Below are 72,089 nucleotides of genomic sequence, written 5' to 3' on the forward strand. Positions count from 1 at the left end.
AACATTTCAGAAACATCTCCAAATAGTTTGTTACTGTATATACCTATTCAACTCTTTTAACAGTGAAATTAAAAAAAGAAATTGCATTCATAACTTTTAATTTAGTCAAAAAGCCTGTTATCATAGTACATTTCAACATATGCATACCTGTTGCAAACATGGTTATCAACGCACACAGCGATTACCAGAAAATTATAGGTGTCCTGTCTAGGTTGTTTACTGGCACAAAGCAAACAACTTCTTTGTAATTACTACAAGCTGACTGAACCATGAAAGCAAGCACTGTTTTCGCAGGTGCACCATCTTGGAGACCAACAAATGAGCCATTATTGTATTCTATTCTTTTGGCAGTATACACCTCATCAATCATGAGGCTTTCAATCTGTTGATATGGTTCCTAATCTCCAGTCCTTTCCTTTAAATCACGCAAATCTAAAATTCCACTTCCAACAGACAATCCACTACAGTAAACACGAAGTCTACTAACAGCAGGAAGAATGAAAACTTCTTTTATGTTTTGGTACAAAACTGCGCTGGTCATTTGCCACAATTAGTTTTGATTGCATATCTTCTTCCTCTTTTTTTTTTCATAAAAGCAGCTGCAATTGCTCAATCAAAAAAGTAGTAATGCATTCCTAAATGTATCATTGTCTTCAGTACACCAAAAGTGAGACACATATTGATTCAATAAACAAACTGCTGTTTCAATTGAATATTCCTGTTCACAAGTGCTCTTGTCTGCTAAAGCTTTGCAATGAGCCAAAACATTGCTCAAGGATCTAGGACAATTGCCCCCCCCTCGGACACTCGCCCCCCTGGACAACTGCCCCCCACCAGACAATTTCTTCCATCAAGAAGTGCAATAAAGTTTTTTTTCTTAATTAGCTCTACGGCAACAGTTTGATTCTTATTTGCGACAGAAAGATATATAAACATTGCCACTAGAAATGTAAATTATGAGTGGTTTCTCTTAAAAAGTCAAGTAGGCTACATTGCGATTTTCATAGTCTTCTACAATGGTTGCAACAAGCTGAACAGTCTTGATAGCGTTTTTTGGACGGTTGTGCAGGAAATTCTTGCAACCATTTGGTTAATTGTTACTGTTGCTAAAGCCTGCTCGCTCTTTAATGCCGGAATGGCCCATTTCGGAGAAATCCCGATTCGGAGACACCCTTTTTTGGAGAAAGCCCTTTTCGGAGATTTTTTGAAAAACCAACCACGCCTTCTGTAAATCCAAATTTTCATTTGATAACTGAGTTTTTGTCATGAACATGAAGTTAAGAGTTATTGCTGACGTAGTGGATTATTTTGTTCGATTATACCAGTACTTTGAAGGCTGACTTGGTTGATTTGGGTTCTATAGAGAATAAAAGACTCTTTGAAAAATAAGTTTAATAACAAAAGAAACAAATAGGAAACAAAAACCACAGGATAGAATGAAACCAGAAAATAAGTTACAATATTACAGTATATCAGTTTTGAAACCCACGAAACTCGTCTTTGCTATCATTACAAAATAGTTTTTCCTATTTTTCCTCATTTATTCGATCGTCATGCGGGTTCTCAACATCGTCTTTGCTTTCCCATCCCAGAGAAACTCGTCTTTTGTACCATCAAACGCATTAGAAATGCCACACTTCTTAACCAGTCTGCATCAGCGTACGCGAGCCGTGATCGGTATTTTCTTCTTTTTTGACTTGCATTTCTGTTTTGCTGCGCAGCAGCAGTGGTGTCTTGTATAAAACTAACATTGTCAGTGATTGGCATTTAATTTTACATCGAAATAAAGCAACACTTTGAAAAATGAACGCAGCAAGGATTGAATTGTTTGTACTTCAGCCTACCATGAAACTTGAGCATTGACTCATCCACAGAGATGTGCTTTTGTGGACGGTACACTGCTTGAAAATTACTAATAAACTGATCCAGGAGAGGTCTAATTTTGAAGAGACGATCCGTTCCATCATCCAGATCTTTGTTGTGGATCTTGATGAACCTATCCCTTGGCGTGGTTTTTCCGAACAACAGCACATTGATCATCCTATCCATGCTCCAATACATGCGTAATTCTGGCAGACTCATCACTCCCCTGCTGTAACTAGAAACACTTTCAGTTCTTCTACTGTGGTAGCCTGAAACGGCGTATCATTTCTTCTGGAGGTCCTGGCTCCCGGATGCTGTGTGGCATACAAGCTCGTCCCCCTTTTTTCAAGCATTTTGAGAGTCAGAAATGTTGAAAAATTTCCAGAGCCGAGGTAGTTCCATCCATGTTCATTGTTCACTAGAATGCCACTAGTGCCTAGAAAAAAAACTTGGGGATCATGGTCACTTTCACTCTAATTCCAAGTCAAGTGTGGCATTACTCCCGGATTTGGTTAACTGGCAGTATTTTCTTCCTCACTGTCGCTTGAGTCCAGAGAAAACGTGTCAACTAAATCCATTTCAGGATTCTTGTCATGGTCGGAACCGGACTCACCAGACGATGCAGCGGCAAGAATTTGTTGAACAGCATCAATAGCAGATAATCGTCTCACAGCCATTTTTCAAATTGATGTAATTTTACTATGTAAAGCTTTCTATCACTTCTTCTTTTTCTTTCGTTTGAGACTAGATCAAATCAAATTTCAAGGCAGGTGGTGGAGAGCCAGGTGAGTGTAGCTTCGTCCAGCATTGCTATACCATGCGTTCCACTTGGTGCCTTGTAGATGGGGCATTCGAGAACGACATGGTCAGCAGTTTGTTCCTCCGCGCCGCATTCGCAGGCCGATGAGGGAGCCAGACCCCACTTGTGCATGTTGGAATGGAAGCGACCGACTCCGGTTCGGATTCTCTTGAGCTTAACCCAAGTCGGCCGGGGCAGGTCCATACCAGGGGGCGCGCCACCGGGTGGGGTATAAAACCATGCAGTTTGGTGTCGGTGGCGCACAACGCTGCATTCCAAGTGATTTCCATGAAGTGTGCTGCGCTGATGGCATGATCGCTGAATAGATGTAGTAATTCAACAGCAGCTGGCACAAAGAGGTGTCTTGACTTTAGTTGCCGGGGAGATTCCTGAGGTGGGATGTTGAGTTTTGCATGAAGCAAGTGGTTAGGATCCCCCGCCCGGCGAGCCAGGTGTATAATGGCTCCCTTTCGGCGGAGCTCAGCAGGTTGGATGCCTGCAAGGATTGGTAAATACTCTGTTGGAGTTGGGCGCAGGCATCCAGTCACAGTTCACAATGCGTCGTTGATTGGGCTGTCGATGAGGCGGGTGTGGGCACTGCGGCACCAAGGCAGGGTGCCGCAGTGCCCACATCACTCAGTTCTATCACTGAAAAACAAGAAATAAAAACGCATAAACTACAAAACTTATTAGTATCTGAAATGTTCTTGTTTTGACCAGTTTGTGACAGATAAGACACAAAGGTTTATTTTCTTGACTAGTAAATGCATAGTTTTCTTGCCTTGCATTTTCATATTTAGCTAGTTTAAAGGTCCATAGTAAAACTTCCGGAGCCAGTCATTATTAGTTAGTTCAGGATGTTTAACGTTACAGATAGTTGCTCCACAATAAGATAATTTAATTGAATAATCTTTATAATCTTATCATCAAGGTATAATAATCCTCCTCTAGTGATTGCACTAATGTAGCTATTACTTATACTATTTACATCTGACATTGCACAAGTAATGTGTTCTTTGCAATCACATTTTATTTTTTACTAACGGCATAACAACAATATCCAGCAAGGTAGGTAATGACAAACAACACAGTTTCACATTTAGCAAAATCAAAATCTTCTGAAGTAATGGACTCAAAATGATAATGAAGGTTCAGCAATAACAGATAAATTTTCTAAAAACTCCTTTGATACATTTTGTCACAAATTAAAGGCTTTTCGAATTCACTTTTTAGGCGACGACCTTTCATAGGAGTTTTATCATTAACTATTTTCCACCAGGTTGTAATGATTTGAACAAATATCCTCCGCGCCGCATTCGCAGGCCACATACTTGTATCTTTTATGTGAATTTCGTCCACGAGTAGCATTACAGTTTTTGAACGAGAGTCAATTGTTTTGTATTTTAACTTGGTATGCGAAAGAAATAAGTTTTCTTCTTGCTCAAGAGAAGATTACATAGCACAGGATAAAGTCAATCTTCGAATTGTTGAATAACTTGGAAAAAGGCAACTTCCTTGTTCACGAATAAATCTGTAAGCTTGTGGTGAAACATTATGAAATAATGACAAAAATATTAAAAAGTCTGCTGAATCAGCCGGTTGCTTTTGTCATTAAAGTTAGTTGTTGACAAATAAACCAAATAACATTTTTATAATTTAAACAACCTTTTTAATAGACATTAAAATACTAATAACAAGCTTGCACTTTAAAATAACATCACCTTTACTTCGAAAGGTACAATTTTCAGAACACAATAACAACAATTGTAATACACTCTCCAATGTGGATATGGAATATATATACATGCAATGGAAAAACGCAATCACCATTTTTTGGCAAATTCACTGAGCTTCTATATACGGTCATGTTTAAGTGTTCATCTAAAACCGCTGCACTGGTAACAGGAAGCCCAGTTATATCATGGTTCTTTATTTCACAAATCAATATTTTATCACTTTCGTCCACAATATACTATAGCAATACAATATACAATAGCAATATACTAAAAACCTTTGGTATCCTTGTACTTCATAGCAAGGAGAGGACCATTCTTTAGCGCTACTGTTTTGTGTTTTTGAATTTGTTGGCGAAACAATTTCTTTGGAAACCTAGTAATATTTTTTCGAATTGTGCTACAATTACATGCATTGATTTGCTTTTCATGGAGATGTTTTAACAGGTGAGGTGTGATATGCCGGTTGTCGGTATAAGGCTCGTATCCTTTTGTAAGTAGAGGGAAAAACATTCTCAACACAAGATCTTCTGTTTTTAACCATTTTGTTATTTCCTCTAAATTGCACCCAGTGTACACTTCAAACTGGTAAGTATATCCGTTGTCTTCGCAGAGTTGGAATATTTTTATTCCAAGTTGCGTTCTTTTTGAAGGTATATACTGTTTGAATGATAACTGTCCCTTCCACAATACCAAGGCGTCAACGATTGCTGTTTCCTTCTGCAACGACGTTTCACAGGATGGCGCCAACACACCAAAAAATTCATCTTCGGATTCGTGACTGGTGTTGGTGTTACTCTAGTAAATGGCCTGGCAGATAGGCTTCATCACACGGAGATATTCACTGAAGAAGTTTGACGTCAGCTAGAAATAAATGAGCTGTTTAGAGATAAGATAAACTATGTTGTAACTACTAAGTTGTAAGCAGGGCTGATGAAAATTGAATGGCTGTAACTGTAAGTAAGAAACGTTTTGTTAGATAGTAAGCAAAGACTTACCGTGGGTGAAGATAGGAAGTTGCAACTTCCGACAAACACGCTCCAGTCCAGCTCGCTTCTCTCGGTCATTGAACAAGGCCACCAGGTGGCTTACTGCGTCATAGACGGAGTTCCATCTGGTAACCACCGGATGACGAGCAACAGTTCCAACTCTTCTTTGAGGTTGTCGGCTACTTGCGGGCTCCTAAATAAGACGTTACAAGATGGTCTCGGCTTCAACGCAGCAAGCAAGCGAATTAAATGATCGATTTTTATGTTTTGTACCTTGATTGCTTATTCCACAATTCTTGTGCTTTCGCAAATGCAGGCCGATATGTTTCTTATAAACACCACATGCTAAGGCCTTGTTTGCATCCGAGGATGCAACGAGGTTAAGCGTGTGCGCAGCGCATCGAGCATGCCTTGGAAGAATGCTGGCATTGGCAACATCTTGCTCCTCCAACACATTGGCGATGCATGTCGGTTGGACTGCATCTTCTGTGGCTGAACTACATGCACCGTCAGCATCTTCCATTGAGGAAAACACACTGAAAAAGTCAAAGACCTGTTTAAAAATATTTACTCAAGATGGAATAGTAGCCTACTACCATACTTTCAGTCACTGTTTCATCATACAAAGCTTCAATGCTGTTAAACCAATGTGTTAGTTATACATCACTTATCACCATGTACAATTTAAAAGCTTCCTTAAACGCCTTGACGAAGTTGGATCTATTATCAGTTGTCGTCATGGACACCTTCCCGTCGATCTGGAAGTCCCAGTGTATGCCTTGCATGTCTTCTGCAAGGACATCATGCGTATGACGCCCTTTCAGTCGACGACAAGCCAATACAGCCTTCTTTCTTTGGAGAGTGCCTCCATCTATCCAATGCACAGTCATGCCTAAGTAGGACCTAAAAAATGGACAAACAAGATTACTTCACTTTCAAGTGCTCTAACCACTCCCAGGCAGGCAGAACTGGTCCTTTTTACATTGATTCAATGCCTGTACATGTTGAATCAATGCAAAATGGGCCTGTTTTGCTGGCTGGCCTGTAGTCACAAGTTAGATCAAAAGTTGTATACCCAAAGAGCTGATTGACCAGGCATATATATAATTACACTAAACTCTTAGTTGGTCTTTGCATTAATAATAATGCACCTTGAGTGCAATGTGCATCAAAATTCGTTAGTGTTGTTAATCAAGGTCACAACTGGTTTACAGCACCTGTTTCTACATGACCATGCATCTGCAGTTGTCGCCACAAAGGATACAGTCGTTAAAAGTTCCTTAAGTTCCTCTCTTTTTTCTATGAATCTGCAACACACACATCTCAGTAGGCTGCACATACAAAGATAACACAAAATCTGAAATAATAATAATAATATTTATATAGCGCCACATCCAGTCAAGCTATGCTCTTGGGCGCTGTACATGACAATGGTGATAATTAATAAGGTATTTTCAGTCATAATGTTCAGTGAAATAGAACGTTTTCAATTTAAATTTTCAGCTTCTTTTACACAAATAGGCAAACAATTCCACCAACTGGCAGCAACAACTGGGTAGGTGCAATTTCTATATTGTGTCCTACATGAAGGGTTGCACAAGAGCAATTGATGTTGAGAATGCAGCAAAGTTCTGGCAGGTTTATAATGAATACTAAAACAAATCTTTACTGTTAGAAATAAACACAAGCTTCTCTATTATACTTACTTTCCTTCAATCTGACGCGTGAGGGTTCTTCGGAAAAACACTTTGGCTTTAGGTTGCAGAACTTTAACCATCTCTTCAAAACTATTACTTTCCACAACATCTAAAGGCAGCATGTTTTCCACGAAGTAATTCACAAGCTGAAAAAACACTTTGTTTAAAGTCAGACAGGAGCAATTCAAGAACTGCTTAACTAGCAATCTAGCAGAAAACAAAGTTAAAGACACTATTCTGTATTATCCAACTATCTAACTAAGTGCTTAGGTGAAAATGACTTTTTAAGAAAACCATTACATCAGTGACCATTTTTGGGTGTTCACTTTTTTCAGCAGGCTTTAAACATACACTAGGTTTGTAGTTGCTCAATGGCTGTTCAGATAAACTGATGTGATACTGATATGATAGATATTTAGCAAATAAAGCATTTGTTTTAAAACTTTCTAAAATATATGAACACCCAAAAAATGGTCACCGTATATGGCACATCATTGCATTACACTAAACCAAAAGGTCAATGCCAGCAAATACAGAGGTCATGAGTCTCATGACATAGTAGAATATGTACCTTGTTTTCAAAGTTTTCTTGAGAAAATGCTGTCAAGGAGTAAGAATCTTTGAATGAGACTTGCTTCATCACTTTTTCTGGAGGACCTTGAACAGCCGCGGCAGCAAAGGCAGAAGCAGAACCATGTTTTCGTTTTAGTTTAGCACCAGCTGCAATGTCTCTTTTAAACAATGTAACTTTATTGCTATGTGCACTAGTGAAGTGCTTTTTCAAATTATAGTGTGATCTTAGATTGGCAGACAACATTTTAACTTTAGGTGCACATGCGAGACATTGGTAAACAACACTGCCCCTCTTGATCTGAACAAACTTTAAATATTTGTTTAAATATGGCCAAGGATCAGCATTCTGCCCATTTCTCTGCACTGATGGAGTGATGGTTCCACTACTGAAGAATCTTCTGGGGCTTGATCGGACATGTTATAGACAAAATTTGGCCTTCAACTCTTCCGTAATAGATGGTTCTGAAAAAACATGTTATCTAAATAATTAATCGCATTGGTAAGTAAAAGTCATACAATGGTATAACAGATATATGGTAAATATAGCCACAACAACCTAAAAATACAAAGTAGCAGGAAATATGTATCCAGGCCTCGAAATTGACGGCTGACATGTCCGCTGTCACAGCATGTGATGTGCGCAGAAAGTACCATCTAGATTGGTCATATTTGTCCAAGAAATAACACAGGAACTAGCAACATTTAATTTGTCCGCCGAAATAGCTTGTCAGATCGGACACGTTTGTCCGTTGTATCACTTTTCTCTTGGCAAACCAAATAGGCAAAAACCTTTTAAATGCACAATATTCACCTATTGAACTACAATAATATCAGCACAAGTTATGTTTATGCAGACATTAACTGTGACATGCTAATGCTATGCACAACCACAATAATAGAAGGGTATGGCTTTTGCGGGGTTCCACACTAAGAATTTGTCACTACAAAATAAATAAATAGGCAGTGACTATTTGACCAGTCATGACGTATTTTTTCTTTCAAGCGTTTTTTTTAACTAAATTTTTACCCGAAGTGACTCAATCGTTAGGCTTGGTCAACTTTTATTTTGAGTAGCCTACAGCCCAATGTTGTATGTCTTTTCAAATAAGAGTAATAAAGTTAGTTTTTGTAATTTGCTGGAATTTCTCTGGGTAAGTTACCGTTAGTCATAAGAGGATGTGACCGTGCTTGCCGAACAATTTGGTGGCTGTAAAAAGTTATATACAATAATTCTTTTAAAAAAATGGTTTTATTATTATTAATGTCAATTGTCAAGTTTAGTTTTAGGCAGTGTTTTTTACGTGCGCGGACATTTTGCCGAAAGACATTTTGCCAAAAGGACATTATGCCGAAAGACATTTTGCCGAATGGACAAATTGCCGAAAGAACTAATTGCCGAACGGACTAATTGCCGAAAAGACTAATTGCCGAATGGACAAATTGCCGAAACAATTTGGAAAAAAATTACTTTGAAGTGACACAAAGTCTCGTTACTATGCAATAGGGTGGAGTGAAAAAATTTTTTTTTTTTAAATCAAAAAATCAGATTAACCAAAAGTGGCGTATGGACCTAAAACCAACTTCTGAGAAGGTTTTGGGTTTGTGCCACCTACACCCAGGTGGCCCATAATTTTTAAAGGTCATCCGAGGGTCAAATTTCATGAAAATCCCATAACTTGGAAACTGGTTAAGCTAGAATGTTGGTTTTTGGCTTAAAATTTCCAGAAGGTCCATGTTTATATATGTTCTAATGCAACTTTTGTCTCTATTTTAACCACATAAGCTGATAATAATAAAAAATGACATTTTAGTTTGAAAGCTATATAACGTGAAGAAGTGAAAATGCTATATTTGAACTATTTGCACCAATAGTTATGTGTTAGGACATAATAGGTACAAACTGACTAAGTACTGCTTAAAATACTTTCTAACTAGTTAGTACAAAGGATATGCAAGCAACAATCATGGATATGTGACAAAAAAACTTTATCCCAAAAATAAGTAGCAAAGACTCATATGCAATAATGTTACAATGTTATATGACATTAAGTTTCAAAATTTACATCTTTGGTTTCCATGAAATTTATAAGAAACTACTTACAATCAGGGTCGCATTATAAAAATTATCATGTGGTGAAAAAATATTGAAAACCTTCAACCTGAAAACATCAGGACTATCAAAATCAGAAAAAATATATTTCGACTCTGATCCATTGCAAATTTGGGCAAGGCTGACTGGGCTTTGGTAAAGACCCTTGCCAACCTTAATCCACCACTGTTTGCAATGAGTGTTACAGAAACCATGACATCAACTCATTTATAATTACACATATCCAATAGCAATACACAGCCAGGGGCTCCGAAAGGGGAAAAGTCGGGCAACTTTTCCCCCTAGCATAACATTGTAAAGGAAAAATGAGTAGTTTTTTGTTTTTTCCACGTTTGAGGGGTGCCCATTTTTGCCACTAAAATGATAAATTTTTGAATGAAATAGGCAGTTCCAAGCATTTTTCGATCATAGTATATGTAACTTCAAATGTATCTCATCAAGAACGAATCATTCTCGTATTAAGGTAAGCGATGATAAACTGCTTCAAACCGTAAAATTTGATGCTGTTAAGCCTACTGATTTCTGCATCATCAATTTTCTATTGTTTTAACTTGAAAACTGGTGCTGCTACGTTTGGCTAAGCGTGTGGCCTACTATTTTTGCTTGACCAACATAACCTTGACTTCAAAAACTGCGTTGGCCAGGCGTAAGTCCGCCCTGTTAGCTCAGTGGTTAAGCGCCCGGCTTAAGATCACGCAGCACTGCTTTGACTCTCGGGGTCATATCATTTTTGGAGTAATTGATGTACTGTAGCTTGTGTCATTTTCAAGTGTAACCAGGCCAGATAGGAAATTCAAAATAAAGCTGCCTCATTCAAAAAGCCTACTTGAGCAGTTTCAAATCCATGCTTTTCTACATTTTGTGGATTACAATTCTACATTACAAGCTTCAGTAGATCAATTACTCCAAAAATGATATGACCCCGAGAGTCAAACCAGCGCTGCGTGATCTTGAGCTGGGCGCGTAACCACTGAGCTAACAGGGCGGACTTACGCCTGGCCAACGCAGTTTTTGAAGTCAAGGTTATGTTGGTCAAGCAAAAATAGTAGGCCACACGCTTCAAAGCCAAACGCAGCAGCACCAGTTTTCAAGTTAAAACAATAGAAAATTGATGATGCAGAAATCAGTAGGCTTAACAGCATCAAATTTTACGTCTTGAAGCAGTTTAACATTGCCTACCTTAATACGAGAATGATTCGTTCTTGATGCGATACATTTGAAGTTACATATACTATGATCGAAAAATACTTGGAACTGCCTATTTCATTCAAAAATTTGTTTTTTTAAGTTGGTACACTATCATTTTAGTGGCAAAAATGGGCCCCCTTCAAACGTGAAAAAAACGAAAAACTACTCATTTTTCCTTTACAATGTTATGCTAGGAGGGAAAGTTACCCGACTTCCCCCCCCCCTCTCGTAGCCCCTGGGTGTGTATTGGCATTGCTATTGGATATGTGTAATTATAAATGAGTTGATGTCATGGTTTCTGTAACACTTATTGCAAACAGTGGTGGATTAAAGTTGGCAAGGGTCTTTACCAAAGCCCAGTCAGCCTTGCCCAAATTTGCAATGGATCAGTGTCGAAATATATATTTTCTGACTTTGATAGTCCTGATGTTTTCAGGTTGAAGGTTTTCAATAATTTTTGACCACACGATGATTTTTATAATGCGACCCTGATTGTAAGTAGTTTCTTATCAATTTCATGGAAAGTAAAGATGTAAATTTTGAAACTGAATATCAAATAGCATAGTAACATTATTGCATAATGAGTCTTTGCTACTTATTTTTGGGATTGAGTTTTTTTGTCACATATCCATGATTGTTGCTTGCATAATATCCTTTGTACTAACTGCTTAGAAAGTATTTTAAGCAGTAGGCTACTTAGTCAGTTTATACCTATTATGCCTTAACACATAACTATTGGTGCAAATAGTTCAAATATAGCATTTTCACTTCTTAACGTTATATAGCTTTCAAACTAAAACGTCGTTTTTTATTATTATCAGCTTATGTGGTTAAAATAGAGACAAAAGTTGCATTAGAGCATATATAACATGGACCTTCTGGAAATTTTAAGCCAAAAACCAACATTCTAGCTTAACCGGTTTCCAAGTTATGGGATTTTCATGAAATTTGACCCTCGGATGACCTTTAAAAATTATGGGCCACCTGGGTGTAGGTGGCACAAACCCAAAACCTTCTCAGAAGTTGGTTTTAGGTCCATACGCCACTTTTGGTTAATCTGATTTTTTGATTTGAAAAAAAAAATTTTTTTCACTCCACCCTACTATGCAAGCAGTGCTTTTGAAATAGAATTATTTTGCTACTGTTGTTTGCTTAAAAATTACTTTGAAGCAACACCAAGTCTCGTTACTATGCAAGCAGTGCCTTTGAGCTGGTAATTATTTTGAAGTGACACCAAGTCGCAAGTCTCATTGCTATGCAAGCAGTGCCTTTGAACTGGTAATTATTTTGAAGTGACACCAAGTCTCGTTACCATGCAAGCAGTGGCTTTGAAGTAGTAATTACTTTGCTACTGTTGTTTGCCTAAAAATTGCTTTATATACAGTCCCCACAGTTTTGGAAATCAGTATTAGTTTAAGTGACACCAAGTCCCATCTATAAGTATATATGCAGTCTCCACAGGTTTTGGAGATCAGTATTAGACGTTTGCTTATATAACACTTCTGTCGGATGCTTACGTGCTGTCGCACATAATTTGTGAGTGAAATCTGTTTGTGAATGACATTTATGTGTTACTAGGTTATGATAATACATTATAATGCATTTGTATAATTTCGGCAATTTGTCCATTCGGCATTTAGTCCTTTCGGCAATTAGTCCTTTCGTCAAAATGAGTTTCGGCAAAATGTCCATTCGGCAAAATGTCTTTTGGCAAAATGGGTTTAGGCAAACGGAATGGCCCGTTTCGGTGAGTCCGATTCGGTGAGTCCGATCCCTTAACGGGGGATTTTTTCAATTTTTTTTTTAATTATCGGGTACCGTAGCCTAATTATCATTGCCGTTTTAGGGTTAGGGGTTAGGGTTAGAGGTTAGGAACTCACCGAATCAGACTCACCGAATCGGACTCACCGAATCGGACTCACCGAATAGTAGCAGACCCTTCGGCAAAATGGGTTTCGGCAAAATGTCCGGGTACCGTTTTTTAGCAGGTAATTTAGCTTAAAAAAATGCTTCTGGGTGGTATCGAACTCATACCCTTGGGGATACCAGCCTGAGAAACATTGTACGCCCCACTGATTCAGTTGAATAAAGCTATTGAATTTAGAACTTATATAGGCTAGGCACTTTTATCTTCTCATATTATCTTTTGCTTTGAAAGAGAAAAAAAGTGCATATGTACTGTAGTGATGTCATGACCGGTCAAATAGTGTTTCAGATTAAAAGATTAGAGCCGGTCAAATAGCCACTGCCTAGCAGCCTAATACGGTAAATATCATTTATACTGTTATCTCTGCATTACACAAATTGCCCTGTAATGATTTCTTTTAACAAAAACCATCATGTAAGAAAATTTTATCAGCAACAAATACCGTACGGTATCTTAGTAACCATTTGTCAACAGTTTTACTTTAACCAATAGCCTATGATAAAACCTTATTTTTGGACATCTTGGCATAGGTGACTGATGAGGCAATGTCACTGCATGTAGTCTATATTCTATGAACCATATACAACTTTACTTCGGCTATTATTAAAATTAAAATAAACATTATGGAATGAACATTACCTGGCATAACTCTACTGTACTCATCGTTCTCATAAAATGTAGCAACAGTTTCAAGTGTTGATTGAGATAGTTTGTTTCTGCTTTTGTATGTTGGTGTTGCTAATATTCCCTTCATGGACTTTAAGTTCTGTGATTCTCTCACCAAATATTCTGACACTTTAATGAATTCTTGGCTTCATTGTTAACAGTTGTTGCTTTTCTTTATATGACTTTACTGATATTATTTTTTCTTTAATCTCAAACATCAAATTATGTAAATCACTTCAATCTTTTTGAAATGCATGTAACTCAGATTTTAGAATTTCGGTCTGTTCGTGATGGTAAATTTTTTTGATGTGTATGGGTTGATATTTTCTAAGTTGAATATTTTGGTTTATGCAAAACTTACATCAACCAAACTTGGTGAAAATATTATACTTCAATTGCTTTGTTTAAAAAAAAAATTTTTTTTGGGGGGATCTTTTTCTCAACGCTCCGAAATATTCCCCCAAAGTTAGCGTATCAAAAATAAATTAAGAAAAACTTTAAACCTAAATTACTGTTTGAAATGTTCATTTTAGCACAATTTCAATTGCAAAAATGAATTTCTTGGATCTTAAATTGGTAAAATGCATGTTTTCATTGCGAAAATCGTTCAAGGTAAAGAGGTACTGCCAAAAAATGAAGGTGTGAAATGAAAAAATGACTGGGCTCAGCTCCCAAAATCCCACTAGTGGCCGAAAATTCAAAGTGCTCTATCTCGGCCCCCAATAAAGATATTTCAATTTTTTTTTTGCTATTTTCATCATTTTTTAGGATATACAAAATAAGCAAGAAATGTTACTAGTCCTAATTGATTAACATTAACAAACCGCTCCTTTAGCTTAAAAGGAAATCGCAGGAACAACCGTTGAAGCACCTCATCACTATTTAACAGATCAGACTTGCCTCAGTCATCGAAACTTACTTCACATTTATACATTTTGTTGCAGAGCTTTGTGAGGCCCGGCGCATCCCACTCTGAAATAGGGGGTCCTTGCAGCAAATCTTCCTTCACTTTGGCCATGAGTTTTCAAGGGTTGCCAAACCTTTTTCTTAATCTATCCCATGCCATTCCATATGCCCTTTCACTGTTTTGCAAGCAACTCAAGCCAGATATTACTTCCAAGGCCTGGCCTACACAATTGTCCTCCAAAAAGGCGATGCGATCTTCCAAACTTAGATAGTTTGACTCAATGTATCGTTCAAAGCGCCTTTTAAAGTTAAAGAAGTTTAACACATTGCCGTCAAATTTCTCAAGCGATAATCGAGGACCATGAACATTTTGAAATCCTTCACTGAGCTGGGGTTGAGGCATGACAATGGGAAACTCACTACTCTTGTTTGCTTCAGTGCAAAAGGGAGCTGCGCAAGAATTGAGAATATCACTAGCCCTACTGCTGCCCTAAATGATATCCTGGCCTGGTTTTACTGGTATTTTTACACCACTCTCAAGGGGTGTCACATGACTGCTGGACTCAGCAGCTTTGCTTGCGTTACTGCCTGCATCCATACCTACAGATGATGTTTGGTGTGACACTCGCTTGGATTACTCTCAACAGGTTATAATGAGTGTGGAACAAGTTTCTAGCAAACCATTAATGCTTTCCCCACATACGGTTGACCGAGGTTCGATTAAGCAAGAATGCGGTGGTTTACATTTAAGTAAGTCTAAACATTTAAGGGGTAGCTTCCTTTGAAGTTCGAGGCATCTTTTCTTTACCTCCATAACTTCAGAAGAACTCAGGAAATCATCACTTGAGCATAGCTCCATGTCGGAAGTTATGCCAATTTCGATTTCAACAAGCTCTTGTTCTAACACAACATGAAGACCTGGCAGCTCTTCACTAATTTCATGTCGACTACTCACATTTGAAGTCACCTCATGCTGAGCCATTAGCATAACCATTTGACTAAACCCGTCTTGGGGTTTGCTTTTGCTTTTTACGGCCCATAGTAAACACACAGCAATAAAAGCTACAAAAACAAAAATTTGTACTTACCTTATGTGAAGCGACAATCGACCTTCACAATATTACGCCGAACATCAGTGATGGACATGGTAGGCTACTGTCGCTGGTCAACCTGAACCAATTGTTGATATTGCTGCTGGTCAACTTGGACCAAATGTTGATACTGTCGGTTGTCAACATTCATTACGTTGATCTGAGGTTGTTCTGTAAGAAAACATCGTGTCTTGAATTTAACTTTGAACACAAGTAACAGCGTTTGGACCAGGTTTGTGTTCTAGTATAGCATAGCCACACTGTTTATATCGCTTGCTATATTACTGTAATAATTTGATGACTGGAAATCAGGTCATGTCGAAAATGCAAGGAAGCTAATCAGTGTCCACATTTACGCACGCTATTAAGTGCCTTGCCCAACCTACTAAAATCACAGGGTTTAAGAGTAGTCACTCTTACCTAACTAGTGACCTGACAGAGTACAGGCCTAGTAGCTTCAATCTTTGGCAGACCTGATAAGAAAAAAATTAAAAGCCAAAGTGAAGATCTAGTTACAAAGTTTACAGCATGGAAGGCTCAAAGGCACATACCAAAAATGAATCCTTGGCAAACCTGAAAAGACTACCTTAGGATATCAAAACAAATTACACGACTAGCTAAAGTGAGCTAGACAGACACAACATTGCACTTAGCAAAGGTCTGTTTATAAATTATGTCTTAAACGTTTTCTGCCTAGACTGGGTAAAGTGCAGGCCTCACTTATTCGAAGAATTGGTGTATAAAAAACGGCAACAAAAAAACGAAACTGTTGCTTACCTAGTTTTTACAAATTCCATTCCTAACATATTCCCTAGCTTACTTACTCCAAATCACCAGATTTATAAACAATGACCACTCCAGTCCATGCCAAAACGTAAAAGAACGATTACTAGCAAAAATGTTAATGTATGGCTGGAGTCACTCAAGCGTGAAAAATAGAATGGAGCAGAGATACAGCAATAATATTAAATGTGCTGGGAATCCTTTTTAACATACCCACCCCCAAAACCAGAGTTTAACAAATGAAGGATTTACCAATGCAAAACGATTCCAACGAAACAAAACGCAAACTAGTTAATTGCCACAAGGTGGCCAAATAAGCGACCATTAACCTATGAAAATGTCGACAAGTAAGATTCAAAGATATATGAAGTCAGCAAGGATCGCAATTACAACACAATTCCTAGCTTGCATAACACCATCTCCTCCAGGTTTCTGTCATGACGGGCAAATGTACTGATCCATCCAATCGTATGGCAAGAAATATATTGGTTTTATGTCTTTTGACATCAACTGGGGGATCTGCGCTTTGCTGCCGAGCTCCTCTTGCTCTTTGATTGCCTCAGTGATGTGGCATCTAACATGCCATGGACTAAATTGTTTTTGAAAATTTTCAGAGGAACTTTTTCATCACAAATAATTTGAAAAAATACATACGAATTAACCATTACAACTTCTAAAAAATGAAAGCAATGCGGTGCCACCATTTTTTCTCTTCCTATCCAACGCATACAAAGTCTTCAACATGTCAGCTCTGTCGACGTAGCCCATATGCTTTAGGGTGGTCCCCAAAATCGAATTTTTGAAATTACTATGTCTTACCCTCTGAAAAGTCTCTAAATGACTTAAAACTAAACCTATAAAAAATTGAGACCCATTGGATTACGTTTAGGGGTGCCACAATGAACTTGAAAATCGATCTGAGGGGTCGCGGGAATTTTTGCTTAAATTTACATAACTCCAGAACCAGATGACATAGAGAACTGTGCTTGGTGTCAAAAGATGCAAAGCAACCATATTCCTATCTGTGCTCAAGAGGAAAGTATGCTCTAACTGCTTTAATTTTTAAGAAAATCCAAAAAAAACTGAAAATAGGGTTAAAATCAAACTTTTTCGCCCTATGTTGCTTCAGTGAATTATGTATGCTTTACTGCAGGCAGCCTGTATGTGGCCTGTTGCTGTAATTGTATTCATTTATTTAATTGCACCAATGCACCTATTAAAGAGGTAGTTTCCTATATACGGGGTTAATCTTCCAATCACAGTATGACACACAACCATGTGGCTTCTATTCCTCAGCTTTCCATGACTTTATTTAGTATCAATACAAGGCATAGCAGTGGCACTTGTTCACTATTTGGCTAAGAAAGTTGGTGTTTTTGTTACCAAGCAGATATGTAAAGAAATGGAAATCATTGCTGAAACAGCCTTTTTAATTTCTACTGCCCATTGTTCACTGGAATGGAAAACTCCTTCCAGATATAACTGGCAACAAAAAAAGTTAAACGGTTACCACTAATTGTCACTGGAATGACTACTAACACATTGCTTGGAGTGCCAAAGTCGCAGTCTTCATCAGGAAGTGCGCAAGCTACTGGACTAATGGTAGGCCTATGTGTTAAAGATTTGGGTGTTGTTGAGTGTTGATAATGTAAGAGCAATGTGTTTTGACACGACATCCAGCAACACTGGTGTTTGGTCTGGTGCCTGTATTTAATTGCAAAAGAATTAAACAAGGACTTGCTCCATTTGGCTTGCTGTCACCATATTCTAGATTCTAGAACTTGTGCTGCAAAGAGCGTTCTCAACATTGGGCCACCATCTGGACAGGATATTCTTGTTTTCAGGTGATTTAAAGCAAAGTGAGATGGCCTAGTTTTGACAAAGATTGTTATGTCACCTTAGAAAATGATGACTTCTGCTGTGCTGATGAGATCATTAGTTTTTGCAAAGACCAGTTGGAAAAAACTCAATCAAGAGATGACCAAGAGTTCCTTGAATTATTTATCATAATTCTTAATGGAGCACCACCACATGGCATTCGGTTTCGTTATCCTGGCGCCCTTCATCAGGCAAGATGGATGGCCACTGCTAGTATATATGCATTGAAGATTTGGCTGTTCAGAATGCAGTTTGATTTGACCAATAAGGAGCAATGTGGTTTCAAAAAATTTGTCATTTTTGTGTTAAAAGTATATTTCTTTCTTGTATTGCAATGTGCAGACGCATTGCTTATAACTTCTAATCTTGGTTTACTGCTTCTTTAACAACGTGCGACCCACGGAATGATCTGCAACCCCAGATAAAAAGACTAAAGGAATATCAGCAAGATGATTCAGCAGTAGCCAAGGAAGCAATGAAAACATTCTCAAGGCACTTATGGTACATAAGTGAGGATGCAACCTAATTCTATATACTGACCCATTTGTACCCTGAACCATTCGTACCCTCATTTTGTATCCTGAAAAAATCGAGAAAAAAATTTAAAAAAAGCCAAAATAGCATACGAATTGGAGTTTCCGCTTAACCCTAACTTTAAGTGAAGAACTTATTGGCATTGTATTTTTTGATGAAGGTGTTTCAAGTATTGGAAAAGAAGCTATGGTTTTTGCCTTGACCCATAAAAGTATGAGTAGTCCACCATTGAAGCGTATTTCTTCATTGCCAGATGATGTCTTTTCAAAAGATTTATCAGACTTTGTCACATCCAACACCATGCGATTGTTCCAGATTCTGGATTTGCCATCTGACTTTCTAAAGCTGGAAGTTGTAGCATGGGATTTGGATGAAAGTTATAAGAGAGCAAAAAGCGTTGTTAGTTAGTCTTCATGTGATCAACGATTTTGCTGAAAGAGGTGTTGCATTGATGCAAAATTTTAACAATTTGCTGACGAAAGATGAAAATCAAATGCAGTATATTCTGCGTCATCTTCGAAAGTGCAATAATATGAATATTGAGAACCACTTAAAGTCCACAGACTGAATCATATTTGATATACGAGACCTGTAAATGTGTCCACTCTAGGTGGGTGCGATCTAACTTATAAACATATTCAGCATATCATTACAGTATATTTTATAGCCCACTACAGACTGGAGTAGTTGTTACTGCCAGATTTGGCAAGATTGTTGCCTATTTTTCTTCATTTGTATCTGCACTCTGCAGTGCATTGTATATTGCTGAGGTTTTGTTTTTAAGACATTTATTTAGGCGGTTTACGTATTTTGACAAAATTTTTGTCATTTTTCACTGGTCATGTGGCACCTCTAAACCTTTATCAAAATACTTCAAACTTTTAGTGAACTGTTTTTTAGTGAAATGGAACCAAATGAGAGGGTAAGAACCAAACTTTTCCAACTTCAAAATTTTACCATACATTTGAGGACCACCCTAATATGCTTGTTGTAGTCTTTGTTGACTTGGTTTCCTCCAATAACCAATTCAGTTCCATCTTTGTTTTTTCTAGATATTTGTTCAGATAAAGTAGGATCATGCATATTGGAAAGAAAATGAACAGGCTTGCTGTCCATCCACTTCGTAATTGACAAACCTTGTTGTCATGTTCTCTTGAGAGCATTTGGCTGTTGTCATTCAAATGGAAATTCGAAAGTAGCCATTGAAATCGCTTGAGAGGCATCGTGTTTACAATACATTGGTCACTTATCAGAGGATCAATATTATCTTGGTGTGACAACTGTTTCTTCAGCCCCATCAAAAATTAATCGCAAAGAAGATTTTCATTTCATTGGCAGATGTAGGTAAAAACGGTCTTTGCTTTTGGGTAGCATACAAATTTGTTTGAAAAACTATGTGTTCATACATATCCTCTCCTAGCAAGGTGTTAAAAATCTCACTCTCCAACAGATCTTCCTGGCCAGTAGTTTCGATACATGGTCCTACATCTTCGGAATGGAAAAAGTGACAGTTTCTTGCTTTTTTCTCCACTTTGGTACAAAAACTGAAGCAGCTCCTTCTTCATCGATATCAGGTTCCTCTTCATCAAGAGCTAGCTGATGAGCTTCACTTTGGCTAGCCGTAGTCTGAGGAGCATCTGAAACATGCATAGACAACAATTAGGTATGATAATCTTGCAGTTTCCATTTCTTCACTGAAGATTTTACGTTTATCCTTATCCCTGAGTGCACCATAACCATACAGATGTTTGACACCTGCAGCCTTTCTGTCAATGAATCGTTTCAAAGTGTTCCGTTTTATTTCGTATTGCCTTGCAGCCTCTCTGAGCGAAGTACCTTTTGCCACTAATTCTGCAGCTGATTGCATAACATTCTGAAGCACGATTGGTTGTACGTTTTCTTATTCTAGGCATTTTTCTATAGTTTCTAAGGAGTAAAAGCAATATAATATTAAAATTTATCAACTAACTACTCCAAACCTGCAAATGGGGTAAGTTGAACCATGGTTCAACTTACCTCTATCTGAATGGTTCAACTTTTCCCAAACCTGTGTTGCAACTTTAAAGAAAATTTTCATCAAAACAATAAAACCTAGGTGTACAAGCTTTAGGCAAAATATTACTGTGGTACTACCTCAAATATTAGCTACAATATCATAAATATACTTTCAACATTAAAAGTTATGAAACCAAAAATATTTTTTTTAATTTTTCACGTTTACCTCTGCAAAATTGGTACTGCTTAGTCACTACCAAACCACTGCAGTTTTCTTCATGTTTCCTAGAATAAAATAGCGTTCTGAACTGACTTAACCAATAGGTAGCGCACAAGAATTTCTTTACGAATTAATTACGAAAAAATGAAGGGTTGTTCAACTTACCCCGTTCTCCCTGCACTTTATCTCCCTCAAAATCACATTGAAATAAAAATATGCTCAATACATGATTAAATAATTAAGAATGAAGAAAGTACAAAAAAACACAACTTACCTTGCAACGATCTCGTGATTATGAACAAGAAAACCCGCAAAACTATCGCAAGCACGTGGAAAAGCAAAGGATAATCACTAGAGCGTGAAATTATGTGGTCAGTTCTGACGCACACTGCCACACTAAAGAGTTACGACCAGCTCAGTGGCCGAGTGGTTACGCCTTCGGCTCTGGTGCTGGTAGATCTGAGGTCGATTCCAGGTCGGGTCAAACCGAAGACTTTAAAAACGGTACCGATTGTGTTCTATCCTGCACAGCGCAGTGAGAATGAGTCGGGTAATAATGTGATAACATCGTAAACCTAATATAAATGAAAAAAATGAGCCCTGTCGCTAAAAGACCTTAGCTGTTGTAGAGCGACAATAAATAAAACCATAACATTATTATTAAGAATTATTCACTTGGAACGAGGTGGTTAGTGCTACTGACCACAACTACTCAAAGGGATAACTGGTGTTTTTTTTGTACCATTGTTCCTCCCAAGTTATGTAATGCTTGGCAAAGTTGAATGAGCACATAAAGTAAAGGATGTGGCCACTATATTTCGTATGTTTGATGTCGCTCTTGGCAACCAGACTGTTTATGATGTTTAATTTCGCAGTATGGTTATATTGATTTGATTAAAACTGAAAAGCTTGCAAAGAAGTCAGCTGATTCGACAATAGCTGCCCATGTGTTAACTAATGATTTAAATCGTCAACAAACTAGTCTACATTTAAAATGAAAATCGTAGTAATAGGATAATGTACTTTTATGTAGCATCGTATGGATGCGCAGCCGTACAGAGGCTCAGCTAAGGACATTGTCACTTTCAATCCATTTCTTTGTGTGTAAGAACAATATTTCTTATTAATAATGTTTGTTTGTGTAAAATTTGTGATTACAGAGTAATTGTTGCACAACCACGCCTCATAAGACCGCATGCATGGCACTTCAATCAAAGTATTGTTTCCTCTTTCAGTGTCTGCTCTAAACAAACACACCTTGAAGGAAGTGGAAAATTAATTAAAATGCCGCAGTGCAAGAAGGACGATCTTAAAATTAGCTTGCTCTGGGTTAGCTTTTAAAGTTTTACTTAGTTTTTACCACGTCATGTGATCTGTTTGCCGTTTTTATGCAGTTCCCTTTGGATTCTCACGCATATTGTCGAGCTAGTCAGAAGCACTTTGCTGTTTTTTATCCTTTTGATAAATTTAACCTCTAACTACTGTATTTTGTTCAGATGTAGGTAATGTTACTGTATAATTGTTATTGTTACTGTATAATTGTTATTGTTACTGTATAATTGTTATTGTTACTGTATAATTGTTATTGTTACTGTATAATTGTTATTGTTACTGTATAATTGTTATTGTTACTGTATAATTGTTATTCTGGAAGAGGACTTCATGTGATGTTGAAAACGTTCAATGTGAAACTTGTTTTATTGTAGTTTTTGTTTTCTGTAAATGTTCAAAATAAACGTAAATAGGTTAAATCTGGCTGCTGCGTTACTCGGCTTCGTATGCTAATGGTACAACAATACAAACTCTCAACCTAAGCTCTGTTGGAAAGAAATGATAAAATTTGTTTCCTTAATTAATTCATTTAACTTTCACAAGACACATAATCAGAAAATGTTTTCGAGATTTGAATCTAGTGCTGTGGTGATTCTAGTTAGCAACCGGTTCGCCTTCTTACCTTCTCCCAATATTTTACTACAGTATCCTATATTGTAAAATATTGCGGTGATTGTTAGGCTCACTCGAGGAAGTCGGCTAGAAAGCTGAAAACGTTTTTAATTTTAGTACAAGCGTTTGTGAGAACTGGTTGAATCTCACCACAACTTACTAGGTATTCTTTCAACCATACAATCATAGATCGACATCCGGCCAAGGTGACACCCTCTTTCGTTTATTAGACTCTATGGATTGGGATTTAATTTAGAGTCCGCCCGTTAGCACAGTGGTTACTCGCCTGGCTCAGGATCACTCGGGGTGTGCTTTCAGGACTGCTCTCCATTCAGCGGCACCTACTGAATGGAATAATTTCCCGGCAACAACACTTCAACAATCGGAAAACTCCACTCTGTCAATCTCAGTAACCGGCCCTGCGTCAAGAGCCTCTACAAGTATGCGAAACTACCAGGAATAACCTATCAAGGCTTTGTCAGTCCGAGGATAAAGATTCAAAGCCAACCAACCAGGGTCCCTTGATCTTTCATGACCTCGTATGATCATATGCAACTCAAGCGGCTTTGCAAATGCGAGATGATATTTGAGAAGTTGCATCATTGTTTGAAAATCCGCAAGGCCGAATAACTGGCGAATCATCAAGGTAAAGGTGAGTCCCATACTTGAATTCAAGCATCGGGGAATGATAAGATAAGGTTCTCGTTATAGGCTACTAAACCTTTGGCACTAGTGAGAGTAGGGTGGCCAGTTTCTTTCTCTGCTTGGTTGGTTTTGAATCTTTATCCTCGGACTGACAAAGCCTCTGATAAGTTATTCCTAGTAGTTTCGCATACTTGTAGAAGCTTTTAAAGCAGGGCTGGTTACCAAGATTGACAGAGTGAAGTTTTTCCGCCATCCCAGCACCATAATCATCCAGCAACATGGCACAGAGACTATAAATGACTTTGAATTTTAATGCGGTGTGTTCTAAAACAATCCGCTGTCACTCTATCATGTTTTCTTTTCCACAAGCATAAGCACGTTGACTGTAAAATTTAAATTGATTAGTCTAACTAGCCTATGTCTGAAATCGCAGGAGTTTTGTCAAAACTTTTACGGTCAAATTTCAATTGGTCAACTTGTTCATTTGATCTGACTTCAGCTTTCTTGAGGTTGCGTCGTTTAAACAAATCACATATCTGAATAACTTATATATAATATCAAGAAATCATCCATGACTATCTGAATGGCTACAACTCTGTTACTCCAACAGGCAGTCTTTTGTATTGATTCAAATGGCCGAAAGTTTCGAATGCTCTAAATCTACATGGTATTTTTTCCGACATTCGAATCGCTTTAGACGCCCATCCCTATAACAGCATAAATATCTCAAAAGGTTGAGCCAGTTCTGAGAAGCTAATGCAATATTCGGATTATAAAAACACCCTAAAAGGTTGAAATATTTTCGGCATCAAAACAACCATTGCTGGGCTGTCACTGAAGACCACCAAAACTTCACTCTTTTTCCTTGGTAATTTATGCTGTTGCAGTAGAGGAGTCTTTGCTATTAAGAATATAAAAAAAATTGCTGTGTGAATGATCAAGCGGCACTGGTTCAACTCTCGAGGTGTGCGCTTAAGCAATGCATTTCAAAAATTGCTTTCCCATCAGCGTCACTTAATGAATGAAATAATTCACAGGCAACAACAACCGGAAACCTTTTCTTTGCCAAATCGATGATGGGGCCTGTGTCAGTGGCTTAAAGCCTCCACAAATATGAGCGAAACTATGAAGATCTAGCTATCAAAAAAACTGTCGTCCGATTTTAAATATTTTCACAGGTAATCAATCAAACTGTTACATTGAAAGATCATCACTTTGCAATAATTATTTCATATTTTGCAATTATTTCCCGAACAACTTCATCTTTTCTTTGTTATTCATCAGTTGTCTGTTGTATTCATCTGCCCCTTTTTGGAGGGCAGAAAAACCCTCCATGTCCAAAGATGACATTTTACCGAGGAATCTTTTCATGAGATGCTCCATCTCAGGTCTTCGGTTGGAATTAAAAGAATCCATGAAATCGTGATTGGAACGGCTACTTGGCAATTCCTTCCAAACGTTGTCAAACATGAATTTTGTTTGAGTTTTATCTGAAAAATTTGGCGCGTTTTTGCCAACGTAATAGGGCAACAATTTATTTTTATCAAAATCGATATTTTCTTTCGTATTATGGGGGCGAATGTCAGTGACCAAATATTCCCCACGAGACTTTTGCTTGACGTATGGAATAAGGGATAGCATATCATTAAAGGTGGAGGAGTGGCTGCTGTCCATTCCATTCGTTTGGGAAGGAAATCCAACTTTTGGCTCGTGAAACCGTCTGTCATACCGAGGTACAGATTTGCCTTGATCAACCATTGACTGACGCTCGTTAGGGAGCTGAGCTAGTGACTGCAACATATAAAAAGGTGCAATACATAAGTAGCCAGTAGACACCACCAATCCTTCAATGTATTGTTTTTTGCAATTGTGTTTCCGATTATTTTCATTATTTTATCACTTTTTTTAAAGAATAAGAATAACTTTTCTCATAAACTCACAGAAAAAAAAAATGCTTTTAAAATATAAAAGTGCAGTGCAGCAAACTAATCTGGTTACTGTTTAAGTTGAAGTAATTTAAGATTTTTTTACGTCGTTATTTCATTTTCACGTTTTTGTTCAAAGCTAATAATGTGTAAAAAGATATGGAAACATGTTTTCTTACAGGCAATTCCGCATCATTTCTGTCCATATATTCTGTTATCCTCTCATCTCTTTGTTGATCTTTTATGTCACCTAATGAAGAGTAATTAATAGCCACTGGTGTCGCCGTGGGGAAGAGGACAATTAATCCCCAACAAAATAAAATAAAATTCCTTTCCGAAATATTCATGTTTCCGGTAGTTGGCAGTCGAAATGCTGTTGAATTATCTTGCTCTGAAAGACAAAAAAGATGATGAAGATTAAAGAGTTGTCTGGTGGTATCACCCTGTGTTCCGAACAACATGAAACGTAACAATGCACTTCCCAAACAGAAAAATTTGTTATTTTCAAGTCGTCATGGCAAAAATGACGGATTTTACTTTTGTGTAGTTATCTCGAGAACCACAGCCACATTGCATCATCGACAGACGCAGTTGTAGATCCCGGAGGAGGCACTTAGCCACATGCCCTCCCAAAACCGAGAAAAAAAATGTATTTTTCCATTTATTGCAGCATTTTTTTCACCGGATCAATTCCATTTCTTAACTTAACAAGCAATATTGGGCAAGCTTGCTTTCAGTAGTTTCAGAATTCAATTTTCAGAATTATAGATTCAGGAAAGAAATTTCTAAAAAAATGGACAAAATAATGCAACACCTTGATGAAAAACACTTTGACAGTTTCACTCGATTAACCCCTCAAAGTAGGTGTGAAGTAAAATGTGCCTTGGATTAGTTGGATAGAGCCTAAAATTGGTGGAACACACTTCGGACAATTTTCAAAATTTTATTAAAAGACCATAGCCTACGCCTATAGCCTACCTATAGGGGAGAACCTCCATCAATGGGACAAATTTTGCATTTTGCTAATTTTTTTTAATTTTGTAACGAAATGCAATGCTTTTTTTTACAACACTTATGCCAATGCATTTTTTTTCAAATAACACTTGGTTTAATTTCATTATCTCCAGTGGTTTAGAAATAACGCGCAGTTTTTTAAGGTTACTCAAAACGTCCCATTGTTGAATCTGGCTCCACCATTGGGACAGGCAATTTCTAACAATGGAAACTTAGATTGCTTTTAAGATCATTATTTGCTTGGGATCTTTTATATGTGTCAACCCAGTTTTTCAATGTTTGGCTTAGTATGTCAAATTTTCTTGCTACAAGTCTATTTTTTCCGGTTTGTATTGCTTTTTCAACAGCAGTTTTCATAGTTAAAGGATCTGTGTTTCCCTTTTTACGAATAAGTCGAGTTGATTTACAGTGTCCCATTGATAGGCAAGACCTGCTGTCCCATTGTAAGATGCCATCCGCAAATGCAAAAAAAATCACCTAATTTCTTAAAGACTACGTCAATGACAACAACGTTTTGTCCTAAGAACTGCCAGACATATAGAGTAGACTATGCTACATTCAACCTGCTTCACCAAGTATGTACAAAAATATCTTCAAGACAAGTGACCTATCTTTTTTTACTTTGGGTATCAAAAACACACTTTCTTTAACAAACAAGCCATGCATGCAAATTGAAGGATCCCACTGTTGGTACAAGCTATAGACTACATGGCGAATTGAAATTCGTCATATAGGCTACGTTCTGCTCGCTTGATCAACCAAGCGTGGGAGACCAAGTGTCCCATTGTAGAATCGTCCCAATGATAGAGGTTCTCCCCTAACCAGAGTTAGCTCAATTGGAATTGTAATTGAATGTAATCAATTACACATTTTTTTGCAATTGTACCTAATCGAGACTTTTGTTGTTATGTAATAGTAATTTCAAAAATGTTTGGTCTAAATTACAATTCATTTGCTAAGTTGCACGCATGATATCAATACTTTTGTCGAGCCACTAGTTGGGGTTCAAATGGGACTTCTACATTGCAACTATCAAATGCAATTCTACTTGACTCTGATAAAATCAAATCAAATTAAAATTACTTTCAAACGTACTTAATTTCACGTTTCAGTCAATTTTTTTTTTTAAATGTTTCAATACTAATGTTCATTGATAATTTTTACATTTGAAAATTTCAGAATTTTTTACATTTCACAATTACACAAACAGTGTAATTGTGACGTAAGTGAACTGAAACATTGTAACTGATCCAACTCTGTCTGCAAGACTATATAAAACTTGTTAAAAATATATGGCCAGTCCAAAGTGCACGTTTTAAACAATAAATCATTAAAGTGCCACAGAATGGACGAATAGAGATCAAAACAAGATAATTTTGAAACTCGATTATGTTTAAATTGATTGCTAGATCCACAAATGGCACTGCAAACCACTTCTCAAAACATTTTGCAAAACTAGGGTATATTTTCTAGCATTAAATTTAGTCAGTGATGCAAATAAAAGAAAAGGAACTTTTATGACTCATAAATATTTGAACCATCAACGTCATTGTTTCGTCATCAAAAAGTCATATTCAGTCCACAAATAGTCTGGTGTCTTGTAAAATTATTTCATAACATTATTCTGAGAGCTAAATTTTTGTAAGTTTTACCAATTGAACATTCAAGCAATATCTCAATATTTGTTTGGATCTTGTCGTCTAAATATTCAATTGCTTGATGCGCAATCGATTAACTCGCGATATCACTTCTTGAGGTTTCTCATTGACACAGCGGCGAGAGCGTTGGTACGACAATCGCGAGGACATCGGTTCGACACCCCTCAAGGGCACGCGCTGTGTTCTGACAAAACAAATTTTGAAAACGATAAATGAGGGAAACCCAATAACGCAGATCACTTGTCTGCTGCGCGAAGTTGCATCTGTGACTTGTACATTGTATTGTCACAATGGACGCTTTTACACAATCATTGCTTTCATTAATATTATGTCCGGTGTTTTGCAAAAGCGTCAAAAACTTTAAATTAAACTTACTTGCGGCTTAGAAGGGCAATCCTCCAAGGAACAACAATTAAATGGAATTAGAACCTTTTCAAAAAGACGATTATTTGCTTCAAACAAATTAATAATAAATTACTTTAAAAAGCTATTTTCTATGAGAATCCAAAAACAACGCAGTGAGTTAGAAATTTTTTTATCTGGGAATCAAGTTGCATTTGAATAACATTTAATTTAGTAAAATATCACAAAAGCATAAAATTATCCATTGACTCTGACTTCAATATTTCGTTGTTTTTTTTCGAAATGCAAAGCTCACAAACTTGCTAAGTTAAAAACTATTTTTTAATGCTTGCAATCCAAAAGGGCAGTTGTTATCTACTAAGAGACATAAAGAACTATACAGTACATGAATCCACAAAAACAACAAACAATTTGTTCTTGTTGAAAACAAAGCTATTCTACACCTGTCGCCGATCTACTTCTACACCGCAGCAAGTATACCATCTTTGTGTTTGTAAGGGAATAGCCATTCGCTGTGATGCTTTCTTTCTTTTCATAACAAGCGTTTCTAGTCTCTGATACTTTTTTACTTCAATAAATTATTATTTGAGTAAAGTTTCATTTAACTCTAAGTGATCGGTTCACGTTGAAGTTTTGAAATGACCTCATCTCAAGCTCTCCCTGGCGACACAGCGACGACCATTGAGGGGCCAACATCGATTCGTAAATCAATACGTGACGTCAAATTGTCAACTCGGCCAACTTGTTTGGCTTCAATCTGGTACTGGGCTTGCCAGAGCTGCCGGAGACACTCAAATGATTCCATTGTCTTCTTGGGTCGACCACAAACGTTTGCAATCTTTGCTGCGTCGTCATCGTTTGAGAAAGAGATCTAGCTTCTTACCCAGACAGAAAATCAATGTAAAAATGACTGACTTGCTGCTTGGGTACGAGCGTACGACCCTTGTTGGCGATGTTCTTAGACTGCTCCAAAACACCGATTAGGAGTTATTGGAGATCGCTGAAAACATGCCAGTCTAACGGTCGGTTTAGTGGACGGGTTGTTAATGTCGTCGATGATAAGGTTTACAATCTATTCGGTCACAACTACACTTGCAGAAACAAGACGATGCTCCTTTTTGTTTCCAAAACAAAATGAAAAAGTTGAGTTAAAAGCATACGTCTACAATGTAGCTACAGTACAGTAGACTTGGTGGATAATGGTCTTGCAGTGGGATGAGCTTATTTGTAGGATTGTGGGAATCTTTATCCCAGGATTGAGAAAGCTAATCTTGGCAGATTCACATACTTGTAGAGAATTTAAATCACTGACGCAGGTCCGTCACCTAGATTGACAGGATGAAGTTTACTAAGTGTCGCTAAATAGAAAGCAGTCTTTATAATGCGTTGCTCAAGCGCACACCCCGAGAACCGAACCAGCGCTGCCTGATCCTTTCATTTATTCATTCACAAAGTCTGCACCTTAACCAACTGAGCAATTGGAGCGAACAAGGCGTCCGTAAACTAACCCCTAAGCTTTCCGCTTCAACAAGCAGCAGGTTGGTTGATTATGGGCAATTGGGCATGGTGCGATCATAGGATGACAAGGATGAAAATGTGACAGTACAGGAACTAAGCTTGCCACCCCTGGGAAGGTCGGGCGAATCAAGGACTCGCTGAATGGCATCAACCACTGACTGGTGGTCACTGGTCACAAGGATACTCTACTGGTTATGAAGTAATAAACCTCCATCTCTATTGTTACTTAATACTTACAATTAGAAAACAAATCAATAGTTTTTTTTTCAAGTCTAAACCTTAAACCATTTGACCAGGTTAACACTCACAAAAGCATTTCAAAAAAAATTTAATATAATTTATGTTGTGGAACCGGTTTACTTACAATTAGCTTTGAAAACTACCTTAATACTTTATAATGTGTTACAATTGCGAACTGAGTTAAATTAACTTTAAATGGCATCATTTCTATATGTTTTTCATGTTTTTATAAACGAAATCTTTAAAATCTGTTTTCACAAAAGAGATTTTCTGATTGATTTTTTTGTTACGATCCGCGTCATCTGAAAATCATTTGAAATATTTTGAGACAACAATGAATTAGAGATTAAATCTATCTTTTAATCCTGAATGCAACGTTTATCTTAAGTATTTTAACTGCCGTTTTTTCGAATACATTCATCTCGGTTTTAGTCTTAAAACCCCTTCATGCAAATAGGATTATTATAGAAAGCAAAAGCCTGTTCGGCCGTAAATTTCATGTTGAATGTTTTTAAATTAAAAACAATATCGATTTTAGATCACTGCATGCTTGCTTTATTCCACAGTAAAACAAAAAAACAAGAAAAAATTTCTCTGTGACGTCATACTGACCGCAAAGCGCCTGTTTGATTTAATGAAATCAAACAACGCAGTGCATAAATCCCTTTTAAGTTGAAAAATATTTTCTGGAATGTTCTTTCCGTATACGTTCTGCTTGGACACTTACCGCGTGCACTGCACAACACTACAAACTATTTCACACTTCCAGGTGCTTTCATATAGTCACAATTACTATTCCAACGTGTTCCCAAACAATTCAAAACCTATTTTAAGGTAGCGAGAAGCGACGAATCTTTCAATGGTGGGCTAATAAATAATGAAATTAAAATTGGAAGCTCCTAGAAAGTGTAAACAAAACTACAAAAAAGCTTTGTCGCTTATTAATTATTGAAAAGCATCAGCGTTTGAACAATTAAAATCTTTCGGTTGGCGACAAAAACTTTTCCATCTTGATCTTTTCCCATGTTGAACAAAATTTTCTCTCGCAAAAAGTTTTTTGCAATTTTACAATCGTGAGTTCCCTAAACCACAATAAAGTATTCCTGGAGTAATGTTGTCATTGTGTTTAGGGACATTTTTATAACTAGATGAGAACTCTCTTAAAATTCTTACATTTCACACTTTTTCTAGTACCGATCATTGTCATTATTTTTAATCATATTTTTGAAATAATGTTTAATAATAATTTTAAAACATGAAATAAGTTAAAAATAAATAGTTATAAAGAAAGTTATTATTATCCTTGTAGCATCACATATTAAGTAAAGAAAAATGAAAAACAATTTCAATCAATGTATCAACAATTTCTTAAAAACAGGTTTTGTTCTACTAACAGTAAAATTACGGGTGACGTAGTGAGATACATCGAATTGTGACGTATTAGTGCAGACGGCTGGTCTGTCGCACTTGCAATTAAGGGGAAAATAAAAAAAAAATAATTCAATTACACCCGCATTAACTTTTCAATCGTAATTGATTAATTTAGGAATTGTCAATTATCTTTTCTTGTTTTTCGCCTTGGAGTCTTTAAATATTGATTAATTATGATCTTTGAAAATGGAATCTGTTTGTGCCGATCATGTTTGAGTGATCATGTGACAAACATTACCCTACTCTGACGTCATTATGGATCACGTCATTTAAAAACTGACTTGCTGAAAACTTAATACGTTTTTTAGACTTTGTCGTTCCCCAAATGTCTGAAATAAGTTGATCTCTTACAACGTTTTAAAAAATAAAAACTTTGATTTAATTGGTTGAATACAACCACTAAAACGATTTCTAGTTTCTGTTGCTTTTATAGCGATCACTAACTGCCATTTGGTAGCGAAACAACACTTTGCTTATCCACAACATCAGATAACCATCCGAACCATGTCGATGTTGCGCTCGGATTGAGCTGATTTTTCAACTTTCTTTGGAGAAAAACACAGAAAATACTGGTTTTGGTGGATTCGGTAACTTAAAAGAAGTTGTATCTTTTATTTATCAAAGTTATTTACAAACCTTGTATGTCTCCTGTGGTCTTGCTTGCATATTTTATGGTTTTTGGGCGAAGGCTCGACAATTTAATTATTGATGGGGATGATAGCGTTACAGAACTCAGCAATTTTTGAGTGGAATTTTATTTTGTCGCTTACGATAACTTGAAATTAAAGTTCTGTCTTTTTGACAGAAGCCAGATAACATCTAGTTTGGAATGATGAATTATGTTTCGTTTTAATTTCTGTGTTGCCATTTTTAATTGAAAGAAGAAAATAGGTTTCGGGGTGTTATGACGTCTTTCTTTGCTTTTCTATTCGACCAACAAACCCACATCAACCGACCTTAGTTCACTAAAATGAAGCCATTGAGGAATAAATGTATTGACCCATCAATCACACGGACGCTTGTTCAATTTACTTGTTTCCAACGAGACACTACCATCCAGTGATGCCTCTTGAGCCCATGACTATCAACTACATACTTGTGTAGTTAGGTGAAAACATACATTGGGCTTCAAATTAAATGTTTAGTGCTCCAAAGGTTTGTGTTGAAAACATTTCCTTCAAGCTTTTTTATGTAGCCTATACTGTATATGATACGATCAATGCTATTAATACCGTAAAAGAGTGCAATGCTAAGCAGAGCTAATTCAAGTAAATTAAATTACTATTTATCAAAGCAAGCTTTACAGCCTGTTTCACCCTTCACGAAATTGTCGGAAGCTTATTGAATACTTTTTTATTTTGTTATTGTTTTTACGTCATTGATATCACATAAATTTTGTTTTCAATATTATTAGTTTTATCAACAACCTATTTTTGATTGGCAACAGAATATTTCAATGATTTCCTTTTTGACAAAGTTCAGATCGGCTTTTATGTGAACTATCAATTGTTATTTATATTCCATCAAGGTAGATTTATTCAAAAATCATTTGTTTATAATTTAATTCATGAGGAATTTTTTATACTTGGAAAAATTATATCATTCAACAATTGTAAAGGGACAAACTTCCTCCCTTTCGTAATTTCACTTCTGAACTAAGACACATGTATCCCTGTGGTGTGTGTGAATTCACTGCAACCCTTACACCATACGTTAAGATTAAATAATTGAATGAAAAACTTTACTTTTGAATAAAACATAAGCTACTTAACCCTTTTCTATTTTTAACTGGAAGGGCATGTGATTAAATGTATGCCCTGGATCCGCCATTAGTTGAAGTTGTTCCTTATTACTTACTATTATTATTTATTTATTATTATATATTTGTAATCAAGCAATTGATTAGTCTATTGCTCACAACTCATGTGGTTGATCAATTTTGTTTTTTTATAAAGTTTTACTGACTGGTTTTATGTAAGCCATGGACAGACCTCAACAGAACATGCATCAACTCCAATGATACGCTCATGATGCGAAGTTGTGTGGGGGACTGTAAAGTATGTTATGTAAAGTATGCCACCACAAGTAAGATAAGCCATTCCTAGCCAGCTTATTAGCTCTATGTAACATTTATTCAAGGTCCGCAAGTGTTGAACAAATGCAGAAACAACTAATTTGCTGACAGCATTGTGCTTAGGAAAAAAAAATTGTAAAAAAAAGTCGTAATATGGGTGTTTACATCCTTTAAAGTTCACCTTCCATTTGAAAGTTGCTCTGTTTGCTGAGTTGAAGATCGACTATGCTCGTTTCCTTGTATTGTAAACTTTATATGCTTTTGACATGAGACATATAAAGTTGTTCACGAATCTCTATGGCGATTATCTTTCAATGGGGTTTTAAATTTCCAATCTTTTGTTTCGACTACAAACCAGAAAAGAATGCGGACTTTGTAGTTTTGTGTTGAATCATTGCTCAAGTACATTGAATCAACACAAAAATAACAATTGACAAGTAGCGCGTGCGTTCGATTGTTTGTGTCCAATCGTACGGATTCCTCAAGCGAGCTGGGATTCTTTCATCGTCAGTGATTCCCTGCTGTTTAATTGTGTTTGACATGTTATCCTCTCAGTGTGTTTGAAAGTTACAAGTTTTACTTGTTTGGAGGTAAATATCGGAACAAGAAAAAGCGAATCTTCGAACCAGTCTTTCTACTTTGGTAAGTTACGTTTGTGATGTAGTCATTAGATATCCAAGCCTGGTTACTAGGCTGCAAACCATCTGAAACAATGTAACAAAATCACTTTCTTGAATTATAGTAAAAAGATTATAACTTAATTGGTTCCTAACCTTTGTCAGAAAGATAGTTAACAAGTGATCAAAGGGTTGATTTATTGTGACTTGCTCCAGGCTAGATAGTATAAATAGCCTAGATTGCAATGCGTAGCATATATAGACTGTGGTCTGAAAAGAAATATTTTGTTTTTTATTATAGTCTGGGAGCCTACGACAGAAGATTTCACCCCATAAGGTACAAAAAGTTTGACCCCTTGAAGTTACTGGGGTCAACCATGTCACTCACAAAAAGTATGGAAGATTGACCGCACCGGGTGGATCTGGACCCTAGAGCCCCCTAAAAAGCCCAAAAAGGGGGTTAATTTCACCCCATAAGGTACATGGACCAAACTTGGTGAAAACGAAGTTCTATGTCAGGACATCACAAAAATATCAAATCTAACAATATTTTCGAGTGGAAAGGTGATGTAAGACTCCCCCCAAAGTGACCCCCCAGGGGGTTAATTTCACCCCATAAGGTACATGGACCAAAGTTGGTCAAAACGAAGTCTTATGTCAGGACATCACAAAAATATCAAATCTAACAATATTTTCGGGTGGAAAGGTGATGTAAGATGCCTTCAAAGTGACTTCCCTTAATGTGACCCCCTCGGAAGGTTTATTCCACCCCATAAGGTACATGGACCAAACTTGGTCAAAATGAAGTCTTATGTCAGGACATCACAAAAATATCAAATCTAACAATATTTTCGGGTGGAAAGGTGGTGTAAGATGACTTCAAAGTGACTTTCCTTAATGTGACCCCCTCGGAAGGTGTATTTCACCCCATAAAGTACATGGACCAAACTTGGTCAAAACGAAGTCTTATGTCAGGACATCACAAAAATATCAAATCTAACAATATTTTCGGGTGGAAAGGTGATGTAAGATGTCATCAAAGTGACCCCCAGAGGGTTTATTTCACCATAGAGTACATGGACCAAACGTGGTCAAAACGAAGTCTTCTAGGGCACCACAAAATATCAAATCTAACAATACTCTCAGTTGGAAAGGTGATAAAAGACCTACCCAAAAGTGAATCTCCTCCTATAGTTTAATTTACTTCATCCCTTTCTCGAACCAACCTTGGTGTAACGAAAGTGCTATGCCAGGACAGTACGAATGGATTAAATTTAAAAATATTTTTATATAGGTTTTGATGAAATACATTCACAAGCTGTCCCATGATGCATGAAATGGAACTATAGCCTACTTTACAAAAAGTTTTTGTATAAATCATATTAAGTCAATCGAAAAAAGGCAACAGGACATGACAATACATGGCTTTGTAACACCAAAAACAGAAAGTACACAAGAAGCATATAGGCTACAGTAGCCAGAAAATTGATCCAAGATCTTGATACCACCACTAAATGTGGACTTAATCGAACAACTGACTATCCAAATCAAAACGTTTCGAAATGAATCATTTGGAACGTTAATTTAGGCAGTAATGAACATTTTCCAGCTGCTACAATAAATAACCTAATAAACCCAATGCAGTAAATTTTTGTTTAATGCCATTTGCTTCATGTCTCCAATCAGTTATCGTAACTGTTCATTCATAAACAGAGATTGTTCGTGTAAATGTAAACGGTCGTTTCTTTATTCTTCATTGTCACTGCTGTCGCTTTCACTTTCTTCATCTTATTCTTCAGATTCATACAATTCTCCTGTTATATACAGAGATAAAGCAAGCTGTCTGCGATGTACCAGCCCCAAGCAATGTGGTTATCCGCACGTCTGACACTGACTGTCTTGTAATTGGCTTAGGTTGCTATGGAACTTTTGATCCTTCATTAAAGATATGGATAGAAGCTGGCTTGCAAAGCAATAACACGCAGCGGTACATCAACATCAACCAGCTGCATACCGCACTTGGAGTGACGATTTGCAAGTGTTTACCTGCATATCATGCCTTTACAGATTCTGATTACACCTCGTCATTTAGCAGGAAAGGGAAAGTGCGGCCGCTGAAATTACTCCAAGGAAACCACGAAGCGCAGGCAGCTTTTAGCCAACTCGGACACGACAAAGAAATTAGTGAAGACACTATCATCGCCATAGAGAACTTTGTGTGTAACATGTACAAAAACAAGAAAATTAATTATGTCAACGAAGTCCGTTTACAAATGTTTTTAGACGGCTACAAACCCAAAAAAGAAAATGAAAGGATATCATGCATACCAGAAGCTACTGTAGATAGTAGTACTCTACCACTTTGTTTACGAGTACTTCTCCAGAAGACAAGGCGCACACATCTCATCACAAGATGGTGGTTATCTTCAACTAGAAGTGAACAAGCAGCAACGTTGCTGCTAGAGTATGGCTGGAAAGAAGAAGGAGGTTCTTATAAAGTGGTGTGGTTTGAAGGTAAAGGTATAAAGCATCTTTAGATGTCTCTGCGTGGAATCTGATCTCATCCAGGAAAGTCAAGAAGAAGGTAAACAGCATTGGATGTCGCTTGGGTTACCCTTTATAAATATAAAACTTTCTCCTGGTCTATCAGTCGTTTACTTTCTTACTGTAAACATTAGCCAATAACTGGCTGTAAAGTTTCGTTTTAGGAACCTATAACCAATAGTTTCTGCAATCTTGAGAAAAATGCCTGGGTGCACTAAATAACAAATAAATGTTGAACTTTTTCCAGTTAATAGTAAGTTGCAATGTTGCATTATTCGAAGAAAAATAGACGTCTGTAAAAGATAATAAAATTACTATTGTATGTTACGCATATCTGTAGTGCATAATAGCAATTGTTTCGTACAGTCTTTATTTCTCTGTATATAACAGGAGAATTGTATGAATCTGAAGAATAAGACGAAGAAAGTAAAAGCGACACCAGTGATTGATTGATTGATTGAATCTTTATCCTCGGACTGGGAAAGCTTCTTGCAGAGCTTAATCCTGGCAGTTTCGCATACTTGTAGAGGCTTTGAATCACTGGCGCAGGCCCGGTCACCGAGATTGACTGAGTGAAGTTTCCGATTGTTGAAGGCTTGTTGTCGGGGAATTATTCCATCCATTAGATGCCGCTGAATGGAGAGCAGCCCTTAACGTGCGTTGCTCAAGCGCACACCCCGAGAGTCGAACCAGCGCCGCTATTGATCTTGAAGCTTCTTCGTTCCAGAAGTGACGCGCTAACCAATTGAGTTACCGTTTACATTTACACAAACAATCTCTGTTTATGAATGAACAGTTACAATAACTGATTGGAGACATGAAGCAAATGGCATTAAACAAAAATTTACTACATTGGGTTTATTGGGTTATTTATTGTAGCAGCTGGAAAATGTTCATTACTGCCTAAATTAACGTTCCAAATGATTCATTTCGAAACGTTTTGATTTGGATAGTCAGTTGTTCGATTAAGTCCACATTTAGTGGTGGTATCAAGATCTTGGATCAATTTTCTGGCTACTGTAGCCTATATGCTTCTTACGTACTTTCTGTTTTTGGTGTTACAAAGCCATGTATTGTCATGTCCTGTTGCCTTTTTTCGATTGACTTAATATGATTTATACAAAAACTTTTTGTAAAGTAGGCTATAGTTCCATTTCATGCATCATGGGACAGCTTGTGAATGTATTTCATCAAAACCTATATAAAAATATTTTTAAATTTAATCCATTCGTACTGTCCTGGCATAGCACTTTCGTTACACCAAGGTTGGTTCGAGAAAGGGATGAAGTAAATTAAACTATAGGAGGAGATTCACTTTTGGGTAGGTCTTTTATCACCTTTCCAACTGAGAGTATTGTTAGATTTGATATTTTGTGGTGCCCTAGAAGACTTCGTTTTGACCACGTTTGGTCCATGTACTCTATGGTGAAATAAACCCTCTGGGGGTCACTTTGATGACATCTTACATCACCTTTCCACCCGAAAATATTGTTAGATTTGATATTTTTGTGATGTCCTGACATAAGACTTCGTTTTGACCAAGTTTGGTCCATGTACTTTACGGGGTGAAATACACCTTCCGAGGGGGTCACATTAAGGAAAGTCACTTTGAAGTCATCTTACACCACCTTTCCACCCGAAAATATTGTTAGATTTGATATTTTTGTGATGTCCTGACATAAGACTTCATTTTGACCAAGTTTGGTCCATGTACCTTATGGGGTGGAATAAACCTTCCGAGGGGGTCACATTAAGGGAAGTCACTTTGAAGGCATCTTACATCACCTTTCCACCCGAAAATATTGTTAGATTTGATATTTTTGTGATGTCCTGACATAAGACTTCGTTTTGACCAAGTTTGGTCCATGTACCTTATGGGGTGGAATAAACCTTCCGAGGGGGTCACATTAAGGGAAGTCACTTTGAAGGCATCTTACATCACCTTTCCACCCGAAAATATTGTTAGATTTGATATTTTTGTGATGTCCTGACATAAGACTTCGTTTTGACCAACTTTGGTCCATGTACCTTATGGGGTGAAATTAACCCCCTGGGGGGTCACTTTGGGGGGAGTCTTACATCACCTTTCCACTCGAAAATATTGTTAGATTTGATATTTTTGTGATGTCCTGACATAGAACTTCGTTTTCACCAAGTTTGGTCCATGTACCTTATGGGGTGAAATTAACCCCCTTTTTGGGCTTTTTAGGGGGCTCTAGGGTCCAGATCCACCCGGTGCGGTCAATCTTCCATACTTTTTGTGAGTGACATGGTTGACCCCAGTAACTTCAAGGGCTCAAACCTTTTGTACCTTATGGGGTGAAATCTTCTGTCGTAGGCTCTCGGTCTATTACCAATGTAGGCTACATACTGTCTTCGTTTAGCCTAGTGTTCTTTAATTGCCTTGCCTGAACGAGGCATCGATAGCCTCGGATGCATAATTAAACCAAGTACTCCTATGATATGTTGTAGGCTATCAATGATTGTTCTGCCTTGTCGCAGCCTAGCCTAGTGGAACGTGGCCTATTGCAACCAGGCCCAGATTTAAGAGGAGGCAGAGGGTGCAGGTGCCCCGGGCCCCCTTTTGAAGGGCCCCCCGACGTGGAAAAAATGTGATTTTGTATTACTATTTTTTTCTTTGTTTTGCAAAATGTTGTGCAGTGCAGTGCTTTTGTTTCTGCAAAATGTTGTGCAGTGCTGGATTAATGCTACTGCAGACGAGAGGTGGTTTTTCGCGCCGTCGGCGAGAAACATTTTTTTACACGGGGTCCCCCGATCTAAATGTGCTCCGTCCCCTCGCCCCCGATTCAAAAGTGCCCCGGGCCCCCCATCAGCTAAATCCGCCCTGATTGCAACAAGAATAACATTTCTAAGAAATCACTGAGCACAGATTTAATGTCAGTTCTATATTCCACAAAATAAGGTGAAGGTTATACCTTAACAGCAGTGTAGCCTAGTTGACAGAGGCAGTTCAGGGGGCAAATTTGGATCACGGCTAGAAGTGATTTCAGAGTCCCGAAACTTCTCAGGGGAACGGAAAGAACATCTGGCATTGTGAAAATAACGTGTGTGTATCCAATCTGACACATTTTTGATAAAAATTACCTCTTTAATTGATGATGTTACAAGTATTTTTCTCTTTATTTGTTTGGAGTCCAGAATCAAATCGGTACTGGGCACAAATTATCTTCAGAAAGTTTTTTTTTTTTTTTGCTTGACGGTTTTCTCTTCCTTATTTTGGTCAGTCACGTCACTACTTCGACATCCAGCGCCATCATCGAGCGCTTTCGTCACAATAGTTGGCATTCACAGGTGGCTTCATCTGAGCAACAATCACAAAAAACGAACACTCTTTTCTTCGGCCCAATAATTCCATTCTTGCTTTGTTTTTAGCATTTTGATGGACTTCTTCAATAACATAACTTCAGAAAGGAAAAAAAATAGGTTTTATAATTTACACCAAAAGCAAGACAACAATCGTTCCCTCAGCATAAGTTGCATAACAGATGTATAGTAGAAACCCTTTGCTTCATTTTTACTCATGTTTCAATTTTCACTCCTTTGAAAGTGTTGCATGAGTGTTTTTATGACTAATTCATTGTGATTGCGATATTATTGCGTAATAATGGAAGAACCCAGTCGCCCCTTAAACCACTATGAAGTTGAGAGCGTCACGTCAAAGAGGTTGGTTCTGGAGATATAAATGTAACTTAGCTTGGAATGATGTTTCTTTGAAAACTGTTTAGTTGCAATAGCATAGAATTATCCCCAGGCCACACGCAATCTTATGGTTCTCAACACAAGCAAATCATAAACTTGCCCCTTGATTTGTTGCATCTGCAATTACCAGTTATGATTAATTAATAATTGAAATCGTTTTGTAAGTCAGCATGGCATGTTAACTTTCCAAGCAGTTTCTTGTGATCCTGGTACAACTTCTCGTTCGTTTTTTTATTTGGGCCAAGGTTTAGTCAAATCTGATTTAGAAGTTTTTTTTGTAAGTTAGATTGTTTTGCCATTGTATTTGTTTTTCCAGGTACAGCATCGGGGAAATACTTGCCGGCATGCAACCCGAGGAATCAAATGAAGTGAAGAAGATTGGCCCACCACTCGATTATTCGTTTAAGGAAATCCGTAAGATGTCAGGTAGGAGGCGATGAAAGAGTTGATAATATTTTTACATGTCTTTAAACTACGATATGCGTGACTTTGGAATATCTTTGCGCCAGCTTTTCACCATTGGAATCCTCGTTCAGTGGAATTCTCCTATAGTGGCACCAGAAATAATCTTTGAAAAAGTGTCACTGTAGCGAAATGTCACTGTAGCTGAAGTAACTGGCCGAAATCTATTGTATTTGAAACCAGAATTCCCTAACTAGGCCTACCATGAATTTCCTTTGGAAAAGTCTTTTTTCGAGTCAGACACATAATGCTGATATGTTGCATTACATTTAATATCACTTTCAAATGGATTGTTCTGTGTAGACGTGGCTAGAAGTACCCCCAGAGATGGCGCTCATCCTTACATCACTGTTCCTGTTACTACACCCGAACAACCTCCTCCACCTAGCACGACACCAAGCGGGGATAAGAAAAAGGAAACCCAACCGGAAGAAGCGCCAAAGCAGCACGTCAAATACTGCAGGTGAATTGCACAGGTTCGCTTTAGATTGACAGTTGGTAAAAAGAAAACCAGACCATAGAAGATTGTTCTTCAGTATTGCAAAGATTAGGCTGCCACAAAAAACATTCATGGTTGATGTAACGCCTAGATATGTCGTGTCTCTATGGTAGAAGCTTTTTTTCCTTCATACCATCTTTTTCTTTGAGCTTTTGTGTTTAGGGCTTTCTCTCTAGTTACCCACCCAGAGTGGGGATTTTCATATTACATGGAACGGCTACTAAAGATTCAGTCGTTGTCTCATTGTCCCAGATCTTTTGCTCAGTTTTAGAGTACCACAGGACTTAACAAACAAACTAACAAATGGGCTAAGGTATAACTCAACACTTCATAACACTTCAACACTTCATAACTTTACTGCCATGTTGGCTAAATAAAAATGCTTAGAAGTAGCATTATACGAAGCAACATTGTCGTATTGCATAGCAACGCCATTCGTCTCGGCAGCAACTCGATCTCATCACTGGATGGGATGTCCACAGCGCTCCAAGCCGTGATCGATATGCCGGACACGCTTGAGTGGATTGACATCTCTTTCAATGACCTTCATAAAATAAGCGAGGTAAGAATGTCTGATGAGCTGGGTGGGACTCGAACTAGTGAGTCTGTCTTCAATGATTTAAAAATAAAAAACAGACGACAAAAGAGGTGGAAACAAATTTATTATTATTGAAATAAAACTTTACAAAATAGTTTAGATAAAAAGCATTGCTTGAAGTTTGACATAATGACTTTGTGCAAGCCAATACGATTTTACGTTTCTCTTTTTTATTTAAACTCTTGCTCTCTTCGGCCAGGCTAAGAGTTGCGTAAGTTCGATTTTCGTTACCTGCATTCGAGCTTTGATATGTCAGGCACTTGTCCGCCCCGATAACTCAATTGGTTAGCGCGTGACTTCTGGAACGAAGAGGCTTTAAGATCAACGGGTGCTGGTTCGAGTCTCGGGGTGTGCGCTTGAGCAACGCACCTTAAGGACTGCTCTCCATTCAGTGGCATTTAATGGATGGAATATTTCCTCGGCAACAACACCTTAACAATCGGAAACTTCACTCTGTCAATCTCGGTAACCGGCCCTGCGCAGTGATTCAAAGCCTCTACAAGTATGAAAATCTGTCAGGATCAAGCCCTCAAAGAAGCTTTCCCAGTTCGAGGATAAAAATCAAATTAAACAATCAAATCATTTATCGCGCTGTCTTATGTCGTTTGGTCGTTCCAAAGCAAAGCAGATCACGAACTCTGTTTGGAGCTGGTTGAATTGTGGTTGATGATGTGGTATGTTTTAGAGATCATAAAAACTTGCATCTATTTAATAAAGATAGACCTAGGCTTACCTGAGAATATTTGTGCAGGCGCTTCTGCAATATAAAAACGTTAAAGTGTTATACCTCCACGGTAACTACATCGATGAGATCCACCAGATAGACAAGCTTGCTTCCTTACCCCATTTGAAAACTTTAACTCTTCATGGAAACATGATCGACAATGTCAAAGGATACAGGTCAGTCTCATGTGCGTCTGAAGCAGGGGTGAGTTTAACTGATGAGAGACCCGGGGCATTTTTAGATGGGGAGCCCCGTGAATTTTTTTTTGAGCCGAGAGTGCGAAAAACTTTGCGACGTAACTTGAAAGTCACCCACATCGTTGCGAATGCCTTTACGCCAAGCTCAGTCGCCACCTTGTGACCAAAAATTAACCTTGGAAGAAAAAGGAGGCATTTTGCAGAAACTTTAAAGGCTGAGAGAAAACAACACAAAATCACATTTTTCCACATGGGGGTGGGAGCCCTTCAAAAGGGGAGCCCGGGGCAGCTGCACCCTCCGCCTTCCCTAAATCCGGTCTTGGTCTGAAGTGACTTATGCGTTCAGGAGTGGTGTTGGTTTAACCGATACGTGCTGGTTAGTGAGGTTTAAGTAAAAAGGATAATTTATGTTTGCAGGCTACGTGTACGTGTCTTTTCTAGCACTAGATGCAACGTTCATCTGATGAATGCGAAAGTACAAGTAGAGACATAGGCTACAAGTTTCTGCAGAAACTGCTGCTAAAAAGATAATATTTCTCACCTAAACTTTTCAGTATTGAAGCTTAATCGTTTTACAATGAAATGTTTATTGTCACTATTATAGTACAGTACTTTAACATTCCATTCTTTCAGACAATACGTGATCTCGAAGGTTCCACAAATTCAGTATTTGGACTTTAGCAGAGTGACCAAAGCTGATAGAGACAAGGCCGGCACTTGGGTCGAGCTGAAAATTATTGGAAAAACTCATCACAAAAGAAAAAGGAAAGAAACTTAAATTAAAGATTCCGAACTTTGTCATCTTGACAACAGAAGCTTTATTGAGATTATTCTTTTAACAATCGAATGCATTTTTCTCCTACATCTATAGCCTACTATCCAATAGGCAATGATTAACCGGGTTGGTAGTGACAATAAAAGCATTGACCACTTTACTACCCACTGTAGCCAGTCTATTCAAGTTATCACTACCATTGGTGCCACTGTCGTTGACACGTCTTCTGTTGCCTACAATTTAATATCGACTGAGTTAGTTGGAGGCAAGATACATCCCAAGATTTAAGAATTCTTTGTGGCTTCCAAACTTATTTGAAAACAGTTTGTCACGTGATGGCCACATCCCAAGCTGACTCAATATTGCTTTCAACCGCGCAGCGTATGCGGCCGCGTGCGTTGCACTGAAATGTCTTTTTGATTGATTAATTACGTTAATATTATCATTAGTGAAGCGTGATATGTTCAAAAAATTCTTGGATCGCTGTATTTTAACTGTCAATTACCCCAACATGCCTTACCACAGACTAAATTGTTTAAGTTATTTAAAATACGAACTGTGTTTCTTTTAAACAGCATCGCACTTAGATTCACCGGAGAGTAGCGGAGTTTAGCTAGTTTTGACATTAGCCATTGTTCAAACAACTGATCCAATATACCGTAAATTTTTGTAGCCTGCTACATCAGCAGTATGCAGCTTAAAATTACAAAGATAATAGTTTTGTTCAAAATAAATGGGTTATATGATAGAGTTTTTTAAATGAGTGGTGTATTTTAACATGCAAAGTTTCCAAACACTCTCAGATATAAAAAAGGAAAAGCATCTGGCAACACTGAACACAATACACCATTTCAAACCATCAATGTAAATATAAGTCCGTGTCTATGGCAGAATGGTTTATGGCAGCAGTCAGGGCCCGATTAACCATGAGGCACAGGCCTCAGGCCCCCTGGTTTTGGTTAGGCAGGACTCACAAGAAGGACCCACCTGGTTAGGCAGGACCCACAAGAGGGAGTACAACCAGTACATTGCACCGGGCCGGTGAGTTGGCCGACAAAATGTCTAAATTCACACGATAAAAAGATTGATTTCAACGATTTTGCATAAAATATTGTTTTTATATTAGTTCCGTATGTCGAATGGGCCCCCTCATGGGTAGCCTAGGCTATGCCCTTATTTAAAATTAGAGAATTTTCTATTTTTTTTTTGAGTTTAGAGGGGCCCGACAAAATGTCTAAATTTGCGTGCTCAGGTCAATTTTGCATAAAATATTGTTTTTTTATATTAGTTTCGTATTTTGATTGGGCCCCCTCAAGGGTATGCCCTTTTTTAGAACAACAAAATTTTCAATTTTTGCGTTCAGGGAGCCCGATAAAATGTTTAAATTTGCGTGTTAAATTGTAATGTAATTTTTTTTGTTTGTCGTAGCCAGGCTAACACCTGGTGGTTGAAGATTTAGATTAAGTGGCCGGGAAGGCAAGGAAGCCAATCTTCATGTCCAGCTTCAGGCATGCCTTTAAGTGTCCTGCCAAAGACACAGCCGCATGCTCTTGAGCGGTGTCGAACCGTCGATTGCCGTTCCAGGGCTCTCACCACTCGGCTATGCAGCCGACTGTAATGTAATGAATGAAGTCAACAAGAGTTATGATGTCTGAACAGTTTACGTAATGGGGCCTGGCACAATTATTGTGTGAAAAACATTGTTTTTTATTTCTTTGATGACTACTGCTTTTAGTTTTTAATTGGTTAGCTTGTTTGTGTTACTACAAGGTGTTACTGCCTATACTGGTGTTAGTGATTTAAGTGATGTTTAGTGCCAAACCAGACAGCCATAATTAATATATATATATACTTGCTATAGAATTTTAATATGCCAACCTTCCATCATATATAAAAAAGTCAATACTTTGATAGGTTTCAAGGAGCCATTAATAAACTCTGCTAGTTCAAATTCAAGTGTATATTTTTCTAATGTTTCCTGTATGAAATGCGCTCAATTTCCAATCTGTTAGAGAGATTTTTCATCCAATATTTTTTGTAACAAGTATAAGAGTGTTCATACTGTTAGAAAGTTGTAGGTAAATTGGCTAAATTAATATTGATCAAGTTATAGTTTTGCTTGAACTATTTGTTAAGCCATATTTCATCATTCGCAGAGAGTACATGGCATTGCATCGAAAGCGATTGCCAATAGGGGCTCCTAAACTTAGCTGTGCCTCGGGCCCCCGTGAGCCTTAATCAGGCCCTGGCAGCAGTGTCTATCACTGTCTATCACTTAGTCCGTGTCTATGGCAGCAGGGCTGGTTAAAGAGCATTAGTATAAGTTTTAGGCAATCACAAATGAAAACAGTGATGTAATTAGCCTGCCGCTTGAGGCTACTGTATTTGCTTCATGGATGTTCACCAGGTTGGTAGAGCAAGCTGCTCACTTGACATGGCTGTTCATTAAAAGAATAGATAGAACAAACAAATAGACTAAGCAGAGAGCTTATTTGCTACGCATTTAAACATGGGCTCCGTTAGAGGGGAGCCGGGGGGGAGATTACCCCCACCAATTAGAGTGGGGGGGGTAACTAATGCAAAATTACCCCTCCACTAATGTAGAGATAAAAATTTAATTTTTAATATATTTTTACTTTTGTGTTTTATTTTCATTTTTTTATTTTGTTGCACAACTTTTGAGTTTTTTGCTTGGAAACTCCGACTCGCAAGACAACGCCAAACTATGTATCTTGTCAAAAATATACGCATCACAATGTGCTATGTATGACGTCATAATTTCTCACAGCAACAAACTGTTTAATTTTGCTTTTGCCACGAACGAAACCCTCTACAGTTGCTCTGTTTCAATGTTATTCGGCGTTGAATCGTTGTACGTTGTACTGTAACTCGGTGGCTTTTTTCTCGGAGATAGCTTCCCTTTGCCCAAAATACCATCAAAAATTTGGACCGATCAAGTATGTGTGAAACAAGTGAATGGGACTTAAACCTATTGTCAAAGAGTTGTATGTCCGCCCCGTTAGCTCAGAGGTTACGCGCCTGGCTTCAAATCACGCGGTGCTGGTTCGATTCTCGGGATGTGCGCTTGAGCAACACATTTCAGGACTGCTTTCCATTTCAGCGGCACCTAGTGAATGAAATAATTCCCCGGCAACAACACTTCAACTATCGGAAAACTTCACTCTGCCAATCTCGGTAACCGGATCTGCGTCAAGAGCCTCTACAAGTACCGTATGCGAAACTACCAGGAATAACCAATCAAGGCTTTGTCAGTCCGAGGATAAAGATTTAAAGCCAAAAAAAATAAAACCATGCCAGTGTGGACTTGTATATCTTGTATATCGCTATTGGTTAATCTTCTGCAGAAGCTGAAAGATCGTTTTGCTCGCTATGCCGCTTAAAATGATAGCCCCGAAGCACAACGACTGCTTTAGGACTCAATATTGCCATGCCCATCACGTGTATTTGGATGAATTGAAAACAGTGTAGATGAAATCTGCAAAGAACTTGTTTTCAACAATGCACAAAGATTTAAAGTCTTTGGAGACTTCTACTGTTCTGCTTAGAATAGAAACAGAGTGCACACAGTGTTTTGTTTGAATTGAGGTGTTGTTCGTTTATAATGTTATTTCTTTTCAGTTTTTGTGAGATTTTGGTATAAGATATTACCTGGGTGTTATGGCAGTTTATGTTTAGTGTTATTTCTTACACGACGCAGATTGTAGGCCGTAAGCCTTCCTGTAGTATCGATCAAGATGTCTCCCTATTTTCAGTTGTTGTAAAAGTTAATACATTTGAGCTTTTGTTTTATTTTTTTTTTCTGAGTTGAATGTATAGACCCTAGATGCTGAAACTTTACCTTTCACTGTGGATATTATGGCACAGGTTATAGTGTTGTATTCATGTAACTGTAATTTAAGTTATAGACCAAAGCTTTGATTTTAACGCTTTTGACTTTAATCTAACCCAGGGCTAAACTGGCGGACCGCGGTCCGAATCCGGACCTTCTGGGTGTTGAAGGTGGACCTCAGGCTTTTGGGAGAATAACTTCATTCCCACATTTTAAGGCCTCTTTAAACAGATTTCTATTATGGAAAACCAATTTTTTGTGATTATCCAAGAAGATGGGGGCTTCGCCCCCAGACCCTCCAACGCTTTGCCGTCTTCTCTGATGTGTGATCCACACAGCTACACAACAAAGAAACACAATACATTTTTTCCCTTTTTATTTATTTGTTTGTTTCAGACAAAAATCCAAGTCATGTTACATACGGTAGCCTACTAGTTGACACCTGAAAATTGTTTCGGTGCTTGAACTGGTTGTTTAATTTTCGTGGTTGCATGTGAAATATTCACCGGACCGCAAAAATATTCAACTTGTCAAAATGGACCTTTGCTAACATTAGTTGAATAGCCCTGATCTAAACTTTTAGCATCTGAAGTACAAAATTTGGAGGTCTTGAGCCAAGGAACAATACAGCAAGGGATTTTTGCGTATGTCCCCTCTTCCAGTCAAAATTGTTTCAAAACCTCAAAAAATGTGGCAAATGTTAAAGAGCTTTTCCTCGCGATTTTAGATTCGTTGAAATAATTTTTCGATTTTAAGTCGTGCTGAAAGGCAAAAATCTTCGGCGCGAAGCATGCCGCCTAAGACGCCGTAGGCCTATAAGAAACTGACTAAGAAGCTTTTTCAGTAATGGAAAAGGGGGGTCTGGGGGCGACCTCCAAGGAGTATATGTGATGCGATAATCCAATAAGCCCCTGTTGATGTCAAAACATCGTTCCCGCCCCTGCTTAAATTACCCCCCCACTCTCAGGAAGTGTCCGGAGCCCCTGCATTTGAATCTGGTAGCATTTTTCCTCAACCTATCCTTGCTATTGAAAACGTCAACCACCAAGAGCGAGATAACGCGTGGTTAGTTTATTCTAAGTTGCCAACTACGGGTTTACTCGGGTTTATCCTGTTTTTGTATAACATGCGCAGACGTCTGGAGCTCGCCATCTACCATGCCTTTGTTAGTAGCTCCCTGAATGACATTTCCCTGAATTCTTATAGTTTTGCGGATTGCACTTTGTTCAAGCGGTTACTGAGCTTTTCGACGCTATTCAAGATTATTACAGCCTACAGGAGCATTGTTGTTTCGATGTTTCTTGTAATTGATGTCCAAGTTCGGGGAACCAAAAACATTGAAAAAAGAATAAAAGCAATTTCTTTTAATGTTTGGTAGAAGCCTCCAGTGAGAATCGAACTCACGACCCCTGGTTTACAAGACCAGTGATCTAACCCCTGAGCTATGGAAGCTTGCACAAACATAAGTTGTTGAAAGTAGGTGATCGTTTCGTTCGATTGTTGACAAAGTTTTGAAGCCCTATCTAAGCCACTTGTCGAAATGACTCTCACTGTTGCAACGCAAATTTTCATTGATACAACATTATTAAACTTGTCTACAACGTTGGATAGGTGATGGTTTGATGATATCAGTTGTTAGAATTTTCTTCACTTTCAAGCGGCGCCATGGCTTAGCGGTAAAGCGCCTGTCTAGTAAACAGGAGATCCCGGGTTCGAACCCCGGTGGTGCCTTATTTTGTTTATGCAATAGCTTTTTCAAAACACATTTCGCATGTATTGGTTTCCTAATCAACGGTGTTTGACATTGACTCCCTCGTAAAATCAGTTTTTGAACTAAGTTACCAAACAGCAGAAGATGACGACACTGAGGTAGATGAATTACTTACTAAATAAAGTAAATGAAGATAAACACTTGGACAAGTCAAGTAGGCTAATCCAATCTTTCGGTGAAGCGATGCTCCAACCAGTTGTTTTATATCCATATCTTGGACCGGATCGTCATGCTATTATCTGTTTGTTTGTCTATTTTTCTAACGTAATATGCCGAATTGCACTGCTTTTCTTTACTTCTATTGTGGTTTATGTGTAAAACATATACGGTCACCCAAATTTCTCATATTGCTGTGACATGCCACTACTACATCCCAGCTAGCAATGCCTGTCATTTTTGCATTAATTCAACGTTTGCTAACGTTAGATCGGTGTGGAGGTGACGGGTTTAGCTGACTGAGGTCTAAAATTATCGCTTTATTATCGCAACTTTATATCAAAGCACGCTTGATATCTTCAAGACCTAACTTCTCTGGGTATAATTGAATTTCCGCAAGATGATGATGTTGTTTTTGCTAGTTTGTTTTAGTCATTGTTTCCATGTCGTCAAGTTATAACCTATCTATTTTGTGAGTCGTGCAAGGCCTGGTGCGTCGCGCTTGAAATGGCTTTGCCCGTGGTAGGATTTCTTTGTGGGGTTTTCTTTGCCTGCCTTGCTCTTCTTTGCTATGAGCTTGATGCATCAAGACGTGTTCCCTCACGACCATCAGCACTCTTGATAAAGCACAATGGCCGATCTTCATAGCAACTGTCCATACAAATCTTAAATGTATCAGCTTAAGCTATGTGGGCCAGGGATATCTAGAGAAGGGGGTACGAAGGCTTTTATTACGTCTGACAATAGAAGGGCTTCTATTTATCTTAAATAATCTCTGTTCATGGTAAAATGACAATTGGCACATATAGTAATTTAATAAACTTTGTTATGACAACCTGCATTGCACTATTACAACTAGGTATGGATATTGGATATTCAATGAATGCTCATACTCACTTGTTCAACGACCCGTATACTTGCTTTACACCTAGCCAGCTGCAAAGGTTTTGTCAAAAAAAACAGCTAACTGGTAACCTTTCAACTGTCTTTTCAAACAAGTGTTCTTTAAATATGTTCTACATAACACTTGCTAACTGTCTTTAGCTAAGTGTACCAGCTGCACTACAAACTTTCTGCAATTTTAAAAAGAACCGCATGTTTAGCGGGGTAGGCTACCAACTACCGCTTTTCTAGTGTTATGAGAATCAGCAATCGCTCTGAGCCATTGTATCCCCTTCTTTAGATATCCCTGATGTGGGCTAATAAAGCTATAGCCTGTATATGTTGTTTGTTTTGGTTTATTTATTTTTTGTTTGTAACATTTTCTTTTTTTTCTTTTCCTTTCATATCTTAAATTTTTCTGAAGGTGTTGCGACCGTGCCAAATTTCTTTCAACTCAAAAACTTACTTCGGTCACAAACACCCTTTAACGTTCGCGTTTTGTCGCTTCTACCTTTTTCTCGACCTTTGCTATGTTGACGTGTATTGTTTTTGATATGATGGTCAGAAATAAAAAAAAAAACAACTGAACTGAATGCAATATCTGAACCACACTTTCTAAATCATGTTTTCATTTCCTACTTTTGGTTTATTACTTTGATTCTTACAATCAGGGACCCGGTGAATGGACGCCATGAAACTACATTTCATTCTGACAAAGCAAACAGAAGTAGAAATAATTTTGCGGCATGAGCTATTGACTCCAACGCTGACAGCGTCAGTTGAATTGAAACTAAAACCAATAAAAGATTTTTACGCTCGGGCAAATAAAATGACAAATTGAATGTTAAACTGGTTAAAGCTATTTTTTAGTTTTTATCCATATTCAAATGAATTAAAATTGTTCACAAAAACATTAAATACAAAATGTTTCAACAATTTTTTGCGTTGAAAATTGGCAAGCTTCAACGCTTAGATTAAATGAACAGTGCTGACTGGCCCAATGGTGTGAAGCAGATTCTTCTTTTTCGTTTGAACCTTTTTCGCTACTCCAGGAATCGAGGGACTCTGCCTTTTACCACCCTTGGGCAGTGGCGGCGACGCGGTCTAGATGTTTGGGCAGGTGTCGAGCAGCCAATCAATTGATTTGTCATCCAGTTCACGCAGACCACGCACACCATTTGGCGCATGGTAGATGGCGCCATCCCCTATTTGTGTATGTTGGAGTGGAATAGTCCGACGCCAGTACGCAGGTGGTTGAGCTGCACCCAGGCCTTCCTTGGTAAATGCATTCCGGTTGGGTGGGAGCTGGTGTCGGAGATGAAACTTTGGAGTCTTGAGGAATTCTTTTTCCACTCTGAGCTCCATTGGTGGTCCGCCAGGTAGCCCCACTGATGGATTGGTCTTCAGTGGTTTTCATTAGGAGTTGTGCGGCACGTAGGCTACAATTGGGTGTCTCGATTTTAGTCGCTAAGGTTGCTCGTTTACAGACTTGTAGAAACTTGAATGGAGCAAGTGGTTGGGGTTCGTATAGCGCATCGCAAAAGAGAGAGGATGGCTTCTTCGCGATGAAGCTCAGCTAGTTGGAAGCCTGCAAGGACAGAGAGATTGCCCGATGGTGTAGGTCACAGACATTCTGTCACGATACGCAAGGCGTTGTTTGAGGCAGTGGGCACTGCGGCTCCAGACAGGTGCACTGAATTCTGAAGCATGAGCATATTATAGCCTATATTGCATATCATATTATACATAAACAATGAAAACTATTAATACTACAAAAAACGCTCAATGCCAAGCAAAGCAGAGCGAATTAAATCAAATATAGTTATTACTCACTAAAACCCTTGACAGCCTGTTTCAATTAAAGGAGGATCATCAGAAGATCCTTATTAAGGATCTTCTGATGATCCTCCTTTAGTTGAAATAGGCTGTCAAGGGTTTAGAGCAGGGGTTTTTAAACTGGAGTCCCAAAGGGTTCGCGGACTAGTTTCTAGGGATCCATAAGGCCCAACGGAAATCTTAGTGTATAATTTCTAAAATGGAATAAATTTTTCAAAAGAAAAGAGATTAAGTTTTTTGTTACGTACGTTTATCACGTCACTTTCCACATTGTTGTTTTTGCCGCTAGTTGAACATTGCAAAATTTTATCAAATGCAGCTAAGCCAGACGTCATCTAGGCTAGGTTAAGACTGTGAAAGGTTTATGCATATCCTCTTTTGGTAACGAGAGACATATGGGTGCTATAATCCCTTTTGCGACTGCATATTTATGTGAGTCAGGATTTTCATCCTTGGTAACTATCAAAACAAAGAGTCGAAACCGGTTGGATGCAAAAGATGACATGCGTGTTGCTGTTGCCGTATCAAAGACGAAGCCATAATTTCATGTTCTTGAGGAAGACAAACAGCAGCATCCTTCACATTAATGAAATTAAATCGAAGATATTGAAAAACAATATGCATTCTCAATTTCTTAAATTTAATAAAACACAATTTTTGTTACCTCGATCAAATATAGTTACTACTCTGTAAGTGTAAACCCTTGACAGCCTGTTTCACCCTGAAAGAGGATCATCAGAAGGTCCTTATTCAAATTGAAATAAATTTTGTTACCTATTCATTTTAATTTTATTGCGTTATGTCCAATTCATGCTGATCAAAAAAGTTTCTCGGACTAGGCCATAAAGGGGGTCCACGCAAACCAAATTTTTTAAGGGGTCCTCGTTAAAAAAAAGTTTAAGAACCCCTGGTTTAGAGTCACAGGGATGGAGGAACCACGTGGGCCTCGTGGGCCTAGGCCCACCTACTTTATTTTCTGGGTGGGCCTGGCCCACCCACTTTTGAAAGCCAAATTTCTTTGAAAAGGTAGCGAAAACGGCAAATTAGAGAAGGAGTTCCAAAAAAAAGCTCTTCACTCATTTGATATAGGCTACACTGGTTTGATTACACAGGCCAACAAAAAAAATTGGCACAAAAGGTGAGAGTCATTTTAGAGTATTTCAGGGCCCCTGATTCCACAAATGCACTTAGTTTTTTCGAATTTTCGAAACTACCAGGAATTGAATTTCGAACCAAGATTACGTTCTTCCGTATCAAGGATAAAATTTTAAGCAGCTACTTTATTGAAGAACACAACTTTGTATTCTGTAATTATATAAATGGCCTTCGTACCTTGATGGGTGTTGCTCAGTATAGTAGGCCTACCAAAATAAAAAATTGCGTTTGTTCATCGATAGCTTTGTTTTGCTTATTAGTCTAGTTCAGGGGTCACCAACCTTTTTTTGCATGCGGGCCACTTTGGCAATAAGGAGAGCTGTGGCGAGCCGCACTAATAAAATGTTAGGTAGGTTGACTCTTATGCTAGAAAAGAACGCATTTCGTACCCAGTATCCAGCGTTACATGTTGTTAATATTTATCTTAGAATACCGCAGGAACAAAATTAGTCGAACAACGTTACTGGCAGGCCAAGCTCCTTTTACAACACTTTTGACTTTTTTAACAATGCCTAATAAACGAGGCCACTTGTTTTGCGCACTTATAGAGAGGCCAGCCGCGGTTTCATCAGGCTGCATAGCCAAGTGGTGAGAACCCTGGAACGGCAATCGAAAAGGCGCACGTTCGACACCGCTCAAGAGCATGCGGCTGTGTCTATGGCAGGACACTTAAAGGCATGACTGAAGGTGGACACAAAGATTGGCTTCCTTGCCTTCCCGTTCACATAATCTAAATCTTCTACCACCAGGCGTAAACCTGGATACGACAAACAAAAAAAAATCAGAATATTCATCGCCAAGCAAGAGTGGTGTTGTCACTTCAATTCACAAAAAATATTTTGCAATTAACAATTTCAGTAAATAAGGAAATGTTTGACACATCTCAATACAGGCAAAGGCAACAATAGTGACTTGCAAACATATCACCGAAAAATAGGCTCCAATAACAGGAAAAGAAACCAGGCACCATAAAACAAACGCTTGTGGAAATCACCGAAAAATCGTAATTCATGAACAGTGTTCCTTCTAAAAAAGCAATGAGTTGGTTTTAATCCTTTTTGTAGGATGTTGGGACTTTTTCTGGCTTCTTTCTTCGTTCTCTGGGGCCGAGGGTTTATCCTTTTACCACCCCAGAGACGCCCTGATGTGTCTCTGTTTGTTGTCATTAGCCTGTTTTGTGCAGTTACCAGGACTCACCGCGAGGAGGTTGACAACATGAGTCCTGGTTGTCAACCTCCTCGCGGTTGACAAGAAGAAGAATCCTTTTTGTGAGAGTCTACAAAACCGTCTTTCTTTTATTATTAGACAACTGTCACTTGCGGTGCTTATCAGCGTGGCAAGAATTTGTTGATTAACAACATTTTGCAGGACTTACTTCGTCAGAACATATTCTAAAATTGGAACGATACAGAGAAAATTAGCATGGCCCCTGCGCAAGGATGACACGCAAAATCGTAAAGCGTTCCATATTTGTTAAAAAAAAAAACGTTTTGCAGTAGGCCTACTAAGCTAAATATTTTAATAATACAATCAGAAAATGTCTTTAAATTTATATATAATATTTTGCCAATTTATTATAAATTGAGTTGGCACTCCGACCTATTTTGCCAACAAAAACTTGCATAAACACTGCTCGTGAAAAACAATAACGGTGAAACGCACACTAGTGTTTACATGACATTTGCAAACTTAAAATAAGCAACCCTATGCTCACAGACAATTTCGAAATTCGAAAACAGACGTTTTCATCAACCACTGGATGAGTGTGGCTGGACATCATTTGAAATAACTTTAAGCAACCCCCACCTAGAACTATAAACTGATTGGTCGGTCGGTGGAATCGTATGCAAAGCGAAAATATGCTTCCAGGAAAGTTTTTTTGCCTTCGTGCTCTTTAACTCCTCAAGAAAAGTATTTTTGGTTGTACTTGTACGCTGATACCTTCCGCGGGCCGCAGCGATACAGCGTGGCGGGCCGCATGCGACCCGCGGGCCGCCAGTTGGTGACCCCTGGTCTAGTTTGTTAAGCAAAACAATGTATGTATTTTGTTGTTTGTACTTAGTAGCTTAGTTAGTAAGTCTGATACTGTTGAAGTCAACAAATATATTAACGCAAAGCACAAGTTATATATTCCACATCTTAATTGTATCCTAAGGCTTGCTTCACGTCGTATTTTGATTGTTACTAGACCAGTAAACGTTAAATAGCCGTTTGTTTGGGTTGTAATCAACGTGATTGCTTCCAAATAGCGTTTATACAACTCAGAAATGTGCCTGGGATTACTTTCAGTTTTGTCTATGTAATAAACGACACGACGTTGAATCTATAGGGGCTCAAAATTGCAAAAAAAATGTTTTTGCTGTAGGCTATCTCAAAAACTAGGAATAATTCGAAAAAAAAATGCATTTTCGGAATCAGGAGCCTCGAAATACGGTACCCTAAAATGACTCTCACATGCCGTGCCTATTAAAAAAAAAAATTTTTGTTGGTCTGTGTTATCTTTGATAGCTCAATCATGAAATATAATCTTCAAACTTTTCTGTTGAGCCCACTGTTGATGGGCAGTACATGTGGGTGTGGTTGCGTGTGATTGGTGGAGTAATCTACAAATCAATCTAATTGTTCTCTAAGGTTAAAACAATGATATCATTACATATTATGCAGTGCATGCACGTAGGCCTACTGTATAATGCTGCAGATTATTTCTCTCAAGTTGGTATTACAGTATAACTGTGTGTGTATTTTGCTTTTTTATTTGTATGTACATCACCATATTTTGTAGCTACAGTACTATAGAGCAATTTAACAATTTTGTAAATTGTTTGGCCAAATCGGGCCTAAAAACGGAGATTTTTTGCTGGTTGGCACAAAAGGCAATCATGAAAACACAATGTGTAAATGATTTGAAGTACAGAATTAGGAATACAGCAATGTTATGGGGGGTCTGGGGGGCTTTCGCCCCCCAGAAGTTTGATTAACTTTGACTGCTACGCCTTGGGGCCCACCTACTTTTAAAATAGTTCCTCCATCCCTGTTTAGAGACAAACAACTATATTTGATTGAATTCACTCTGCTTGGCTTTTTGGTTGGCATTGAGCACTTTTTGTAGTATTAATACTTAAATAGTGTTTATTGTTTACATATTATATACATTTCTTTCAACCGCGCAACGTATGCGGCCGCGTGTGTTGCACTGAAATGTGTTTTTGGCTGATGAATTACGTTTAATATTATTAGTACCGCGTAGGCCTATTATGTTTAAAAAATCTTGCATCGCTGTATTTTAACTGTCAGCTGTGAATATAAACTGTGTTTCTTTTGAACAGCATCGCACTTAGATTCACCGGAGTAGCTAGTTTTGGCATTAACTTATTATTCAAAGCAACTGATTCAGTACCGTGTATCCTAAATTTTTGTAGCCTGCTACATCAGCAGTAAGTAGCTTAATATTGCAAACATAATATTTTTGTTCAGTTAATAAGGGGGTTATTTGATAGAGTTTTTTAAATGTGTGGTGTCTTTTCACATGCAAAGTTTGAGCAACTTTCCAAACGCTCTCGGAAATAAAAAAGAAATACATCTGGCAACACTGAACACAGTCCACCATCTCAAACCATCAATGAAAATATAAGTCCGTGTCTTCTGGCAGAATGGTTTATGACAGCAGTGTCTATCACTGTCCATCACTAAGTCCGTGTCTATGGCAGCATGGCTGGTTAAAGAGCATTAATAAGCCCATAGATTTATCCATGTACTGAAGATTTATCAGTTTTAGGCAATCACAAATCAGAACAATCATGTCATTAGCCTGCCGCTTGAGGTTGCTGTATCTGCTTCATGGATCTTCACCATGGTTGGTAGAGTAAGCTGCTACTTGACATATGGCTGTTCATTAAAATAATACATAGAACAGACAACTAGTCTACATAGAAAGCTTATTTGCTACCCATTTAAATCTGGAAACATTTTTAATTCAACTTATCTTTGCTATTGAAAACGTCAACTACCAAGAGCGAGATAAAGCGTGGTTAGTTTGTTCTAAGTTGCCAGCTACGGGTTTCCTCGTGTTTACCCCATTTTGGTAAAACATGTACTGATGTCTGGAGCTCGCCATCCACCATGCCTTTGTTAGTAGCTCCTTATAGTTTTCTTATAGTATTCTTATAGTTTTGTGCATTGAATTCTTATAGTTTTGTGCATTGCACTTTGTTCAAGCGGTTACTGAGCTTTGCGACGCCATTCAAAAGTATTATAGCCTACAGGGGCATTGTTGTTTCGATGTTTCTCGTAATTGATGTCCAAGTTGGGAGACTATAAATATTGAAAAAAGAATAATAGCGAAATTCTACTAATTTTGTAGAAGCCTCCAGTGAGAATCGAACTCACGACCCCTGGTTTACAAGACCAGTGCTCTAACCCCTGAGCTATGGAGGCTTGCACAAATACAAGCTGTTGAATGTAAGTGATCGATTCGATCGATTGTTGACGAAGTTTTGAAGTCCTGTCTAAGCCACTTGTCGAAATTACTTTCACTACTGCAACGCGAATTTTCATTGATACAACATTATTAAACTTGTCTACAACGTTGGATAGGTTATGGTTTGATGATATCAGTTGTTAGAATTTTCTTCACTTTCAAGCGGCGCCATGGCTTAGCGGTAAAGCGCCTGTCTAGTAAACAGGAGATCCCGGGTTCGAACCCCGGTGGTGCCTTATTTTGTTTATGCAATAGCCTTGTTTTATTTACGCAACAGCTTTTTCAAAACACATTTTACATGTATATTTCTTTGTAACAGCCCGTGTACCTGTCCTTTGTCCTAAAATACAATTGGGATATCTGATTCTAAAGTGGCCCATCAAGTAAATAAAGTGATTTTGAGTCAATTGAGTTTAAAGGTTCACGTAATGATAAAAATTGTCACTGAAGGTTTGCAATCTTCATCTTGCATGTGAGAAAACTTGAGTGGGCAAAAAACTGTTTGTGATTGGTTTAACTCATGACGTACTCAACAGAGGCCATGTCATCGTGCGTGCTGGAGTCTAAACTGGAGGCGAACATGCTTTCATGACTTTGACATACCATATTGAAAAGATATGTATAAAAAGTTGAAGTGAACGTTTTTCACCTTAAATATTTGTCTTATATGAAAAAGTTTGCTAGAAAATCAATTTTTAATTGTAGGCTATATTCATTCGCCATTTGCGCAAGCATACTAAAACGATGCAGAGTTGCCAGGTGTGAAAACCCCAACAGATATCTGTGTGCTTTAATCGGTACTGTCCCGTTGTTCTGTTATTGAATTTGCAGAATTGTTTTAACATACCCTTCTTTGAACAGGAAAAATCTACAAGAACTATCTTTACTTTTCAAAAGCGCAGAAAAGTCTTAGTTTTTAAAATACTTTTTTTTTCTTTCAATTTTAATGTAATTCCTATGTGATGAAACTTTACTAAACGTTTCATTTAGCAGCTTTATCTGCGGTTTTTATAATTTATATATTGAACAATTTTTTTAATTTTACTCAGCTTTGTTTTGAAAATTGCACTCCTTTTCATGGCATTTCCTTTAAAAAGTTAATTGTTTTAAACTTCTGGCAACACTGATATTGTGTTCAATAATTGAATTAGGTTTTGCGGTGGTTTTTAAGGTGCTTGCTGTTGAAATGTTATTTAGGGTAGGATATTTGGATAAATGAAATGTTGATTTATTGAAATACTGGCCATGCAAACAAATATTGAGTACCGAGGCTGAAGGCTAGCTAGCGAATGCCGGTAGCCGCGTCGGTTTTGGTAAAATAATGTTAGGCTACTTGAGGGCACACCCAGAAGTGTTATGAAATTGTGTGAAAAGTAACTTACTGTACGGTACCTTTGAGAATGATGGGAATTGTTGAGGCTAGCTTTGTTTTTTTTTTCCAAATTGGTGTAGCTGTTTTTATTTTTAGTAGAGGTGTAGTATATTAAACGCATGATTGCAGGGTCAGCCTTCAGCTCTTGAGCCTAAAATTGCTTGCATGGTCAGTATTTCAAGGTCGCCATGGCTCAGACAAATCTAGAAATCCTATGCAGCATTTTGAAATTCTACTTTAAAAAAATAATTGCTTAGTCTGGCTAGACTTGTGCAGGCTAATACTTTGCTACACTGTAGAACAGTACAGCAAAAATGTGGTATGAAGGCACCCAGGAATTAAGAGACACTCTTATTTTCGAACCTGGTTTTAAAATTTTGTTGCCGTCTAAAATACCCGATTGTTCTATACTGTGCATGTAGTATAAATAGGAATGGTCTAATGTGGTATAAGAAGGAATAGTCTAACAAACGCTTTTAAGTTTGTGTGCATTAATAAAAATTTAGTCTCCAATTTTGAGACCAGCAAAGTTTTTTAAAAAAAAGCAAAACGTTACCATGTTTAGATTGTTCTTATAAAAACTATGCATTTAAATTGTGCTGCTTAAAGTTTGATAAGTTGAATTTGGTCAGTTCATGCGGTCTCAAAGCATCATTTGTGACCTTAATTTTGTCAAACTTGTGCCATTGCAAAGTGTAGCCTATAGTTAGGGGTCTGCTACTATTCGGTGAGTCTGATTCGGTGAGTCCGATTCGGTTAGTCTGATTCGGTGAGTTCCTAACTTCTAACCCCTAACCTTAAGCCCTAAACCCTAACCCTAAAACGGCAATGATAATTAGGCTACGGTACCCAATAATTTAAAAAAAAAATTGAAAAAATCCCCCGTTAAGGGATCGGACTCACCGAATCGGACTAACCGAATCGGACTCACCGAATCGGACTCACTGAAACGGGCCATTCCGATAGTTAGTGCAGGCATAGTTTTCATTACATCTTCATGTATATTTCACAGTATGTTAAGAGGTTATTTGATATTTAATTAAGATGGGTAGAAAATGTTGTGTGACTAATTGCCATGGAAATTATGATGAGGCAAACAAAGAAACAACTTTTCGTTTACCTCGAAATCCTGAAGAGAAATATAGGGGAGACCGGGGCTAGTTGTAACATTTTTTGAATTATTTGTTATATGTCTGTAAAAACAAGTCTGAGCGAATTTTTTGGAGATTAGTTGTATAGGTAGACTATTTACGCATATTATTCCACCTAAAGCCCTGTGATATGTATTAAGGATTTTGAGAAAATTGGCCTAGAAAAACTTCAATCGGGCGTTACAACTTGCCCCGGATCTGGGGCAAGTTGTAATACAGGCAGAGGCAAGTTGTAACAGAATATTTTTGCTGCTAATAAATAGCAAACACTTTACTGAACATTCACTTTTGCTCAAGAAAGGTTTATTCACTCCTCAAGGTCAGAAAATGTTCACCAGAAGGTACACACTGAAGCAAAACTGCACACAATATAATAGGCATTTCAAAAATTCACATTTTTCCTTTACTCCTCACAAAGGTGACAATAATACTTTGGCAATCCCTCGGTACATTGAGAATGCGACCAACCATGGCACTTTTCACACCTGACCCAGTTTTCTCCTGGTCTACTGTTCGAATACGCTCGAAAGACATAGGCCTACAGGTGTTCAATGTTTTTTCTTACAATCAGTAAGCTATCTTAGGTAGGCTAGTTAAATTTTCCTTTAACTTTCTTAACCAGTCTGAACAAAGTCACATGGCATATGTTGTAATCTTTGGCAATTTTTCAAATAGACTCATTTCCAGTGATGGCTTCCTCAGCATCACGTTTTAATACAGCAGGTGGAATCTTCCCACGTTCACTTTTTCTTTTATAATTACGCATAATTGTAACAGTTACCAAGTAATCTAGCTCATTTACTGCCAAAGAACATAACACAGCTCTTGTTACATCTTGCCCCAATAGCAGTTAGCCATAAACTGTTCGATATTTCACCAATAAAATGCCACATATTTTTGGTCACCTTTAATTTTTTAAATACCTAAGTAAATGGTTATATCAACAAAAAAAGACCAGCCCTCTAGCTTACTTTTACTTGTCGTAGTAACTACAAGTTTATTTTTCTAAAATTTTACTTTCAGTAGGCAAAAAATGCTTTTCGTTATAACTCAACTGTACGGAGAGATATTGAAACGAGGGTTTCTCTGTAACTTAGCTACAATACACTTGATAGAGGGCGCAATAGAGAAATACATTTTTCTGTTTAGTTGGGTAGAAAATGATAGTGTTACAACTTACCCCTGTTACTTTTAGCCCCGGTCTCCCCTACCATATATATGTGTGACTAATTGCCATGGAAATTATGATGAGGCAAACAAAGAAACAACTTTTCGTTTACCTCGAAATCCTGAAGAGAAATATACCATATATATGCATATACCAGGTGACACAGTTTGCCAATGGGTACTTTATGGTTATATCATGTTTCATGAAGTTGTTAACCACTGTTGCAGAACCTCGTTATGTCGTGTTTTTCACTTTATATCAGATCAATACCAGTTATCTGTGAACAAAAAGTATGCAGCTACATTGGCCAATATTATGTTTAAAAATTATTGTTGTCTATTTTCACCTGTATCAGAAAAGGAAGTAAAACAAAAGATTTTAAAACTTATGCATTAAAAACTTGTTTTTGTTTGTTTTTCTTTGTTGTTGAGACTTCTGTAAGGACTGTTATAGAACTTCTTTAAATGTCCATTTTCATTCCTGAGAAGTCCTTGCACTGATATTATTTAAAGTTGTCGTAACAGATAATTTTTTCGTTCATTATCTGAGCTAAAGTAGCACCACATTAGTTGCGCAACCAGGGGGGCTTGGTTTAGCCCCCCCCACTTTACTAGAATTCTGGTTGCGCTACTGGCCACAGTCCTTTCATGTAGTAGTTTTGACCATGTAGGTACATTGTATTTTTGTGAATCAGCTCTATACAAAATAATAACTTCAAAGTTAAAACCTTACACATCTATTGTAATTGTTTTTATTATTGTAACACACACGGGAACAACTATTCATTGGAATAGACTATGTCAAGCATATGAAATGCCATGGATGAAAATGTATTTTACATTTTGAAATTTGAAAGCAAAATTTTCATTATAATCGTTTTAGGTTTAAATATACTGTGTTTGCAATGCAATATGGCAATGAAAATGTTCGCCTCCAGTTTAGACTCCAGCACGCACGTTGGTTTGGCCTCTGTTAAGTACGCCATGGTTTAACTGGATGATGACGTCATCACCGTTCATTACGTAAGTTTTAACTTGGGCCGTTTTTCTACAATAATATAAGTCAAAACTAGCCACCCAAGTAAACTTGGTACAGATGATAAAAACTTTTTTTACAACAGAAAAGTGGCCCAAGTTAAAAATTTTGCATTTTTAAAAAAAATTTCTTGCTTTTTTGACGTCAAATTAGAAACAAAGCTTTTAACATTTTGTTATTAAGTTAAGCAAACACAACAAACACTAAAACCACACAATTTCCTTCATCTTCTGCTCCCACATCATCATTTTTCACTACAATTTTTTCTCTAAATTTATTAGTGTTGGTTCGTCTGCATTTATTTTGTATTTTTTTAGTTAAAAATTGAAATCACAATCAATCGTGTTTGTCTTTCTGCAATTCCTGCCCAAGTATCAACTTTATACTCATCCAAACAGGCCAGATATCGTATTGAGAAAAATTGAAAGTAAATAAATTGTTGTGTTGTTTATTTTATTGCATGATTATAAAATTTTGTTTGGTATTCCGCAAGATTATAGTAATGCATAAAGTTTTCCGCGACTCAAAAAAATCTGAGAAGCACTGGGCCTACTACACGATCGTAATGGCTGCAAAACTCATTAACTTTAATTGTTGCAAAAGCAAATTATAAGACAACTCTATATTACAATAAACTATTCCAGGGCATTGTTTCAGCTTGTTTTTGACATATTCGATAACAAAGAAGTGAAAAAGAACAAAGGACTAAAAATACGCAGTATTACCAAGCAATCAATTGGAAGCTATTTAACTTGATTCTATCGATTTGATGAAAATTGCAATATCGTAAATGCAAGAATGGCCCAAGTGAACTAGGGCCACTCTTGCAATAATAAACTGTTTTTCAAGAAACCAAGTTAACTTGGTTAAATTTTACAGACTTGCTAAAAAAAAGTATTTTCCTCTACAGACTCCAAACTTTGCCAGCAACAAGCTTATATCGTTTTCTACAAGATTTAATCAAAAAGCCATTTTTGGCCCCAGTTAACTTGGCCACTTTAGAATCAATTGTCCCAATTGTTGAAGAGACTTATTCAGAAGTGTGTTTCGCTCGGTGTCATCGCATGCAGACGAAGGATTCTGGAATTTTATCTTACAATTTTTTCCCGAAATAGGCTATTATGGTTTTCCGCTGTGACCGATTAGGCTACTGATTTTTTATCTTGTGTGTCAACATAGCTCGTAACAATACTTCGTTAATGTCCTCAATCGTTAAATATAACCAATTAAACCAATAATATAACCTGTGAACAATGTTTACCGGTTATAAATGCTACAAGAGCATGACCTGTAATTGGAAGCAGTCGTTATCTTAGTTTTTTTCATACTTAAACGCTTGCGTGTTTCGCTAATCATTATCATGGCTACCTAAAGATACGGCCTGATTAGTCACATTTTGCAGAAATTTCCAGGTTTTGCTAACTTTTGGCGAATTTTTAAGCAACTTTTCCTGAAAATTATATTTTTACGCTTTCTTTATTCTTTTCCCCAGATGACACAATAGGTTTTAACATCCTCACATGTTGAAAAACAAAGAAAATTTGATTTCGAAGATTTCAGTCAGACTGTTAATTTTTCAACAACAGTCTGATTCAGCGTTTTTCAACTTACTTTTTCTCATTTGCTACTGCTTCCCCAAGGCAACAGAAAGCTTTTATATCATTAGGAGACAGCAAAAAGTAAAAAATCTCAGAAAATGTCAGTCAAACACTAACACTAGCTGTAATCAAAATCTGCAAAATGTGACAAATCAGGCCGCATCTCCAGGTGGCCATGATCATTATTACCTAACTGAGTCGCTATCCAGCCTACAGGTTTTTGCAAGAAAAAGTTAATTATATTTTACGGGATTACAAATTAATACACTTGCGGTATGAAATTAAAGATACAGTAAATATTAGTTGAGGAATACACGGAGTATGGCGATAGTGTGGCTTATAGCAGGGGTGTGCGTACCGTAGACCGCGGGCCAAATGTGGCCTGATAGCTTGAACTTTTTGGCCCTCGAAAAAATCCAGATTTTCCTTAATGTGTGGCCCACTAGACAATTTTCATTTATGTCTCAAGTTTGTAACATTTAGGGAACATTATTTTTTGTTTGACAATTCGACAAGTTCAATCAGTGTGAAATTAGGTAAGCTAGGCTTAAGGAAGTGCGTGGTCATTTGTTGCGTGCACAAGTAGGCTACATTCGTCATAATGTAGCGAAAAATGGATATTTTCAGTAAACGCAACTGCGGCCGCTTGACAGTACATTAGTATTGTTCCTTTCAAGAATATAGCCTCGTTGTGACAGTGCTGATGGTATGTTACCGCATTATGCCTACGTTGAGGCTACTTATGTATTTTACATAAACTTCATAGTCTATGTGGAACACATTTGTGGCCGATGGACCAAGTTGGATATTTGCACTTGGGCCAGGAATACAACTGCAAGTTTGCACACCAATGGTGTCTAGTTTTGTAGATAGGTGCTTGCAAATTTTCATTTGGGTTACTAGCGAGGCACCTAAGCGAGGGTTAAATAGTCTCGCAAAATAATCAATGATTTGTTGATCATGTTACCTTGAGTGAACTTACATTGACACAATGTTAAATATATGCAAATTAAGCTGTATTGTTTTCGTACCATAAATAACACGAACGAGAAAGAAAACTAAACTTCATGATATTTCTTTTTTTTTTGCTCGTTCAGAAAAAAATGTGCACTTCGTGATACAATGGGTGGGTGTTCCTGTTCATAGTTTTGGTTGTGTTTGTCAATCAAAACTGCTGTTGTTTAAAGAATTTTCAAATCTTTTGCAGATGCAATTGATGCAATATATGTAGCCTACTGACGAGCGTTTGAAGATTTTCAAGGCGCACGAAGTAAAAGACTAATCTTTTTTTTGGATTGTAAGCTAGAGTTCAGATTTATTCAAAATTTGATAAAGCTTTAGCAGAGTGCGAGACAAAACTTATTCAGGTATTACAGCAATCAATTCATTGCTTCAGCGACATACTGTATGTCAGAAAAATGTTAAAATAGTAACTTGCTTTCATAGATGTCCTTTTCAAAGAAACTGAGTAGCCTATATGCAACAAAGTATAATTATTTGCCATGTTTGAGCCAGTAACCTAAACAATGAGTTAAGAAGTATGTTGCACTTTTCAACGCAAAAGTAAAGTTATTTCAGCCTAATCACACATACTTTGCTTGACTAAGCCTAAACAATATCGTTTATTTTTCGTAGTTGATTTGCCTTTACAATTATGTATGAGGGACGAGAGTGCCCAAATTGCCTTTGATATTCCTGTGTCACACGATTAATATTATGAAAGTTTTATATACTTGTTGTTTACTTTCGAAATCTGCTAGTCAGGGCATTTCCTAGGATGCACTAGAACGTTAAATTTTCCATAGCCTGTTCTAAAAACGTCTGTTCTAGCTCTAAAATAGCCTAAAATAGCCTGTTCTAAAAAAACTGAAATTGCCTGTTCTAAAAAAACTAAAATAGCCTGTTCTAGCTCTGTTCTAAAATCACACTTATATAAACACTGAAATAGGTTAATTAAATTGTTGACTACTTAAGTAAGCAATGCGTTTTACTTTGAAAATTTGTATTATTTCTTCTGTTTTTGCGAAGCACAAAAATTCACTTCTTCTATATTTAGGATTTTCCCTGATATATCAGGTAATTTAGTGTTCAAATCTGTGTCAGGGAAAAATGTTAACGTGCTGAATGTCCTGGATTTTGACACTCAAACTATCGAGCACATCAATTGACGCATTTCAAGTATTCATTTTCCTGTATCTCTGCCGGGCATAACTTTTTTGCTGAAATTGTTTGACAATTGTTTTCTTCTTGCAACGTTTGATTGGGGAAAATAAACATTTTGCTTCGATCTCCATAGATTAGTCTAGAGGAAAAGAAACTCTCTCCTTTTTGTAAAAAATGAATAAGATGCAGATCAATACAGTAGTTTAGAGTCTGTTAACTAAAAATTGTTTTGCTCCTACGCTTAATCTTCAACTGAATTTCATGTACTTCGTCACTTTTGTTGTGCTTTACACCGCACGTCTCTCAGGAAGCTTCAGACGCATAATTGTTGCGTTCCCATTTCCATGTTTTCAGTTAACATTTGCTTATGCTGTAAGTTAATGTTGCTGTAAGTGCTGTTTACTTTATGAACAAACATAGAGTGCAATTACAGAATAGGATGTTACATAACATGACGAAGGGCGAGGGACAGTATTGAGTAGAGAGATAAGAGATCGGTCGCGAAAACCATTAGACAAAATCATGAGTGAGTTTTAAGTAACGGAAAAACAAATGATTCAGCTGAAAACTGGTATTTGGTGAAATAACATGCAACAACTCTTGCTGTTTTTTTAAATTGTTTTTAGTTTTTCCTTCTTTCACAAATAACAACAACCACAATGTGCTTCGGAAGTATCCTAATAATATAATAATAATGTATTAGATGTTGTAAGCATAGAGGTGCTTATTCATCTTTCTGATGCACATAATGTAGTTGTTGTCGAATTAGGTTTACATCTACCGTTTCGTAACTAATAACACTTAATAACTTCTGATAATATACCATAAATAAAGCATTTAAAGAGCACAACATGTAACAAAATAGCACAGTCATATATACACAAAGCACATTAGCATTGTAAGTTAATATAATACGTCATAAGATGATGTCAAGGTAAATTTCAATGGATTACTGCTCCAGAGATTGTCAACCTAATTTTATAACTTACCATTATAAACGTACTTGGCAAGCAAAAATTCGACAAAGCGACTGAAACAAGTTTGTCAGAGATTGTGCATCATCAAATATGGTAACCCTAGCATAGCCAACAGCTGAAAATATGCAATTCTAATGCCACTGGTAAAGTAAGTGAAATATCATTGAGCGATCAAAACGAGCGAGAAAACTTCGCAAAAAAAAAATTACACGTTTTTTTAAAAAAAATTATAGAAAAACATTAAATCAGCATGTAGATTACTGATTTTTGATCTTGTGTGTCAACATATAGCTCGTAACATACCTTCGTTAATGTCCTCAATCGTTTAAAGTGGGTCGCGAGTTGCGCATTTTTTTTCTAAGTGTGTCGCTTCGAAATTTATGAAACTTTTGATTTCATTAGGAGACGCGATAGGGGTCCGCGACAGCTTCGAAGGCACCAAACGGAGTCCACCAAGACAAAAAGTTTGAGAACTAGGCTACTAATTTATACCACATACCTGTAGGTTATATTTTTGTCATATGGTTTATTCATTTATGATATGTTGCCCCTTATAGTCCACATTTAATTGCATATCATAGACCTACGTTTAGGCTACTGTATATTTGCGTTAAAGTAAAAAAGGAAAATCAAGACAGGTTATTGTACAGATTAACTTGTTAAGTTTGTAACTAATATATATTCTGAACTCGCATTATTGTGCGTATTTAGTTTTGCTACTCCGTGTCTTTTTCGTCCCAATATCACTTTGTAGAGTGTTGGGAAGTCCCCAGCCCGTAGCACAATAAGTTTATGTTTTAATTTATTTTTGCAGCTTTTTCTTCATGTTGTCGTTTTGGCTATTTCGCATAGTTCAATATTGGGTGGCCATGGGCTACCGTTTTCTGGTACCCGGACATTTTGCCGAAACTCACTTTGCCGAAAGGACCAATTGCCGAATGGACTAAATGCCGATTGGACAAATTGCCGAAATTATACAAATGTATTATATGTATTATCATAACCTTATAATACATAAATATCATTTACAAACAGATTTCACTCACAAATTATGTGCGACAGCGCGTAGGCTAAATATCCGACAGAAGGGTTATATGTATCGATATTCTCCACAATGTGTTTTAATCTATCGTTTACAATCTTATATTTTTTATTTGGTGGCGCCAATTGAACGCCAGTTGATATTGAACGCCAGTTCGTTGGTCGAAATCATGGTGCCATCCTTCGATGGACTTGTTAGTAAGAGGAAGATCATCAACAATTCGATCGTGCATATTCCAAAGTGATGGAACGAAGGCATCGACGACGTCGACGACCACTCTGCAAGATACCAATCCAGGTAGTTTCAAAATATACAACAAAGTCATGAAGTACGTCATCAATGTTGTCGTCAAGCGATTCCAGTAGCTTGTCGAACCCCTCCGTTACACGGTCAGTTGGAATGAATGCTAGCGATTGGAAGTTTTGATAAGAAGCGCATTGTCTGGAGATTCTCTGTACCACTGGTGAAGACCAAGTTCCTTCCTCCACAGGCATTGGCCGAAGTGAAACAGACAACCCTTAACTTCAGCAGCCGGGAAAGTCATTGCGGTCATTTCAAAGAAACTCCTCACCAGAAACTCCTCACCGCGTATTGTACGGCGCAACTCGTCGGGAATGTCGTCACCATCGGGGGCTTTGCGTTTTCTTCTGACAATTTTCGCTAAGGAATCGACCTTGGGTAGATTACCAGATGCTGCCAGGGGAAAATGTTGTGTACAGTCCTGGATAACGTTGCTGGTAGATTCTTCAGAATTAACGGCGCGGTGTTGAATTGCTGAAATAGTCTGCACAACAACCGTATGTGATGGATCAGGAGCGTGAGAATGAGGTGAACACTGACCTGGAAGAACGTCGCAAACTGTTTTTATCCTACTTGAACACTCTTTCTGTTTTTCACATCTCCAGTAGGCTATGACTTGTCACGTATGCGTTTATCAAGAATGCATACGAAACCTTCATGAAGAATTCTACGGTTGCCTTTAATATTCTGAATGAATTCCATAATTGGCATAAACTGAGCACAAGACGGCAGCAAACAGAAATAATAAAAAACTTCAGTTGAATTTCAAAAAACAGATGAAATAAGCAGTGGTGTAAGCAAACGTCTAATACTGATGTCCAAAAACTGTGGAGACTGCATATACTTATAGATGAGACTTGGTGTCACTTCAAACTAATACTGATTTCCAAAAACTGTGGAGACTGTATGTAAAGTAATTTTTAGGCAAACAACAGTAGCAAAGTAATTACTATTTCAAAGCCACTGCTTGCATAGTAACGAGACTTGGTGTCACTTCAAAATAATTACCAGTTCAAAGGCACTACTTGCGTAGTAAGGAGGGCCGTCAATGCACTTTCTTTTGTCAAATCACTTAGCAACTCGCCTCAGGTAGGAGGCTTAGGTCACAAACAAATAATCTGAAAACCTTTTTAGAAAACGCACAAAAAAGTCAATATCACCCAAATAAAATAAAAAACATTTTTTTTCCAAAAAAAAATAATAAATAATTAAAAAATAGTAAATACACAAAGCAACGTAAACAGTCAAAAACAATCACAGAACGTAATCTTTCTTTGACTCAAAACGTGAACGCTGTGAGCGAGCAGCAGTTTGCGTATGTCTGCTGTCATGGCCGATGGCTTCATCGCTCACTTCGGTGAAGAGTTTGATTGCGGCCCAACTGCTTGTGTGCAGCACGAAAAACTCTGTGAGCTGTTGGAGCGGAAATTGCGTATAATTATTGAATTCCATAACTTTCCGCCTCACGCGCAACTGTACGAAGATCGAAAGTACATCGCTCCTGCTCTTCTTCGAGCTCTTATCTGCCGATCGTGCACTCTGAAGGGAAGTGCCTTCTGGGAGTTTCTTCTGTATTGTAGTCATCCGATTCGTGAGTACATTCTTCGCGTTCTTCCACTCGTTTTCTGGCTATTCTCTCGAAAGCAGTTACTCCTTCCGCTCGTCCCTCTTCTTTTCAGATTTCACCGCCTCCCAATCGACGTTTCCAATGAAACCAATGCGTGCTCCGCGTTGACCTCGCGTGAGTGCAGAAATTTGTCGTCAACGACGTTAAAAAGAGTGTGGAGGCAAAGACTGGCCTTCAATGAAGTTTTCAATTCAGCTGTCTTTCTCGTCGTGGGGATTTTATTCTTCATCTTAACCATGGCCCATTCCTTCTTTATCTTCTTGATCACTCCCTCATGCGTAATGATCACCACTGTGGCGAAATCGTAGATGCTTGTTTAGTTGCCACTGCTTCCGCCAATTCGTGCAGCTCCATTTCCTTCTTGTAATCTCAGGTGTCCTCCTTCATGATTTTCTTCTTTCGCTAGGGCGCAATTGCAGAGAACGTCACCACTGGTGGAGGGTAATATGAAATGGATCCATGAAATGGAGTGATTTACTGATTAGTTGGACCGTGTTGCGCACAGGTTCAGACTTAGGAGGCTCCCCGGGCCCCCCTTTTGAAGGGCCTCCCGACGTAGAAAAATGTGATTTTGTGTTATTATAATTATTTTCTCTCAGCCTTTGAAGTTGCTGCAAGATGCCTCCTTTTTCTTTCAAGGTTAATTTTTAGTCACAAGGTAGCGACTGAGCTTGGCGTAAAGGCATTAGCAACGGTGTGGGTGACTTTCAAGTTTCCTTGCAAAGTTTTTTGCTCCCCCAGCGCAAAGAACTTTTTGCACGGGGCCCTCCGATCTAAGAGTGCTCCGAGCTCCCATCAGTTAAGCTCGCCCCTGGTTGTGCACCGTCTTACTGGCGTTCAATTAAAAATGGTTTTCGATTTCGTCATTTACTCGACGAACCTCCTAAGAAACTCTAGTTGCTAAGCGATCGGTTTTCGACGGCCCTCCCTATTGCGTAGCCTAGTAATGAGACTTTGTGTCACTTCAAAGTAATTTTTTTCCAAATTGTTTCGCCAATTAGCCCTTTCGGCAATTAGTCCTTTAGGCAATTAGCAATTAGCAACTAGAATAACTACAACTACTAGCACAATTATTGATCACATTTACACCAACTGTTTACACGCCCATAAAATGAAACCCTTTGTAATTTCAAGTGACGTATCGGATCACTTGCCCATTATGGTCAAAACAAACTTTACGGCATCACATAAAGAGCAGTCGAGGCCATTGATTAGAAAAATCACCGCACAAAGGCTTGAAAAATATCTAGCTGATCTTGACTCTAACCTTCAAACTTCAACCGCAATAAGCAATAATAGTATTGAATGGCTTATTGCTAAAATGATCTTCTTAACAAACCTACATTTTCCTAAAGTTAAACAAACACGTAAACAACATTCCTCATCAGGTAAACCTTGGATTTCTAATCGTATCTTGAAGCTTATCAAAAAACAAAATAAACTTTTTCGAAAATTTCTCAAAAATAAGGATCCCACAATACACAATGAATATAAGCAATTTCGTAACAAACTAACTCGCATAAAAACCAAAGCGAAAAAGGCTTATTACAAAGAAATATTCAAATTAGGTAGAAGTTCCTCAGATACTTGGAAGTCTATCAACAAGATAATACGTAAACAAAACAAAAC

At 37.7% G+C, this 72,089-nt stretch overlaps 2 protein-coding genes and 5 non-coding genes across 9 annotated transcripts; 4 read left to right on the forward strand and 3 right to left on the reverse strand.

Annotated features, from left to right (window-relative positions):
- Window positions 1-24,183: 24,183 nt before the first annotated feature.
- Window positions 24,184-28,631, reverse strand: LOC145771340 (uncharacterized). Its single transcript, XM_082583090.1, has 3 exons — window positions 28,514-28,631; window positions 25,646-25,857; window positions 24,184-25,332 (listed from the first exon to the last, which is right to left on the reverse strand). Exons 2-3 carry the CDS (start codon window positions 25,811-25,813, stop codon window positions 24,784-24,786), a joined length of 717 nt encoding a protein of 238 aa, XP_082439216.1. The 5' UTR covers window positions 25,814-25,857; window positions 28,514-28,631; the 3' UTR covers window positions 24,184-24,783.
- A 5,653-nt stretch (window positions 28,632-34,284) lies between these two features.
- On the forward strand, window positions 34,285-44,654 carry LOC145770555 (leucine-rich repeat-containing protein 51-like). 3 transcript variants are annotated; one of them, XM_082582239.1, is made up of 6 exons: window positions 34,285-34,406; window positions 40,962-41,071; window positions 41,411-41,570; window positions 42,033-42,168; window positions 42,956-43,104; window positions 43,759-44,654. In XM_082582239.1, exons 2-6 carry the CDS (start codon window positions 40,990-40,992, stop codon window positions 43,901-43,903), a joined length of 672 nt encoding a protein of 223 aa, XP_082438365.1. In that variant the 5' UTR covers window positions 34,285-34,406; window positions 40,962-40,989; the 3' UTR covers window positions 43,904-44,654. The 3 variants fall into 3 exon arrangements, with proteins under 3 accessions (XP_082438365.1, XP_082438363.1, XP_082438364.1); XM_082582237.1 differs by lacking the exon at window positions 34,285-34,406 and adding an exon at window positions 40,489-40,609; XM_082582238.1 differs by lacking the exon at window positions 34,285-34,406 and adding an exon at window positions 40,489-40,609 and having other exon boundaries at window positions 42,054-42,168.
- Window positions 44,655-49,129: 4,475 nt separating this feature from the next.
- Trnat-ugu (transfer RNA threonine (anticodon UGU)) lies at window positions 49,130-49,202 on the reverse strand. The gene has a single exon. It is a non-coding gene; the product is annotated as a tRNA-Thr (tRNA).
- A 207-nt stretch (window positions 49,203-49,409) lies between these two features.
- On the forward strand, window positions 49,410-49,481 carry Trnat-agu (transfer RNA threonine (anticodon AGU)). Its single transcript has one exon. It is a non-coding gene; the product is annotated as a tRNA-Thr (tRNA).
- A 5,436-nt stretch (window positions 49,482-54,917) lies between these two features.
- On the forward strand, window positions 54,918-55,024 carry LOC145771429 (U6 spliceosomal RNA). The gene has a single exon (XR_014289219.1). It is a non-coding gene; the product is annotated as a U6 spliceosomal RNA (small nuclear RNA).
- Window positions 55,025-57,911: 2,887 nt separating this feature from the next.
- Window positions 57,912-57,984, reverse strand: Trnat-ugu (transfer RNA threonine (anticodon UGU)). Its single transcript has one exon. It is a non-coding gene; the product is annotated as a tRNA-Thr (tRNA).
- Window positions 57,985-58,191: 207 nt separating this feature from the next.
- On the forward strand, window positions 58,192-58,263 carry Trnat-agu (transfer RNA threonine (anticodon AGU)). Its single transcript has one exon. It is a non-coding gene; the product is annotated as a tRNA-Thr (tRNA).
- Window positions 58,264-72,089: the final 13,826 nt, after the last annotated feature.

The sequence above is a fragment of the Aplidium turbinatum genome, chromosome 5, assembly GCF_918807975.1.
Source record: "Aplidium turbinatum chromosome 5, kaAplTurb1.1, whole genome shotgun sequence".
Lineage (NCBI taxonomy): Eukaryota > Metazoa > Chordata > Ascidiacea > Aplousobranchia > Polyclinidae > Aplidium > Aplidium turbinatum.

Bases quoted from the DNA above. Each gene is read 5' to 3' on its own strand.
- LOC145770555 (XM_082582237.1), top strand. From the start codon at position 40,551: ATGGAAGAACCCAGTCGCCCCTTAAACCACTATGAAGTTGAGAGCGTC. The intron at 41,072-41,410 runs GTAGGAGGCGAT...TGTTCTGTGTAG, and splicing joins GGAAATCCGTAAGATGTCAG to ACGTGGCTAGAAGTACCCCC. The intron at 41,571-42,032 runs GTGAATTGCACA...CGTATTGCATAG, and splicing joins CAGCACGTCAAATACTGCAG to CAACGCCATTCGTCTCGGCA.
- LOC145771340 (XM_082583090.1), bottom strand. From the start codon at position 25,813: ATGAATATTTCGGAAAGGAATTTTATTTTATTTTGTTGGGGATTAATT. The intron at 25,333-25,645 runs GTAAGAAAACAT...TATATGTTGCAG, and splicing joins GAAATGATGCGGAATTGCCT to TCACTAGCTCAGCTCCCTAA.